At 39.4% G+C, this 72,089-nt stretch overlaps 3 protein-coding genes and 1 long non-coding RNA gene across 4 annotated transcripts; all 4 read right to left on the reverse strand.

The window, feature by feature from the left end:
• Positions 1-23,416: 23,416 nt before the first annotated feature.
• LOC124864876 (GTPase IMAP family member 7-like) lies at positions 23,417-29,222 on the reverse strand. Its single transcript, XM_047359836.1, has 2 exons — positions 29,183-29,222; positions 23,417-24,283 (listed from the first exon to the last, which is right to left on the reverse strand). The coding sequence occupies exons 1-2, from the start codon at positions 29,220-29,222 to the stop codon at positions 23,526-23,528; spliced, it is 798 nt and encodes a 265-aa protein (XP_047215792.1). The 3' UTR covers positions 23,417-23,525.
• Positions 29,223-30,138: 916 nt separating this feature from the next.
• LOC124864634 lies at positions 30,139-36,938 on the reverse strand. The gene is made up of 4 exons (XM_047359487.1): positions 36,455-36,938; positions 36,208-36,276; positions 33,316-33,608; positions 30,139-32,223 (listed from the first exon to the last, which is right to left on the reverse strand). Exons 1-4 carry the CDS (start codon positions 36,861-36,863, stop codon positions 31,348-31,350), a joined length of 1,647 nt encoding a protein of 548 aa, XP_047215443.1. The 5' UTR covers positions 36,864-36,938; the 3' UTR covers positions 30,139-31,347.
• A 7,068-nt stretch (positions 36,939-44,006) lies between these two features.
• On the reverse strand, positions 44,007-44,522 carry LOC124864073. Its single transcript, XR_007037254.1, has 3 exons — positions 44,398-44,522; positions 44,226-44,300; positions 44,007-44,061 (listed from the first exon to the last, which is right to left on the reverse strand). It is a non-coding gene; the product is annotated as an uncharacterized LOC124864073 (long non-coding RNA).
• Positions 44,523-54,106: 9,584 nt separating this feature from the next.
• On the reverse strand, positions 54,107-62,818 carry LOC124864877 (extracellular serine/threonine protein kinase FAM20C-like). Its single transcript, XM_047359837.1, has 11 exons — positions 62,569-62,818; positions 62,289-62,532; positions 61,451-61,629; positions 58,899-58,977; positions 58,710-58,802; positions 57,412-57,527; positions 57,094-57,274; positions 55,616-55,725; positions 55,435-55,516; positions 55,291-55,350; positions 54,107-54,365 (listed from the first exon to the last, which is right to left on the reverse strand). Exons 1-11 carry the CDS (start codon positions 62,816-62,818, stop codon positions 54,107-54,109), a joined length of 1,653 nt encoding a protein of 550 aa, XP_047215793.1.
• Between the last annotated feature and the right edge of the window lie 9,271 nt (positions 62,819-72,089).

Genomic DNA, 72,089 nt, shown 5'->3' on the forward strand with positions numbered 1-72,089 from the left:
TTTCAGGTCTTTTATTGTCTTAATACGGATGATTGTGGCATACAGCTCATGAAAACCCAAAATTCCTATCTCACAAAATTAGCATATCATTAAAAGGGTCTCTAAACGAGCTATGAACCTAATAATCTGAATCAACGAGTTAACTCTAAACACCTGCAAAAGATTCCTGAGGCCTTTAAAACTCCCAGCCTGGTTCATCACTCAAAACCCCAATCAAGGGTAAGACTGCCGACCTGACTGCTGTCCAGAAGGCCACTATTGACACCCTCAAGCAAGAGGGTAAGACACAGAAAGAAATTTCTGAATGAATAGGCTGTTCCCAGAGTGCTGTATCAAGGCACCTCAGTGGGAAGTATGTGGGAAGGAAAAAGTGTGGCAGAAAACGCTGCACAACGAGAAGAGGTGACCGGACCCTGAGGAAGATTGTGGAGAAGGGCCGATTCCAGACCTTGGGGGACCTGCGGAAGCAGTGGACTGAGTCTGGAGTAGAAACATCCAGAGCCACTGTGCACATGCGTGTGCAGGAAATGGGCTACAGGTGCCGCATTCCCCAGACCTGGGCTACAGAGACGCAGCACTGGACTGTTGCTCAGTGGTCCAAAGTACTTTTTTCGGATGAAAGCAAATTCTGCATGTCATTCGGAAATCAAGGTGCCAGAATCTGTAGGAAGACTGGGGAGAAGGAAATGCCAAAATGCCAGAAGTCCAGTGTCAAGTACCCACAGTCAGTGATGGTCTGGGGTGCCGTGTCAGCTGCTGGTGTTGGTCCACAGTGTTTTATCAAGGGCAGGGTCAATGCAGCTAGCTATCAGGAGATTTTGGAGCACTTCATGCTTCCATCTGCTGAAAAGCTTTATGGAGATGAAGATTTCATTTTTCAGCACGACCTGGCACCTGCTCACAGTGCCAAAACCACTGGTAAATGGTTTACTGACCATGGTATCACTGTGCTCAATTGGCCTGCCAACTCTCCTGACCTGAACCCCATAGAGAATCTGTGGGATATTGTGAAGAGAACGTTGAGAGACTCAAGACCCAACACTCTGGATGAGCTAAAGGCCGCTATCGAAGCATCCTGGGCCTCCATAAGACCTCAGCAGTGCCACAGGCTGATTGCCTCCATGTCACGCCGCATTGAAGCAGTCATTTCTGCCAAAGGATTCCCGACCAAGTATTGAGTGCATAACTGTACATGATTATTTGAAGGTTGACGTTTTTTGTATTAAAAACACTTTTCTTTTATTGGTCGGATGAAATATGCTAATTTTGTGAGATAGAAATTTTGGGTTTTCATGAGCTGTATGCCAAAATCATCCGTATTAAGACAATAAAAGACCTGAAATATTTCAGTTAGTGTGCAATGAATCTAAAATATATGAATGTTAAATTTTCATCATGACATTATGGAAAATAATGAACTTTATCACAATATGCTAATTTTTTGAGAAGGACCTGTAGTAATAAATAAATGAAAAAAGTTAAATCAATGTGGAAACTTTTTTGATTTAGTCATTCCTTTCTTTTTTATATCCACCTATTTTTTCTTACTAGGCCAAAGCATCTGCATCTCACTGCAGTCGTTCAGATCCCAGTTCGTTGTTTTAGTATGAAATGTTTTTCCTATCTTTTCCTGAGGGGACAAACCCCTTTCTCAAAATAATATAGATGCTGTTGTGGACACACCTTCAGTCTCACGTTTCTCCACCAAAAGAAGAAACCTTTCTGTTGTAGCTTTTATACACTTGATCATCTGCAATAGTCCTGAAAGACACTCAGCTTAATTACTGTAGCTTAAACATTTTATTGTATTTAAGCACAGACAAATAATATTAGAACACACATGCTTTCAAACGTTTTTAATAAGCTTTGATGACGTTTGATAATAACAGATTAGAGGCAAGAAAACCAAATATTCAGGAGAAGACACATGTAGTCAACTGGTTAAAAGCTTTTTATAAAACCAGGAAACAACCAATCAATACAAGAATAAGGTTACTATGTATAAATAACTTATAAGAACCTAACTAACATCTGGTCCCCGGACATTTCAAGTTCTTCTGCAAATATTTTGTGTAAAAGACATCTTATTTTATGGAATTGCCCAAAGTTCAAAAATATTGTTCTAAACTGAATAATATTGGAGTGCAAGTGACTAGTACTAGTCAGCCGAGTTTATGTGCTCTAGGCATCTATACAGATGGTCAACTTAAAACCATCAAACTCAGTTAAGATGGGCTACCATCCTCCTGGTTCTGTTCTGGAGGAGAAGAATATATTTTCAATGACTAAGCAAGGGTTTAAAACGCTGACTTGCGGTTATAGTCAATTAATCAAAATATGTGTTCTGATTAGGTTCTTTTGTCAAGGGAGAACTGTTTGGTGCTTAGGAGATGATCTCTGATAAACGTAACCGGAGAGTAGCAGCACAGTACAGTATAGTGCAAATGCAGAAAAACACATAAGTACGAGTGAGTGTCGTACCGAGGCAGCCATCCGCAGCACCATCTCGGATCTATCATCCGTCTTCTTAGATCTAATGTACCAGTGTAATAGTATTGTTCTTTCATGCGTTGCTTTTCTATTATTTTAAAGAAAATTTGAAATTTCAATAAAAGTTTTTTAAAAATGGGTGGATTTTGTACATGTGCAAAACAACCAGCCACTTTAAAGCACCACCCCCTGAATTATCTGGTATCTTGGGAACCACTTGTCTATGATATCTACTTTATATGTCTCCAACAGAGAAAAAAGAAATAAAAGAAGAACAAGACGAGCAGCTTGAACCCAGCCTTGACTATTGTAAGCAGATATTCAAAATGAGATGTGGAGGTTTATCAAGAACTTTACACAAAACACGATTTGCATCCGGTAACTGTGTTAAAAAAGTATATTATGTTTCAGACCCACCTGCACCTTTGCTGTCAGGAACTGCTGCTCCTGTTTCCGGTATGTTAATTTATAAAATGTCTTTCTTGAGGTACTTCCTGTTCCCACAAGGGTCACGTGGGAAAAGCATTCATACTGAGATGTGCTGGACGACCCCAGTAAAGTTTGTGCATAAAGCATTAGGTCGAAGAGATGCCTGCTGGAGGAAGGACATTGAGTATGATGGAAAACGCCTCTGTGTTCTCATAGAGGTAAGCATATGTTCTTTTTTTACAAAAAATCTGATAATCTGTAAATGTATTAAAATCTATAATAAAGAAAATAAAATAAATAAATAAAAAGAAAATGTTACTATTTTTTTTACCTTTACACAGTTTTTCTAGCAAGGGAATCTAATTGAGTAAAATCTGCCTGAAATGTGAATAATTTTGGGCCTTACTGCAAATGTTTGAAATCTGAAAAAAACACATTTTAAAATCAGACAAAGAAAGTGAGAATAAATGTAAAATGCTTTTTTCAAATGATAATTTTATTTAATAATGTAAAAACTACTCTGGCCATAAGGGGAAAAGCTCCCAATCCTAATAACTGTCATCAAGTATTTTTTATGACCAGTACTTGTTTCAGTTCAGTCTCTTTTGGAGGGTTTTCTAGAATAAGGGCACAATTTAAGGTCATGCCACAGGACCTCTGTTAGATTCAAGCTCATATATTGACTAGACAGGGATCTATGATTTCTGCTAGTTTTAATTCAAATGTGTAAAACCAACTAAATATGTAAAGGCAATTTAGAGTGACGGATCAACCTAACATGCATGTCTTTGGACGGGTGGAGGAAGCTGAAGAAGCCAGAGAGAACTCACAGGGAAAACCTGCAAACTCCTTGAAAAAGATTTGTACCCAGGATGATCTTGCTGCAGGGCAATAGTGCAAACAACTGTATCTCTGTGTAAAACCCAAGGGCCATAGTAGAAATTATATTTGCATTGTGTGCTTTTAGTTAGTTCTAAGAAAGGAATTGATCTATGTAAGAAGAAATAATCAGTGTTTAACTGTTTGTCATTTACTGATGGTATTGTTTTATTAAATTGATTCTGACCTCTGTTTATGGGGATTTTTTGGTGAAAATTCTGAAATCAAACAGACATTGCTTAAATTTCTCTTTCTGGCAAAAGTCTTGAAAATCCATGAAAAATTGTGCAGCTGTGAACTGTGCAGTAAAGAAACTGAAGACCTGGTAAGTCTGCTGACAAGTCAGTTTCACACATAGACATTGCTTTATTCCACATTATCTCTGCACTGCGTAAAAGATTTCATGATTTTATCCCAAATGACAATTTTAGTCCAACTGTTTATTTGTTTTAACCAAGGGGGCCTTCCAGCTTCAAAGACTTGGAGCTCATGCTTTTAATCTTACATCAGATAGTGAATTGCATACTGAATGCAGACTGTTGCGTAAAATTCACTAGCAGTAAATATTGTGTTAGTACTGCAGGAAAGGAAGACCGTTGCAAGCCTTTAAAGTTAGTTATGTAAAGCTTTGGACAAGTCAGTTAGATCCTAAAGATGTATGACAGCAGCTGTGTGGGGGGCCGAATTTGATTTTTTTTGTCATAGTGCCCAACATTCCTGGCGCCCTTGCTCTTTACACAATGTGATAGTCTGATGGATCTGAGTTTAGTGCACAGATGTTCTCCATCAAAGTTTACTCTGTTTAAGCAGACTAAAAGTTTAAGCGATTTACACGTTCCTGAAAAGAGGAAAGGCAAGAACAAACACTATGATGGTCGCAGAACTGGGTGCCTGCTTGTCGAATGATGATAATATGCTTTAATTTTCCCTGTTTCTCTGGTACAGACATTTTTAGTTTTTTACATTTTAAATATGAAAAGTCAAAAAGAAAAGACAGTCTAAGTAAAACAAGTTGCTGTGATTTAAATCTATTCCCATCTCTCCAATTACTGTCAATGGTAAATAAGGTTTTGTCAAAACCAACTTTTTTACTTGTTGATTTAGGTCCTGATTTTGAGGAGAAAATGAGTGGAGATTTTGCTTTTAAGTGTTAGATGTAGGCAATATCTATTTTGAAAATTAAGAGTAAGAATTAACAGGTGATCTGACTGAGCTGTTTTTAAAAAAATCATTGAGATGTCATTATTGTTTGGTAAATTGCACATCATGTGCAGAGAAGTGTTCTCTCCACACTGTGAAACGGGAGGCTGATTTGTGTTTCTGGGTACAGTACATTTGGTAGGAAACTCTGCATTTATCAATACCTTTACCCCATTCACAAAAACTAAAAATTCTCGTTCTTTGCACAACACATTCCTCTTTAGTTGCAAGTCAAGGTGCACAGTAAAAACAGAGCCACTTAAAATCGAAATACATTATACACCTTATACACCTTGACATGCTGCTAAAAATTATTTGCAAATAATGCAACTTCGCAGAATAAAAGGTAATTTCTCGTTTCTCTAAACCAGATATTTATGTTCTTTCATATTTAAAATATAAAATAACATTAAAGTGTGTAAAGAGAACATTTCTGTGCACATAACGTTGAATCCTGAACTATCCTGATTTAAGTTATAGCATTTCACTTTAACTCCAAAAGTTAATGGTAGTTATGTCCTTCCTGTAATGTAAAAACACCACAAATTTTATTCTGTAAATTATTACCTGACTGTAGCCAAGTAAATCAGAATCAGCTTTATTGCCACGTTCGTACAAAAATGGAATTTGACTTCGGTACACTTTGCTCTCAAAAAAAATAATATTTTTTGTAATTATACACAATTGACTTTACAATACAATATAATGTAAGATCAGTCCAAGTATGCATGGTGTTGTTCTGGCACTGTGCCTGTCAAGTTTTCATCAGAGAAACAGCCTGGGGGAAGAAAGTGTCTTGGCGGCTGGTTTTAGCAGACGGCACTCTGTAGCGCCGACCTCAAGGTAAAAAGTCTGAACAGTTTGTGTGCAGTGTGTGTGGAGTCTGCAGAGATTTTACCTGCCTTTCATTGGCCTTCTAAATCAATATGTTGAGCTAAATTTACACGGAAACTCGAACTGGTATTATTTTTAAACACTTCCATGCTAGCATTAGAGGGAAGGGTAATGTAAAAACCATCATCCTCTGCCTTGCGTTCCATGATGCTGTATGAATCATTAGGTTTTAGTACACACCTATTTTATACGTTTCGTAGTTCATCAAACTTGATCCAACTGTTGAATTTCTCAGGCCAATTTTTCCAGCGTACAAAAACCTGTTTGACACCCTTGACGGTGCGTTGATTTAATATTTTCTCCACTTGATACATCTTGTCCTTAAATATTTTTACTTTTTGAAGTTCCTCAGCGTAAAAAGAACCCTCAATAGGTTCTCCATCCAAATCTTTGAGTTTGTATACAGGAGGAGATCGGGGTATCCGCTCATACACTGTAAACACTTCATCCGTAAAACTCTGTTTGTATTTTTTGTCAAACACTCCACGTACCTTGGATATTCTGACAAGATCCCCCTGTTTAAACATTGTCACTGAGTTCCTGCAATATCTGTTGGAGGTAACATCGTACAGATTCTGAAACACTTGAAAGGCATTTTCTGAGGTCACTTCCATTGGGCTCATTTTAATGCTGGTGTGGTAGCTGTGGTTGTAGCTTCTAGTTAAATTTTGCAGGACGTCAATGTACCGCCGGGTGTTGTTAGCAGTAAAATATCTCCACATCCTTGTTTTTAACATACGGTTAAACCTCTCAACCACAGAGGCTTTTGCTTCACTTGCTGTGGCAAAATGTTCAATACCGTGTTTCTCCATTAGAAGCTTAAATTTCTTGTTAAAAAATTCTTTCCCTGCATCAGTCTGAAGTTTTTTTGGGACCTGACTTTCTTTAAAAACTGATTCAAAAGCCTTTAGCACCTCTGCAGCAGTTTTCCTCTTCAAAACACGTACATACGCCCTCTTTGAAAAGATGTCAATGACTGTTAATAAATAATTGTAACCGTCATTTTCCTTGGCCAGAGCTTGCATGTCACAGAGATCGGCTTGGAACTGTCTCAATGGTCTGGTGACAAAAACTCTGTTTCTCGGGAACTTTATTCTTGCAGGTTTATGTAGAGTATAGGTATCTTCTCCCGATAAAAAATCTTTAACTTTTTCAACCGCTACCTTCTTCCCCATTTCATCTTGTATAACCCTCCTCAACCTTTCTAAACCCCCTAAACTTCCAGGATTTGATGGGTTGTAATATATATTTTTCATGATCCTTCTTTCAGACATCCCAGTTTTATGCTCACTCTGATGACTACTTGTTAAATAATGAATAAAACAAACACCTGAGGGTATATTTATACTTCTTTTTTTATTTTATACCCGTATTTAATAGAGAAACAGAAGAAAAAAAACACATTCAGATAATAAAGATCAATTCAAACATTGCAATCTTTAAATAAAAACCAAAACTGTTATATATGTATACCAGTAGAAAGCTGAGAGAGAATACAGAAAAGACAAAACAAGTCATCAATCATCTGAGATCGGATCGTAGCACTCTGAGACAGAGTTAAGCTGCTTGAGACAATCATTACCGCTCATCTTATCGTACATATCAGTGATTGCACTATGGAAGCCTTGTACCGATTTCAGTTCATATAAAACCGTCTCAGCAATCGTTTTCACTCTGAAGTCATCTGCTTGTATGCGTCGAAGTGTCAGAAGTTTCCGAATAGCAGGAAGGAGCTTGGGGTTTACGAGTCGTCGCACGATGCGTTGAAAGTTGACTTGGTAATACTCCTCCTCCAATATCTCCAGGCACTGATGCTGTCGTTGGCTCGGGTGGTTCGTAATGCACCCATAACAGGTTTCGGTGACATAGTTCAAACAGGTTATGTTGAATAAATGTAGTATTGCTGTTTTCAACGGATTGATGAGAGCGCTTGAGATCCAGCCGTCAATTTCATCACTCTGATTACTCTCCTCCTCCTCTGGTGAAGGCTGAGGGGCAGGTATCGGGTCTGGAGTTGGTGGGGAGGGTGAGTAGCTGATGGTTGCCTTGTCCTCCACGATCACCCTCTTGTCTTCAGGTTGGATATCTGTGTGTACAGACTCAGCCACGCATGGTGGTGAATAGAGGCCGGGTGAAGGCGGATGATACGATCTGAGGTTGTATCCTGTCGGTGTCCCTGAACTGAATAGGGACTCAAAGAGCTGCGACGATGAGGCGGCTGGTGAGTAGAGGTCTGGAGAAGGTGGATGATATGGCCCGGTGTTGAAGCTTTTATCATCATGATCAGGAGAGAAGACGGTCTCTTCTCGCTGGCTGTAGAGGTCCCAGTATGGTGTTTTCCCGTACGCTCCATACATTCTCAAGGTCTGCCGCCCGCCGTTATGAAGAAGAAGAGTCTGTGAGCTCGCAGTTAGACCCTGATATATAGCGCAGGAAGGTGGGAGGGTCCTCAAGAAGGGGAGTGGGTCCTCAAAAGAGGGTGGGCTTTAGATCCACAACAGGGAACGTCAGGATTCTTTTCATTGACATAACATCAATCCAGCAGCGTGAGTTTTCGAAAAGGTTGGAAAGACGCTGTCCAATTTCATTCATCTTCTCAACCCAAGCATCATACGGTAGAGTCAGCACAGTCTTGAATGCACCACAGTTCTGATTGAATGCCTCCAACACAAACAGATCTGAGGGGGTCGTCTGGTTATTCTTGCGTTTGCTTGCCTGAAAAGACCAGCGGCCATTTGCTGTGGTTTTTGACCCCCACACTGCACTAAAGAGAGGTTCTCTCGCAGCTATTTCAACATCGGAAGGACACATTCTCATCCTTTTTGCTGGTCGAGGAGAGCTTTCATCTTCATCCTCCCTTTCGTACACTGAGACTGATTCAGGGTTATCATTAAGGTGTGGGATTGCCAGCCGTAACACAGCCCAGTCGTTGTGGGTGAGAGTACACAGAGCCAATGATCCATTAAATACCTCGTCTTGATCCAATTGATACAGGCAGAGCTCTCCTATTTCGTACATGAAAATATACCCCCAGCTACCGCTCAGTCCATATGGTTCCAAAGACCACTCTTCCTGCAGAGTGTCGAACGGAGGCCTTTGTACCTTGCATAGGTAATATGTTGATTTCTTCGGGGCATCCATTTCACGGCGCGTATGCCTGTAGACGGTTACTGGGGTTTCACACAGAAGAGATGTACGTCTTAGCTGACCTAAGGCCTGTTTTTCATCCATTGTTGTTGGTGAAGTTGAATCATCATCTGCAGAGTATGTTACGATAGGAATTCCGATAGGTATCTCAGACGAGGAAATAGATGATGTAGATGGTTGTTCATCATCTTGGCACATCTTGCTTTTCTCCCCGGTTTGATGAAAAACTCTCTTAACTCTAACCATTGTTCAACAAGCGTTCTTTTCCAGCGAATGCTGCAGGTAAATTGTTGCATTTTCCGCTAGTATTTAAAACAAACAATGAAGAACGCCCCTCTGTTTTTTAATTTGTTGATTCTAGATTCGCCCCCTAATGACAAAATCCTATTAGCGCGCTTAGTTACGCCCCTTGGCCATACCCCCCCGAGACACCTCAGCAACAGCGCAGACGCGTTAATTCATTAAACAGTGGATGTGTATTGTCAGACAATGCTCCAGACTTATAGCCAGGAATTGCTATTTTCCTCTTGATTACTTTTGACTACAGTTGGTGTGAAGACTGTCTGAGACAATACACAAGTTGTCTGCTTTAATTCAATAAACAGTGACATGTCTAAGGATTTTATAACCTTTATTTTTTATTTTTTCAGTTTCTTGTTACGTTTTACATAGACATACTGGTTACAACCTCTGGCTCCCACGTGGAATGAGGAGAAAACAGTTTTCTCTAAATCATCAATAACTATTGCTCTAAGATGAAAAAAAAGAAAAGCTTAAGGTAAGTAAAATTATCATCCATTTTACCAAATGGAGTCTCTCATGATTCCAAACAAAGTCTTTTAGCTGTAGAATCCATTTCTAATTTGGAAACAGGATATTGAGCACTCATAACAATTTTTTTTCAGTTCATTGGTTTCTCTGTTTTAGATCTCTACAACAGAAGCCAATTCATCCTTCTTTTCTAAATAGCATCTAAATAACCCCCTGTGTTAAAACAAAATGATCAGCTTCTCTCTTCTTATCAGAATTTCGTGTGATGTGCCTGCATTAAATTGAGTGACCTTTTAAAGTGGAGAAACTACATGTTTTGTTTTTAGATGTAAAAAACATCTAAAAACATACAATTAGAAAGAGTCGCTTCCTTGTAATGACAACTTCCGGTTAATGACAACATCCGATTAATGATGATATCCGGCTAATGACAACATCCGATTAATGATGATATCCGGCTAATGACAACATCCGATTAATGATGATATCCGGTTACGTCACAGGAAGGCCCAGCCACCGGAAGTCCCGCCCTAGGATGTCCCAGCCACCGGAAGTCCCGCCCACCTGTCAAAATGTTCACACCTCGTTTGATTGAAGGATGTCCTTAATGTCTCTAATATGTCTGAACTTTAATCTGTTTACATTTTTGTTTCTATTTTCTAATAGCAGTCTGATAATGTAATTATTTGCAGCTTACTGCAATACATACTTCTCCTGTAAGCAGCGGAAATGTTGTATAATAGTCAGCCAGTCATTTTCTACCGTTTATTCTATAGTGGGTTGCGGGGGTGCTGGAGCCTATCTCCAGCATGGGCGAGAGGCGGGTTCACCCTGGACAGGTTGCCAGTCCATTGCAGAATGGCAACACACAAACAACCATGCACACACTCATTCATACACCTAATGGCAATTTAGAGGGAACAATTAACCTAACAGGCATGTCTTTGGACTGTGGGAGGAAGCCAGAGTACCCGGTGAGAACCCACACATGCACGGGGAGAACATGCAAACTCCATGCAGAAAGACCCCTGACTGGGAATCAAATTCAGGACTTTCTTGCTGCAAGGCAACAGTGCTACCAACTGCGCCACCGTGCAGCCCGATGTATAATAGTATTTAGTGTAAATCATGATATCATGGATGACAGCAGGATTATTGTATAGTGAGTGTAAATAGGATCAGAAATGGGGATAAGTTTAAAAGACAGCAACCTGCTTTGACAGTCTGTCTCTTCTATTTGACTCATAATCCCTAGTTCACACAGACCTCGTTCCGTGTCTGCTCTGTCATTGTGCTGAGCTGCAATTCACACTGCAGTTAGGATCTGTTCATGCATCCAACAACAGCTCCGTTGTCCGTCAAAAACAGAGTGATGGACAAGTCAGTGACTTGTTGGTGGGAGAACAGGGTCAGTATTGCACAAGAATAGGCAGTGACGTATTTGCAGTAATATTTATATTATAATTTGGGTAGGCAAGGCATAGTTTAAACACATTTTGCTTTTTTTTTAATTATGCAAAAACTAAAAACATCAATTAAATATTTTTTTACATGGTATTTCCCAGAGCTAGCTCATAAACACAGCACTTTGCATTCTAATTGTTTGTTTATAAAGATGTAGGTCAACTAAATATATACAAATGCATATGCAGGTGAGTATGCATATGCATACCCACCTGCTTGAGTGTCAGGAAGGAAAGTGGTTGAGTTGGCTGCTGTATTTTTTGCTGACTCACGGCTGTGGACAAAACTGGTCAAACATGATGGCACAATTATTTTTTGTTAAGTTATATTTTGGACATGTTATTCTAAGTTGTTTATTTTTCTCTATTAAAGATATGAAAAGCATTTTTCAATCTCAGTGGATCTTTTATAACCAACACGTCAGTTAAGTGAAGGCCTGACCTCAGCCTCTCAGCAGCCTTTTCTTTGTCTCCTGAGGTCGCTGCAACACTAACTATGCACTGCAAATGTCGTAGGTATCTAAAAATATATATAAAAAATGACAATTGGAAAACATTTTAAAGATTACATATTTTAAATTAATGTAACATATATTATATTAATGCTTTAATTTATTCCAGTGTAGTTCAACTCTATATGTGACAACATCCCACAGCTGGCCGTGACCTTAAATTGTGAAAACAGAAAAGCAGGGAACAACACAGAAGGAATTGGCAAAAACTCAGATCAGAAAAGTAACAGGCCCGCTACATAATCAGGAAAGAGAGCTTTATGACAAACTGAATATAAAAACAAATTCACAGTGATGAACAAGCAACTTAAACAAACTAAGGAATATGAGAAACAGCTGGAAAAGAAATCATTCCCTCAAGAAGAAATTAGGACAACTGAAGGACAAACAACATAATTTCATAACATAGATGATCAGAGTCATCACAAAAAACACCCAGAAGTCCCACAGTCCTCCCACAGTCTGAAAACATGATTCAATTGGTCTCTCTAAATTGCCCTGTGCATGATTGGTTGTCCTGTGTGTGTCTGTGTTGCCCTGCGATGGACTGGCGACCTGTCCAGGGTGTACCTCGCCTTCTGCCCATAGACTGCTGGAGATAGGCACCAGCTTCCATGCGACCCACTATGGAAAAAGCAGTATAGAAAATGATTGACTGACTGACCTTTAGCACTTAGGTGCAACATTTTATAACAGTTCACAAGGATATACATGCATACGTTCATAGGTCATAGTTTCAGCTTATCAGGAGGTCTAACTTTGTGAGTTGATCTCACACCTGATCTCAGAGCAGGTGTAAGCTGAATTTTCCTTCTCTGTTTGTTCTCCAACTGTCTCATTTGTCTTCAAAATGCTTTGACAATTACTCCTCAGAATTTGACCATCTCCTGTCCTGACATTGTAAGATTTTGGACTTAACCTCAGATGTTAAAATCTTGAACCCTCACTGTATCGTCTTTGCAATGAAACTAGACATCTTGATGATCAAAATATGTTTTTCCTCTCTTTTGCAGATGTTTTTGTTTCACAGCAGTGGTGCGAAGACTTCTTCCCATCAGACGTTATGCAGGAGAATTGCCATGTTTAAGAGGTGAAGCTCGATAACTCACTAAAGCCAGATATGGATCTCAGTTACTGTCTTTTGCTTTTTTGAGCAACTGCTTGACAATTTTACCTCCCTTTTCTGCTTTACAATTTGATTGAGCTTAGAGGGGCCTTGACATCACATGACAAAACTCAGACTCTTTAGCAATCAGTCTTTACAAGAAATCCATTTTTTGCGAAGATTGATTTTATATGCCCTATCACACAGGTTGTGGATATGCTGGACTAAAAGATTCTGCCAATTCTGGATAGTTGGAAAAATAATCACCAGCTGGTATTTTTTCTTATACAAGTGCAAAAGCACTATCCCAACCTCCAGGCATGGTCCTTGTGGTAGGTCTGTGATTGCCATTGGTTCTTCTGCCTGGTTGGCTGGATATTTCCAGCATGCTTCACAATCTGAAACTATTCTGTCGATATTCAATTCAATTCAAAAATACTTTATTAATCCCAAAGGGAAATTAAATGTTGTTATAGCTCATATTATTCAGGTTTCTTCAAAGAGCTGTTGTAGATACTGATTGCTGTGGGCAGGAATGATCTCCTGTAGCGCTCCGTCTTACAGCAGATCTGAAGAAGCCTCTGACTGAAGACACTCTGTTGTTGTAGGACAGTCTCATGAAGAGGATGCTCAGGGTTCTCCATAATGTTCTTCATTTTATGAAGAATCCGTCTTTCCACAATGATCTCCAGAGGTTCCAGAGGAGTCCCCAGAACAGAGCCAGCCTTCTTTATCAGCTTGTTGAGCTTTTTTAAGTCCTTGGCTCTGATGCTGCTTCCCCAGCAGATGATGGCAGAAGAGATCACACTTTCCACAACAGACTTATAGAAGATATGCAGCATCTTGCTGCAAACACCAAAGGACCTAAGCTTCCTCAAGAAGTACAGTCTGCTCTGTCCCTTCTTGGAGATGACTTCACAGTTGCATCTCCACTCCAGTCTGTTGTCCAGGTGAACACCGAGGTATTTATACTCCTCCACCACCTCCACTTCTTCTCCCATGATGGAAATAGTTTTTGACTTATTCCTGTTTCTCGTAAAAGTAACAATCATCTCCTTTGTTTTATTCACATTCAAGATGAGATGATTGTTTCCACACCATGCCACAAAGCGGTCCACCACCTTCCTGTACTCAGCTTCTTGTCCATCTCTGATCCACCCCACAACTGCAGAATCATCCGAGTATTTCTGCAGATGACAGGAGTCTATCTTGTACTGAAAGTCTGAGATGTACAGAGTGAAAAGGAATGGTGAGAGTACAGTCCCCTGTGCTGCTGACTACCTGGTTAGACTCACAACCCTTCAGTCTCACAAACTGTGGTCTGTTTGTCAGGTAGTCTTTGATCCAGGAGATTGTTGAGCCCTCCACCTGAGTCTTCTGGAGTTTCTGACAAAGCAAATCAGGTTGGATTGTGTTAAATGGACTGGAGAAATCAAAGAACACGATCCTCACAGTGCTGCTGGCTTTGTCCAGATGACAGTGGGTTTGTTGAAGCAGGTGTATGATGGCATCTTCAACTCCAACTCCACAGCGATAAGCAAACTGAAGGGGGTCCTGATAGTTTATTGTTTGCTTACTCAGGTGGGCCAACAGGAGTCTCTCTAGGACCTTCATGATGTGGGATGTCAGGGCAACAGGTCTATAGTCAATTAAGATTGATGGGTGAGTTTTCTTTGATACTGGAACAAGACAGGAGGTCTTCCACAACACCGGAACCTTCTTCTGGGCACAGTGTATCCCAGTCTGTAGCCTCAAAGCAACCTTGCAGAGCTTCTTCAGTTTCCTGTGACCATTTTCTCACAATCCTCTTTATTACAGGTGGCCTCTGAACAAGGGGCTTATATTTCGAGCAGAGAAAAACAAGATTGTGATCTGATTTGCCTAGAGGAGGTCTTGCTGTAGAGATGTATGAGTCCTTGACATTTGCATAAAACAAATCCAACGTTTTGTTTTCTCTGGTAGAACAGCTGACAAACTGTTGAAACGTTGGAAGTGTAGCAGAGAGTGAAGCGTGGTTAAAATCACCAGAAATTGCCACAAAAGCATTGGGGTTTTGTGTCTGTATCTTAGCAACAACTCATCTGATGGCATCATATGCAGTGTCGGGAACAGCGGAAGATGGAACGTAAACTGTTGCTAAAATAACACTGGTGAACTCTCTGGGTAAATAATATGAACAAAAACTTACTGCCAACAGTTCAATATCTGGACTGCAGAGACGACACTTCACAGTAACATGTCCTGGATGACACCATCAGTTGTTCCCAAGTACTGCCAGTCCACCTCCTTTACATTTGCCGCTCCTCTTTAAATCTCTGTCTGCCCGTATGGTTAAAAAGCCCGGCAGAGAGACGCTGGAGTCGGGGATATGATCCTGCAGCCATGTTTCAGTAAAACACATAATACTGCATTCCCGGTACTCTGGCTGGGTCCTTTGTAGGGCTTGGAGTTCATCCAACTTGTTTCCCAACGATCTCACATTGCCCATCATAATCGACGGAAGAGATAGTTTGAACTTCCTCCTTCTCTCTCTTCTCTTAGCTCCTGCTCTGCATCCACGGGGTCTCCTTTTCAACTCATCAGGGATTTGGGGTTGTAGTTGAAGTATTATTTGAGCTTTTGAGATATAAATCAGCTGCTCCTGGTTGTAAGAAACAACCCTGTTGCCATGGCAATGCATCATAACAAATGTCCAAAAGTAGAAAAGTATTAGGAAAAATCCTCCAAGCTGCACAGCATCCGACACCGGAGAAGACAGTCGTCCACAAAAAAATCAACTGTATCCACCACAAGAGGAAGAGTTCCCAAAAAAGAATAAATCAGAATCAAAAGTAACAGAGCTACTCCAATCTGCTGCCTCTCGAGCGGCGCAATTCTAGAATCAATATCTCCATTCCTCGCCAATACAAAGCTGTTCTGGTGTTCCTTTTGCATTTTCCCATACCCAGATGCCCTTTATGAAATCTTTGATGGATCTCTGGTCTGAGTGACTGTGGCATAACAAGTTGGTTCTTTCTTTGTAGAAGACTATCAACAAAATTCAGCTCAGCTCAGAGGTTGTAATACTGTTCACAGTCACCTTATGACCAACCCTCATTTAAGTTTTGAAGGCTTTCTGTGGAAATAGAACTATGTTTTCTCTGCTTCAGACGTAATCTCTTTGTACTTCTTTTCAGACACTTGCATTGACTGAGTTATCATGTTCGTCTGCCTTTTTTGAACTGTTGGTCTGTACTTCATTAGGCACTGTTGCTCTGAACAGTGCCTCATCAAGAACAATGTGCTTGCCATGTGTGTAAATCAGGCTAAAATCATACCGCTGTACCTTCATCATCAGCCTTTTATGGAAGCCCATTTCCGCAACTCTGATGAAAAAACAAACAAACTTGTATCTCATAATGACAACTTAGCTATCTCATAATCTCATAAAGTCCAGATCACTCAGCCATGGAGCAGGGCCAGTTCTAATGTTGCCCAAATGCCAAAAGCCACTAATACTAATATGGCCCTTTATAGAACTTTCACAAATCCAATAAATCTTTCGTAAATCCCAAATTGTGTTTATAAGATTCTGCTATTAGTCTAGAACAATCTAGTCCAGGTTTGAAATGTCTAGTAGTTTTTGAGTTGGAGCACATCATTTTATGTCATAATTATTAGAGACTATCTCATAATAATTAACACGCTATTAATTTAGCATGTTAATGAAATAACCCCTTCACTTTAGCTTCTGTTTACAGAGGGGCTTACCTCAGCACAACTGAAGAGAAATTAAATACATTTGAACTAATTTCAATTCAATTCAATTCAAAAATACTTTATTAATCCCAAAGGAAAATTAAATGTTGTTGTAGCTCATATTATGAAGGTTTCTTCAAAGAGCCGTTGTAGATGCTGATGGCTGTGGGCAGGAAGAATCTCACAGTGCTGCTGGCTTTGTCCAGATGACAGTGGGTTTGTTGAAGCAGGTGTATGATGGCATCTTCAACTCCAACTCCACAGCGATAAGCAAACTGAAGGGGGTCCTGATGGTTTACTGTTTGCTTACTCAGGTGGGCCAACAGGAGTCTCTCTAGGACCTTCATGATGTGGGATGTCAGGGCAATAGGTCTATGGTCCTTGAGGACTGATGGGTGAGTTTTCTTTGGTACCGGAACAAGACAGGAGGTCTTCCACAACACCGGAACCTTCTTCTGGGCCAGACTAAGGTTGAAGAGGTGCTGTAGAATCCCACAGAGCTGCTCTGCGCAGGCCTTCAGGACTCTAGGGCTGACATGATCTGGACCTGCAGCCTTATTCCTATTCAGTCTCTCCAGTTGTCTCTTCACCTGACTTCTTGAGACACACAGGTGGAAGGGGGAAGCAAAGGAAGTATCAGCATCTTCTGATATGGTTGAAGGCAAACATGTAGAAGCAGAAGGGTGTAGGGCTGAGGTGGAAGATAAAAAATGTGAGGTGTTATTGGACAGCTGTGGGTCCTGTGGGTCAAAGGAAGGTGGAATGTCTGTTTGGCTGTGAGCAGGAGAGGAGGATGCAAAGCTTGTTTCTGAACTGAACCTATTGAAGAATGTGTTCAGTTCATTGGCTCTGTCCAGACCTCCATCAGTCTGATCATCCTTCTGCTTGAAGCCTGTGACCTTCTTCATCCCTGTCCACACATCTCTGATATTGTTTTGCTGGAGCTTGCTCTCCAGCTTCTTCTTGTACACCTCCTTGCTGTCTCTTATCTTGACTTTAAGTTGCTTCTGTATAATCCTCAATAATTCTCTGTCTCCCTCTCTGAAGGCTCTTTTGTTCTTATTAAGCAGGTCCTTCAGGTCACTGGTGATCCAAGGTTTGTTATTGGGGAAGCATCTCACAGTTCTGGTGGGGATGATGTTATCCACACAGACGTTTATATAGTCGGTTACACACTCAGTCATGGCATTGATGTATCTTTCCATGTGGCTGGCACAGTGCGTCCCAGTCTGTAGCCTCAAAGCAACCTTGCAGAGCTTCTTCAGTTTCCTGTGACCATTTTCTCACAGTCCTCTTTATTACAGGTTGCCTCTGAACAAGGGGCTTATATTTCGAGCAGAGAAAAACAAGAACGTGATCTGATTTGCCTAGAGGAGGTCTTGCTGTAGAGATGTATGAGTCCTTGACATTTGCATAAAACAAATCCAATGTTTTGTTTTCTCTGGTAGAGCAGCTGACAAACTGTTGAAACGTTGGAAGTGTAGCAGAGCGTGAAGCATGGTTAAAATCACCAGAAATTGCCACAAAAGCATTGGGGCTTTGTGTCTGTAGCTTAGCAACAACTGAGCTGATGGCATCACATGCAGTGTCAGCAAGAGCGGAATGACACATTTATGACACATCAAACTGACATTTACACATTGTATATGTGTGATTGTTTGTCTATGTGTATTTCACCCCCAGTATGGTCCTGTTTTTTCTCCTGAAGTTCTCAGGAATGACCCATGAGGTGGACCACAAAAGCCAAGGGGTCAGTTTCGAAGATGAAAGAAAGAACTGTTAAGAAGAACCTTGCTTACTATTACTTATAGAGCTTTACACATGAGCTTTTACGCACACACCAGAATGATAAAATATGAATGTAAATGTTTTCAGTTTTCTTAGGAAAGGATAATGATCCTCAGTGACCTACAGTTTGACATAACAGGAGCAATTAGATTGGTGCAGCCACATTTAGATTCAGGGTTGGACACCTGCTATTGCACACTCTATCAGATAGACACCAGAATGGTTACATATAGTCTACTGATAAACACTGAGGGAGTGTACATCCCTAGCACGGAATGCCAGACATAAAAAACATGTGTGACCTTCTTTCGAGGCTGTTTCGCCACTTGAATCACCAAGCGGGTTAAGGATGAGAGCCTCAGTGCTGATGTCTGTAACCATTCCTCTGCCTTATTTAGAATAAAGGTGTTCAGAGTATAGAACAGTGTGAGAGTCATTCCTTTTAAGAGAAAGTGATTGCAAGCAGAGGTGACGCTTCTGGGGATAAAGAATTCGAGGGAGATCCGAGGTGTCTGACCGACAGCAGGGTGCGGTAGCACGGACAGAACCAACAAAATTCTCATTAAAATCCCTTTTAAAGAGGCCCTTGAAGAAAAGAGACAAAGGTCCTCTAAAAAGGTGAACATTGGGCTATCAGGTAACACAAATAAGGTTCTGGGGAAAAAAAGAATAAAAAGGAGAGACACCCAATGTCTAGTCTGCAGTCAATGGCTTTCAATGTCACGGCCAGAACCTCAAATTGTATTTAAATGCTAAGCAGGCTCTTGAAATGATTTAAATACATTTTATTGATTTACTTTCAACCATCAGTGTGATGCTAGAGGGAACAAGAAGTGGTAGCTTCCTAGTTCTACACATTTTTCTCCTATGGTGTGCCCAGCCTATTATTTAATAAGTAAAAAAACATTGAAACACTTTTAGCCACAGAGCAAGGGCTTTTGATGTGTTAAAAATGCTAAATATTGCAGTGTAATACAGTCTACAGCATAAACATATAGTGTGTTAGCAAAAGACCCACAAGTTATCTTTGAACACAAACAACAAGCGTAACCATGGCAACCTATCGGGCAATGTCTACAGCAGTAATTAAAAACATTTAAGTTATTAAAGAAAAAAAAGGCGGTTTTAAAATACAATTTTAAATTTAATTGATGGACAATACCCACACCCTGAGAGAGAGCCAAACCACAAAACTAGTGGTGTCTAGTTGGTTAAAAAATGTGTCACTCACCCATCCAAAAGAAAACATGGCTGTTGTGACTGGTAAGGTAGGATTTTATTTAACTTTCTGTTATGATTCTGGCACGTCTGCTCTACACTGTCTCCCTGGCTGCAATCAGCAGATTAGATGCACCTGGTGGCTGCTGCAGTGTAGTGCAATCTATGGCATGCCAAGCACCTGTGTCTTCCCTGATATATACTGACTCTGACAAGCAGATGGTGCCAGACTTTTGAAAGCCATCGTGAGAATAGACCAAGTGGTCACAAAATTTGCCCTGGGTTGAATACGCCATGAACTCTATGTAATCAAGTGCCACTGGTTTGTCCCCTTTTCATGTTGTGTTTGGTTTCCAGCCGCCCATGTTTTCAGTTCAGGAGAGAGAAGCTAATGTTCCGTCCGCCCAAGCGGCTGCCCTAAGGTGCCAAAGAATATGAAGAAAGGTCAGGAGGTCAATGATCAGAATGTCACTGGTTCAGTCAAGAACGGCCAACCGGAGACGGATCCCTGCCCCTAAGTACCAGGTGGGGCAGAAAGTTTGGCTCTCCGCCAAAGACCTCCAATTAAGGGTAGAATCCTGGAAATTGGCATCCCGATTTGTTGGACCTTTCCCAATCTCCAAGATCATCAACCCTGTCGCTGTACGACTGAGATTACCCAACTCCATGAGGATTCGCCCCACGTTCCACGTTTCTCAGGTCAAGTCCTTCGTGGAGCCCCGTCTTGGAAGAATGGATGATTGGGTAATAACCAGAATGAGTGGGACTTAAAAACAACTGTGAGAATATGTGGCCGTTTGTTTCAGTCTTACTCATACTGTCAGTGGTGAATAACGTGGCGTCACAATAATGATTCAATGAAACGTTAAAAAAGTGACATAGATGGTTTGTTTTGAATATTAAGTCTTTTCTTTTAGGTAAGTTTAAGACTGTCTGAAATTTTTATTATGAAATACGCAGAGGTTTCGCCTTAAAGTAGTTTAAGATTTGTAGGTCAGCTGTTTTCAATAAACATTAGAAGTTAGAATTAACTAAATCTCTGAGATATTTAAACATGTTTTTAGTCTCTGCATATAATTTGTGGATCCATTATCTCCTGGGACTTTCGGGGCTCATAAAAACAGCAATAACCCATAAAGTTCTTGCAAAAGGCAGCTTGTTCCAGGAGTCCTGTTAGATTCCTTCCGTTGTGACTATGAATCTGAAAATATTATTTAATATTTAATATTAATATTTTATCAAATAATATTTCGGTCTGTTAAGGGTTGTCCTGTGAATACCAGCCCAGTAAGGCGATGGAATCAGGACAAAATAGAAAGGTGTGAGACAAGCTCTGACATTATTGAACAGCATACACTCTGCACACACATGGAATGAATTCACAGAATTTCTTAAAATACAAGAATTTATTAACAAAAATAAGTCAACTCAAAGTCAAACATATTTCTATCAACAAACTCTTTACCATGCTAAAACAACCCAACTAAACTACCTAGCAGAATTAAAATATAACGAAGACTAATGGGCTATATACAATATAAACAAGTTGATAGCTGAGTTTCACATAAACAAAACCAAACTTCATAAAATGGAAAACGTTCAGATCATAAATCTTTCTCTATTACTATGCCCAAACCCTAACCTCGTATGAACCATGCTGAGGAGTTGTCCGGGCAACGACGAAGTTTGTGGTTAACTTCCAGCAGTGGCTGAGCGGCCCGTTCTGTCCGCTGACCACACTACACGTTACCATGGTGATGCGGCTCCTGTTGTCGTCCTTTCAGACTGGGAAAAACCGCTCCACTCGGCTTCGTAGAGACAGTGTCTAACTGGGGAACTCTCTGGAACACAGTTTGCTTCTGCAGGCCTCAGAGAGAGAAATTCAAGCCAGGCTTGTACCTTAATTATTATTCCCTTTCATGAATGAATACTGAATACACAGACAGTAATTCATCCGTACTTAACTCAGTGCATATGATCGTTGATCGTATGACACTCTCGGATCCAGTTGAACAGTTATGTCTTTTTGCCAGCAAAGAGACATTAGCGCGCTGTCTCCCCGGTCAGCCTCGCACGGAGTCCGGGTGGTAGAGAAAGGACCATTGGAAAGGTGGGGGTTTTATACGGGCAGTGGCATCATGGGAAGTCAGCTGTTACCCGCCTTTCCCCTTCTGAAGTTGTGCTGGAAGTCGGTTAAATGCAATTTATTTAGAAAGTTCCAGAAAAGTTTGTACCGGAGTTTTAATGTTGAAATCCATGGCTGTGGGTCCCAACACTTCTGATTTAATCTTTTTTAAACTTTTCTTCCTGTTTTTTTCTGGTTGAATTTGTTTTTGTCAAGGTTTTCTGTGCTTTGCAGCTGGGATGGACTTTTCTTTTACTTATTAGTTTTGGACAGTTGTTATGATGCGTAACCATAACAACTAGGTTTTATTTATTTTTTGTACCACCTAGAGCAGTTCATTGGCATGTCAAGAGCTCAAATAATACCTAATGTGCAACCTCAAATCCTGGATAAGTTAATCAAAATCCGGAAAATCCAACCTTTAATTTGAGCATTTGTTCACTGGTGAAAAAAATCCTATAACAAAAATTACTGGTGGAACAGTTAATGCTACCTCTAACATTCCCTTAAAAAAAATGCCCTCTGTTTTATGTCATATTCACACTCCGCAGAGACAGTAAATCCCAGATTACTAATTAGAGGGTCCTAAAGAAGGACCCATATTCAGTCAGATTGTTTTAATATCATCTTTTCATCAACATCTACTGGCACTTAGTTTGGCAGGAAACAAAGAATGAATATTTGGAAAAGCCCTTTGCACACCCTGCTGGCGACCTGCTGTATGGTAGATGGGGAAGGATCTGTAATGGTATGGGCCAGTTTCTCTTTAAAGGTTTCAGGTTATTAGCATGCAAGCATCATGGCCTCCTTGAAACACCAGAAAACTCTAAATAAAAATCTTGTACATTCTACCAGTAAACTCAAAATGTATCCCTATTGGTTTGTTCAGCAGGATTAACATACAGCCAACCAACACAGAACTGGTTCACAAGATACAAACTCAACCTTCTTCCATGCCCGTCTCATTCCCCAGACCTAAACCTACAGAAAACTTGTTGAATAGAACATGTTTTGAGTTGAATAGAAAGTGGATTGACAGGATACAGAGGAATGATCACATATCCGTACCACAGTTTGCTCTAACTTTGTGAAATGTTAAATGACCACACTAAGTAGTGTCCTATTTGCAAATAGGTCAGTGGAAAGTACTGAGAAAAGGAGAACCAGAAACTGTACTGGGGAGTTTGTAAAAACTAATTCTTTCCAAGGGATTTTTTTCAGTCACTGAAAAATGTATTTAAATGAAACGTTTTTTTTAACATTTAGTGTGAAATTATACCCATTTTACCAGATGTGCCACTTGATTTTGGAAGTACTGAACTCCTAATACATTTTCTGACAATTGCCTGAAAACCAGATTCTTTAAGCATTAATAACTGCAGGCCACCTAATCTGAACAAAGAGGGTCTTACCTACAACGAACTTACAAGGGCAGGATGTTTTGAGGCCATAATCTGTTGCCTTCATGGTAAATTGTGAGTATGAATAAGCAGGAAGGACAACACTCAGTAAAATACACTGCTGCAGTTTATTTAACTGTTGAAAGATCTCACATTAACAAGAAGGTTAATTTCTTCCTAAACATGATCAACGTACTGTTGCGTCAGAGGTTACTGAATTAATCTTCCTGATGACGACTAAACAATACTAACACAAACATACAAGTAATTTTTAATTACTACTAACACTATGACATTCTTCTCCATTTGTCAGAGATGTGGATAATTCACAAAAAGACATTATAGATGTAACTGTGATAGAAAAAACTAGTTTTTCTTTGCCGGCCATGGTATTTTGTTGGGAAAATTCAAGGGGATCTTGAAGAACATCCCGATCCAAATGACTGCTCCTGCAAACTGGTATCCTACTGGAATCTTCAGAACACACCCCAACAGCAGAGCCATCAGTGCCAATAACAGGAGGACCCTTAAAACCATGCTGATGCGAATCTCTTTCTCTGCATCCTTTCTTGCATTCTCATCCTCTTTTCTCCAAAGCTCCCTAATCTTCATCTTGAGCTCCTCTTCTTTGTAATTGTTCTTGAGGCCTTCCAACTTGCAGTTGATAGCTCTGCTTCTCTCTGCCAGGATGTTCTCCTGTCTTTCTCTGATTGTCTGTTCCTGTTTGGGATAAAGCTTTGTGTAGTAGGGACCACCTCCGTTAAGGGCCACCAGCATCTGGATCTTCTCCAGGAAGTGCGTCACCTGCAGCTGGTCCTCCGGGTTTTTGTTGTTGAAGACGTGGAAGCCCCCACTGCACTTGCGAATGAAGTTGCGAAGGTTGTCATCGCTCTCGGAAATGACTTGATTTATGGTTTTTCCCTCCAGACGATCCCCGTGGGTGAACAGCACGATGGTGAAGTCCCACACCCTGGGACCAAACTTGGATTCAATCAGCCTGTGGGTGTCTTCGTCCTCCTGTGTCAACCGTCCTAGAGGGACCACAAACACAAAGACATGAGGGCCCGGCTCCTGGGGTTTGACACGCATGAGAATCTCTCGAACTATTTCTCGGAGTAGAGCCGCTGCTCCTCCACATCGAGAGGAGCCAGTTGAGGTGGCTCGGGCATCTACAGGTCCTTCTCAAAATATTAGCATATTGTAATACAGTTCATTATTTTCCATAATGTCATGATGAAAATTTAACATTTATATATTTTAGATTCATTGCACACTAACTGAAATATTTCAGGTCTTTTATTGTCTTAATACGGATGATTTTGGCATACAGCTCATGAAAACCCAAAATTCCTATCTCACAAAATTAGCATATCATTAAAAGGGTCTCTAAACGAGCTATGAACCTAATCATCTGAATCAACGAGTTAACTCTAAACACCTGCAAAAGATTCCTGAGGCCTTTAAAACTACCAGCCTGGTTCATCACTCAAAACCCCAATCATGGGTAAGACTGCAGACCTGACTGCTGTCCAGAAGGCCACTATTGACACCCTCAAGCAAGAGGGTAAGACACAGAAAGAAATTTCTGAACGAATAGGTTGTTCCCAGAGTGCTGTATCAAGGCACCTCAGTGGGAAGTCTGTGGGAAGGAAAAAGTGTGGCAGAAAACGCTGCACAACGAGAAGAGGTGACCGGACCCTGAGGAAGATTGTGGAGAAGGGCTGATTCCAGACCTTGGGGGACCTGCGGAAGCAGTGGACTGAGTCTGGAGTAGAAACATCCAGAGCCACCGTGCACAGGCGTGTGCCGGAAATGGGCTACAGGTGCCGCATTCCCCAGGTCAAGCCACTTTTGAACCAGAAACAGCGGCAGAAGCGCCTGACCTGGGCTACAGAGAAGCAGCACTGGACTGTTGCTCAGTGGTCCAAAGTACTTTTTTCGGATGAAAGCAAATTCTGCATGTCATTCGGAAATCAAGGTGCCAGAGTCTGGAGGAAGACTGGGGAGAAGGAAATGCCAGAAGTCCAGTGTCAAGTACCCACAGTCAGTGATAGTCTGGGGTGCCGTGTCAGCTGCTGGTGTTGGTCCACTGTGTTTTATCAAGGGCAGGGTCAATGCAGCTAGCTATCAGGAGATTTTGGAGCACTTCATGCTTCCATCTGCTGAAAAGCTTTATGGAGATGAAGATTTCATTTTTCAGCACGACCTGGCACCTGCTCACAGTGCCAAAACCACTGGTAAATGGTTTACTGACCATGGTATCACTGTGCTCAATTGGCCTGCCAACTCTCCTGACCTGAACCCCATAGGGAATCTGTGGGATATTGTGAAGAGAACGTTGAGAGACTCAAGACCCAACACTCTGGATGAGCTAAAGGCCGCTATCGAAGCATCCTGGGCCTCCATAAGACCTCAGCAGTGCCACAGGCTGATTACCTCCATGCCACGCCGCATTGAAGCAGTCATTTCTGCAAAAGGATTCCCGACCAAGTATTGAGTGCATAACTGTACATGATTATTTGAAGGTTGACGTTTTTTGTATTAAAAACACTTTTCTTTTGTTGGTCAGATGAAATATGCTAATTTTGTGAGATAGGAATTTTGGGTTTTCATGAGCTGTATGCCAAAATCATTTGTATTAAGACAATAAAAGACCTGAAATATTTCAGTTAGTGTGCAATGAATCTAAAATATATTAATGTTAAATTATCATCATGACATTATGGAAAATAATGAACTTTATCACAATATGCTAATATTTTGAGAAGGACCTGTATACCGGATGCCTCCTGGACGCCTTCCTCGGGAGGTGTTCCAGGCACCTCCCACCGGGAGGAGGCACAGGGGACGGCCCAGGACACGCTGGAGGGACTATGTCTCTCGGCTGGCCTGGGAACGCCTTGGGCTCCCCCTGGAGGAACTGGAGGAGGTGTCTGAAGAGAGGGACGTCTGGGCGTCTCTGCTGAGTCTGCTACCCCCGCGACCCGGATAAGCGGAAGACGACGAGTACGAGTACGAGGAAGCATATATATAGTAAAGAGAATTGGCCCAAGTACTGAACCCTGTGGTACTCCACAATTTACCCTGGAGTTTAAAGATGATTTATCATTTACATGAACAAACTGGAATTTGTCAGACATATAAGATTTAAACCAGCCTAGCGCTGTTCCCCTGATCCCTACAGCATATTCCAGCCTTTCTAAGAGAATATTATGGTCGACTGTATCAAATGCAGCACTGAGATCTAACAGAACCAGAACAGACACAAGTCCATTATCTGAAGACATAAGAATATCATTAGTGACTTTCAGCAGAGCTGTTTCAGTGCTATGATGAGCTCTGAAGCCTGACTGAAACTCTTCAAACAGGTCATTGCTGTGTAAATGCTCACACATTTGATTAGCAACTATTTACTCAAGAATTTTAGATAATATATATATATTATATTATCTTGGATATAGGTCTGTAATTTTTCAAGTCATCTCGATCAAACGAAGGTTTCTTAAGTAAAGGTTTAATTACAGCTAACTTAAAAGCCTGTGGTACATGTGCATTTACTAAAGATAGATTAATCATATCTAAAATGGGGCTGGTAATCAGAGGGAACACTATCTTAAATAATTTGGTTGGGATTGGGTCTAACATACAAGTTGAAGGTTTAGATGAAGCTAATATTTCTGATAACTCAGGAAGCTTCACAGGATCAAAACAGTCCAAACACAAATCAGGTTCTGCAGTTATTTCCAATGTTGTCTCACTTGCTGAGGATGAAGTAATCATCTTCGGGAGTATGTCAAAGATCTTTTTAATAGAATCAATTTTATTTAAGAAGAATCCCATAAAGTCATAGCTGCTAAGGGAATGGATGGCTCAACAGAGCTATGACTCTGTGTAAGTTTAGCAACTGTACTAAAGAGAAACCTAGGATTATTCTTGTTCTCTTCTATTAATGATGAGAAATAAGCTGTTCTAGCTTGGCGAAGTGTCTTTTTATACATAACAGTAGGCAATTTTTCCAGTTTAAGTAGGAATCCTCTAGGTGTGTAGAGTGCCATTTTCTCTCCAATTTTCTAACATTGTGCTTTATAGTACGCAGCTCTGAATTAAACCAAGGAGCTAGCCTCCTATTAGTGATTACCTTCTTTTTCAAGGGGGCTGCATTGTCTAATGCATCACGCAATGATGAAGAAACACTATGAACAAAAGAATCAATTTGTGAAGGGGCAGAAACAGAATTATTGCCCTCCACTGTGATTTTCTGTGATAATGAGGAAATTAAAAGTGGAACAGATTCTTTAAAGGTTGTTACAGCATCGCCTGATAATGATCTACTATAATGAAATTTTCTTTTAGGTGTGGAGTACTCGGTTAAATTAAACTCAAAGGTTATTAAGAAATGGTCACACAGGATAGGGTTATGAGAGAATATTGTTATGTCTTTACACTCAGTGCCATATGTCAGCACAAGGTCCAGAGAATGAAGACAAAGGTGGGTAGGTTTGTTAATGTTTTGAGCAAAGCCAATTGAGTCTAAGATAGCATTAAAGGCTACATTTAAGCTATCACTTTCAGTGTCAACATGAATGTTAAAATCCCCCACTATAATAACTTTATCTGTATTTAACACTAAATCAGATAAAAGGTCTGAAAACTGATCTAAAAATTGAGAGTAAGGGCCTGGTGGACGGTACAAAACAAACAGAAGTGGTTTTAGTGCTTTGCAATTTGGATGAGGAAAACTAAGCATTAAATATTCAAAAGAGTTGTAGCTATTGATTGGTCTGGGACTAATCAATAAATCGGACTGAAAGATGGTTGCTACTCCTTCTCCTCGCCCAGTAATTCGAGAAATGTGAAAATTTAAATAATTAGTTGGAGTTGACTCATTTATAGTAACATAATCCTCTTGCTGCAGCCAGGTTTCTGTGAGGCAAAATAAATCAATCTGATTGTCACAAATCAGGTCACTAACTAGCAATGTCTTTGAAGAGAGAGATCTTATGTTCAGTAAGCCACGTTTAATTGTTTTATTTTTCTTTTCAGTCTGAGTTGTTTATTTTCATTAGATTTTCCTGATTTCCTCCTTTTAGATTATTTTTTAACCTATTCAATTTTGGCCATGGGCGAGACACTGTCTTAATAGGGTAATGGGTGGGTAGCAGTACAGAAGCTGCAGAGAGGAGTATTAAACTACGACCCTGCTTCCTGGTCTGAACCCTGGGTTGTCAGAGTTTTGGAGAACTAATAAATTCGGCCAGATTCCTAGAAAGAAGAGCTGCTCCATCCAAAGTGGGATGGATGCCGTCTCTCCGGATCAGACCAGGTTTTCCCCTTTACCAATGGCTTTTGGTGGCTAACCCTCCTTGTGGAGGGTGTCAATTATTGTCTTCTGGACATCTGTCAGGTTGTCAGTCTTCTCCATGATTGTGTAGGCCATAGTTTGGCCATTACATAACATTTATACATAAAACTGTTTTGTTTTCAAAATTAGTTATGTAATTTTTTTTTATTTTGAGTGGCAAGAAAAGAAGTTTACATCATTATCTACCACCAGTATGAATAATTTTGGACTTAACTCAAGATTATGGGTGAGTTGGGTCTGAGGTTATTCAGATCCCACTTTAAAGTTTCATTGTAGTCTGTTTTAAATGGGTCAAAGGTTAAAGGTTAGAAGTTTTTTCCACTGTACTTCCCCTTTATTACTAATATATTTTAAACCAAGATGTTGTAAATCTTTTTGGTTCTTTGGGCTGATTAGCTCTAAATTAAAGCAAAATGTACCTTGCAGATAAATAATTTCCTTCCATGTAAATATTTCCTCTGAGGACCGCTAGCGGTAGTTTTATCAGTTTGGATCTGAAACATTAGCCCTATCTCCATGCTCCCAAGATAGTTTCAGTTTGTTTTTTACAACAAAATCTGATTAAAGAAAACCAACTTCTGATTAGTTGAAGTGTGTTGTGGCCAAAGCGGCTCCATGTAAACTAAACGCAGAAGTATGAAACTTCATATTTCATATTTACCTGCAGTTTGTTTCGCATCAGGGTTGCTGTCAGCGTTCATGGCAGAAACAGTTCTGGATAGGAAAATAGTTGCAGACTTCTACGCCAAGTTTATAGAGGAGGAAGGAAAGTGAAACTTTAGCAAATAGATGAGGAGAGGCGTTGTTGGACATTACCCAACTGACGGCCGCTTAAAACTTACCCTGTGAAACGTGGGCTGAATAATCCAGTTCTGTAAATAGCAGCGATCTGGCGCCATCTAGTGGGGGTTTTATAGTACCTACATCTCTGCAACAGTTCTAACTCTCCCAACTATTAACCTCTATTTCGGTGCCATGGCCGCAAGTTTAATTACAACGACGTCAAATGTAGCATGATTAAGTGCTTGTGTAATTTACTTTATAAAAAAAAAGAGCAATTTTTGCTTTAACTTCAGATTACAGGGACAGATTTGTATTACCTGTTCACTTCTACAGGGTTCCTACACATTTTTCCTTTAGGTTTTCAAGACTCAACTTTCCAGATATCTCAGTCTTTTATATTTACTTTAAAATCAGCAGGCAGGGTCTGCGTATGGTAACAGTAGAAACCAAAAGGAAGGACAAAAAAAAGGGCGGACATAAGGAATGGAGCAAGGGCACAAAGAAGGAAGGACACAAGAGAGGAAACAAAAAAGGACAGAAGGAAAGAAGGCTGGAACAAGTGGAAGGAAGGATACAAGGACAAATAGGATGGAAGAAGGAAGGACACAGAGACAGGAGTGGAAAAAGAAAGCATAGACAGAAGCAAGGAGTAAGAGACACAAAGAGAGACGTACTGGCACAAGGAAAATTTGAAGGAAAAAGGAGGGAACGAAGAGAGGACATCATGATGGAAGACCTGAGGGAAAGAAGGATGGACTTGATCATTAACTATGGCTTTAAACATGGATATGAGCTGTTCTTTTTGGGTGGAATGATCACACAGCAAACATCAAAGATCTGTCAGAAGTTGGAATTTATTGCATTTTTTCTCTAATCCACATTGAGTAAAAACTATACATACAATCTTAAATATATACTGCATCTCTCATACATGTCCCTCAGCAAGATGCAGAGAAACTATCCACTTTCTGCAACTATCAATAATCTTCTGTTGGTTAAATTAAATGCCAGTCCATTAGCTTAACATTTGTTATTGATGTGTTGGGATCATTGTCCTGCTGGAACACCCAACTGTGTCCAAGTTTTAACCATTTTCCACAACTGGAATCTAAACAGACCCTCGGCATGATGCTGCTACCACCATGCCTGACGATAGAGGATTCTTAGGTTTGAACGCTTCACCATGACTCCTCTTGACACTTTTGTCAAACAGCTTAACCATTGTCACCTCTGATCATCAAACAATTCTGTAGAAGTCATTTGGCTTTTCCCTTAGGGCAGGTGGATATTTCAATGGGGCTTGAAGGTGTCCATTTAACAGCAGGGACCTTTTCTGGGTCGGTCTCTCCCATCCCATGAAGATGTAAAACCTGATACAATGTGGACAGCCACAGTGGTCAACCAGCAGTTTCTAGTTCATGGCAAGCTTGTGCTTTGGGAACTCCAGGACTGTTTTTGAATAGCCTAACCAAATGCATTTTCCCTGTTTATTGACAGTTGGGATTAAATGGTTGTGACACACAAATCAAAACTGGTCCTGGAATAGATAAATCAGGTTTGTGAGATGGTTACTCACTTAGCCCTAACACTCATTGTAAATGAGTACGCTTAAAGGTCCATCCTAGGAAACAAAACAGTTTAAACAAACTCTACCAACTCTGCTAAGAAGAGTGGTGAAATACCCAACCAGAATTATACCAGAAGATTGCTGATGACTTCAAAAAGTGTATGATGAAGGTTTAACTTACTAAATGGACATACTGTATTTATCCAAATATTATAATGGGGTTCAAATGCATCCTTAAAGGCTCAGAATGAATTCGTTGATGGTGAGTGTATGTAAACCTTTCACTGCAAGTGTAAGTGCAACAAACTGACATTTTAAGCACATGACAACACAGACTTATATAAAGTGAACAAAGATATTTTTTTTTTGCAAAGTGAAACCTGTTTAGGACAATTGGCTCGCTCAAAATATGGAAGGAGAACTCTTTATTAAGCATGATTTCAAACTAGGATCAAAATGTTCTGCCGTAATGCACATCATTTCCGATCGGCCAGTCTCTGCAGGAGCGCAATGACCGTGTCCTGCTTGGAGGAGAGCAGCTCTAAGGCTGTGGCTATCCTTCCGAGGGACTCTGACATCCGCACCTCCCTCCTCTCACGCCTCTTCTCTCTGGCCTCCACCCTGCGCCGAGCCACTCGATCCAGGTAGCCCTGCTCTTCCTGCCGTTTCAGGATCTCCTGGACCAACCCGATGCTGCTTTGCTCCTTGTTTCCTTTCTGGTTCTGCCCCTCCGATCCTGCCATCCCAGAGGCAGATAGTGAAGCAGCACTGGAAGCGGTGTGACAGGAAGTTGTTAGGGGGAATGAGGAGAGGCCAATGATGTTCTGAGTGTGGCTAAGTGGTACTGAGTGAGTACTGAGGCAGAACGGTGTGACGCCAGATGTGAAGGATGGAGCTTTTTGGGGTTTGTATACCGATGTGCCCAAGTCTGAGCCAAACGAGGATGATGCGGAGGCTGTTTCAGTAAAATATGGAGAAGAGATAAAAGATGGAGACGGTACAATGGTCGCCGGCTGAATGCTAGTAGTAACAATGTCACCATTAAGGACAATAACAGGCTTGACCTCTGGAGCATTTACAAGGGTAACAGTTGCTGCGCTCTGTGAGGAACTGGCAGCAGTGCTACTCATGATTTGGCTGGTGGCAGCTACTAGACCAGCGGTATCCAAACAACTGGTTGCAGCAAAGTCACCATTAGGGTGGATGATGGTGGTTGATAGTGGAAGCTGCGCTGGTTTTGCAGCGATTTTTGTTGGAGGAATGGCCAGTGAAGAAGCTGTACTGCTACCTTTGTTCCTTTTGTTACTAATGATCTGTGAGCCAATAGTATCACAGAGTGTGGCATCCATGAGCTACAGAGAGAAAAAGCAGACCACAAACAATAGTTACTTATGCCACCAAGATAAGAAGCTAGGCAGTTAAATATCTAAGTATTATCTTACCATGTAAAATTCACTAGTTTAACTCAACTTAGATCAATGTAAAAATGGAAGATATTGCCTTGAGTTTTGCTTTTGAAAATATTTAAAGGTATTTTACAGACATTAGGAGAGATACATAAACACTGAGGCTGCACATTTTTCAAAATGTCATACTTTTCCACACAATTCTCAGAGTTCTCTGTCCTTTTATATTTTAATATTGATGCAAAGGTTCACTGGGACTTTATGACATATATTTCTACAGTGACCTGGCATTAAAGAGGGAGCATGCAAAAAGTACCGGCTGATTGGAGGGAACAGCTGACAATGGCTGGATACAGATAGACGGACAATGAACCAACAGGTAAGTGGATGGATGGATGGATCATTTAGAACAATGGCATGGGTCTGGTAATACAAATAATTTTACAAACTTATTTAGACCTAAACAAATACTTAAAAGTGTCAAACATTTCTTTACTGCACACAAGCCCTGGAACCAGTCCTTGCAGAAATCCGGTTAAAGTCTAGCATTGAATTCCATGAGGACAATTTTCCTTGTGGATCCCTCACAAGTGTAAAGGTAATTTAAGTACAACATTTAGCACTGACTTTTATTTTTATTTTTTTAGAGGCTCAGCTTTGTGGTCACCTACATTTGTCCTAAAGGAAAACCTCTTCAACCAGATAATAGCAGTACATTCATGTGCAATAGCCACACATTTTTACAACACTGCCTCTAGTTGCAAAGTGAGAAAAGAAAGAAATCATCAAAAGAGGTCCACAGAACAGTGGATGCACAAGCACTTTTTTTAATCTAAATTCATTAAAAATGTCAATAAACAGTTCCTATATTTGGTGCTTTTGGAAGGTTTGGGTCAGTCCAGTTTTACAACAGTAGATTTTTTTTTCCTAAAAGGATGACTTTTACTTTTGATAAACTGATGATTTACTGTATATGTTTCATATATAACAATACATGATAGAGACATTTGTCTGCATGTTTCTTGTTTCTTGACTTACATCAAAGAATTCCCAGGACGTTTTGGCATGTCCTGTCTCCCGGCTGCGGTCCTTGACCCTCTTATATGTGACAATAAGGTTGTTCCACTTGCGGCGGATTTTTTCGACAGGAAGGACGTGGCCTTTTGAGGACATCTCTTCCTGGACGCTCTGGAAGAGCTGGGAGCGTTCCCGAGTCTCGTAGAGACCCCAGCGACGGCCAACGGCCTCTATCAGACACAGGACAGCTTTGGAGGAGAAATCCGAGCCAGAGGACAGCGTCTTGTCTGAGGGAGCAGGTGGCAGCACTGCAGCTGGGGCAGGACAAAGGTGACTTTGATTAGGGTTTTTTTTTTTTTGTGGGGTCACTTATTTAATCTTAGTGCTTTTCTCATCATAGTTGTTTCTTCACATACATGGAGTTTTATAGGGCTAAATAAATCAAATTTGTTACTTCCATGACATCCCTAAAAATGTGTGTTTAAAATAATTACAGAAAGCTTTAAGAAATCTGAATTTCAATCTTGGAAATTACCACTTGAACAATTTTCTTGTGAAATTTCTGTTACCCAGTGATGTTCTGACAACCTGTCCAGGGTGTACCCCACCTCTCGCCCATAGACCGCTGGAGATAGGCACCAGCTCCCCTGCAACCCTGCATGGACAAGCAGGTATAGACAATAGATGGATTTATGTGATATTCTAACACAAAGTTGTAAATAATTATGAAGTAGAAGGAAAACAATACATGCTTTTCAAAACCATTTACAATTAAAAATACTGGATGGAGAGTGTCTTAGGGGGACATGTAAATCTTGCCAGCAATTTTCAATTGCATTTAGGTATGGACTTTGACTAGACCATTTTTACACATGAATATGCTTTGACATTATTTGTAGCTCTGGCTGTATGGGTAGTGCTGCTGTCCTTTAGGAACACAAACTCAGTCTCAAGTCTTTTGCAGCCTATCTTCCAGGACTGACGGGTTTAAGCTATGTTCATCTTCCCATCAGTGTGACAAGCCTCCCTGTCCCTGCTGAAGAAACACATACCCACAGCATGATCCTGCCACCACCATGGTTCACTTAGGGAATAGTGTTTTCACTGTTAGTTTGCAGCCACATATAGTGTCTCACGCTTATGTCAGGATCCTTATTTTAGACACATCCCACCTTGGCCATCTTCTATTTTAACCTGCACCATCAGGGACATTTTACAGAACAATAAAATCCCACACAAACTGACTGAGAAGCAGATTTTTCCTCCAAGCTGTGGCGTCCATCACCCTTTTACCAAACGTCTTGCAACCTCTCACTGCCAACTAATACCAATTATAACGTGTGCTAATAACAACTCACTGGACTAAATTCCTGCTTCTACCATGTGGGATACAGATCTCAGCAGCCTCTTCAAATAAGAGTTAATTTAGTGGTATCAAGAAAAGAAAAGTAAAAATTATAAACTGCTCAAAAAAATAAAAGGAACACTCAAATAACACATCCTAGATCTGAATGAATGAAATATTATCATTGAATACTTTGTTCTGTATAAAGTTAAATGTGCTGACAACAAAATCCCACAAAAAATATATCAATGGGAATCAAATTTATTAACCAATGGAGGCCTGGATTTGGAGTCACACACAAAATTAAAGTGGAAAAACACACGACAGGCTGATCCAACTTTGATGTAATGTCCTTAAAACAAGTCTAAATGAGGCTCAGTATTGTGTGTGACCTCCACGTGTCTGTATGACCTCCCTACAACGCCTGGGCATGCTCCTGATGAGACGGTGGATGGTCTCCTGAGGGATCTCCTCCTAGACCTGGACTAAAGCATCCACCAACTCCTGGACAGTCTGTGGTGCAACGTGACGTTGGTGGATGGAGCGAGACATGATGTCCCAGATGTTCTCCATCGGATTCAGGTCTGGGGAACGGGCTGTGAGTCCAACCCCCATTTGTGGACGTCGGGCCCTCATACCATCCTCATGGAGTCTGTTTCTAACCGTTGGTGCAGACACATGCACATTTGTGGCCTGCTGGAGGTCATTTTGCAGGGCTCTGGCAGTGCTCCTCCTGTTCCTCCTTGCACAAAGGTGGAGGTAGCGGTCCTGCTGCTGGATTGTTGCCCTCCTACGGCCTCCTCCACGTCTCCTGGTGTACTGGCCTGTCTCCTGGTAGCGCCTCCAGGCTCTGGACACAACGCTGACAGACACAGCAAACCTTCTTGCCACAGCTCACATTGATGTGCCATCCTGGATGAGCTGCACTACCTGAGCCACTTGTGTGGGTTGTAGAGTCCGTCTCATGCTACCACGAGTGTGAAAGCACCACCAACATTCAAAAGAGACCAAAATATCAGCCAGAAAGCATCGGTACTGAGAAGTGGTCTGTGGTCCCCACCTGCAGAACCACTCCTTTATTGAGTGTGTCTTGCTAATCGCCAAAGATTTCCCCCTGTTGTCTATTTCATTTACACAACAGCAGTGAAATTGATTATCAATCAGTGTTGCTTCCTAAGTGGACAGTTTGATTTCACACAAGTTTGATTTACTTGGAGTTATATTGTGTTGTTTAAGTGTTCCCTTTATTTATTGAGCTGTGTATAATTTTTTTCCATTCACAATTATGCAACACTTTGTATTGATCAATCACAGAAACTGGCAAGAAGATACTTTCAAATTTCTGGTTGTCACATGACAAAATGTGAAAAACTGGCATGGATGCTTTTGCTAGGTACTGTAGATTACATTAATTTCATAGTTTAATCAAAAAGATGTACATTTGCATATTCTGTGCATGTACAATGTAGTAATGTGCAGTATATAATTAGATTACAAACATGAATTTCTCTGCAATAGTTCAAACAGTCAGCACTTCCAAACATTAGCCCAATGGTCTGTTTACTCACCTGGGGCAATCTTCAGGTAAGTTTTTCCATCAGCAGAAGATGTGAAGAACCGATCTGTGCTCACAGGATCTGAGCCCAAAGCAGATCAAATAAATTGCATTACACGTCTTGAAGCAGTGCATTTATGTGTTTTTAATATGGGAATTAAATAGGAAATGAAATCTAGAATACATTTTAAATGATATGTAAGCTTTAGTGAAAACAGACAGATCTATATGGCCATTAATGGACTCATCTGTGTGCTTACACAACAGAACGGAGGGAGCTGAGGTGTTGCCCTGCAGCTCCGTGTCAGTCAGTTCCTCCGCAGTTTGTTGCACTCCTCCTCCTCCCGCTCTGCATGCGGCTTCTCCGCAGGGCGCAGGCGACTCCTGACTGCCCAAACCTAGAGCAGATGAGCTTTCATCCCCGGCTTCGGTTTTCACATGCATCGCTGCGACGTCGGCGCCGCCTCCGTGCAAGTTCGCCTCCATGGCTGCTGCAACAAAATAATTAAATAAAAATCTGCGCGCGTTTTGTCTGCGCAGGCGTTTGACAGGGGAGAAAGTTTGGAGATCGCGGTTGTTGATCAGTGATGCACGGTTAAACCTGAAGTCACGCGGCCACGGCGTTGGGTTAATGCACGTCCCGCTTAGCTGCGTGAGCGGGACGTGCATGTTTTGTTTTCCGAGGGGCAGAGAAATGGCTGCGCCATCCACCTCAGCTCAGCTGGCGAATGCGCAGGGCGGCTGCGCAGCTTGCAGCACAGATTTGCTGCTGGGAAGCGTGAGAGTGACGTCAGCTGACAGCACAGCACGTGGTTGGTGAACGCTGCAGCTTCAAACTAGGGTTATATGCATCCATCCACGCTAACAGGATACAGAAACATATCCACATACTTCTGAATTAGAAAGTCGTCAAAACGTTTATTTGCAATCATCAGTAAGCCAGTTCAACAAGTTAAACTAACTTTTTATAGATTCATATTGATATATTTCAAGTATTTATATATGCTTATGTTTATAGTTAGTAAAACATAAAATTCAAATCCCCCCAAAATTGCAATAGTACACCATACAAATACAAAGGATCTTTTCTTCATAAATGTTATGGTCTCGTGGTTCCACACACATTCATTATTGACAGCTCCAACACATAATGAGTGAAGAAGCTGGCTGTTCCCAGTGTTGTATCCAAGTATACTAATGGAAAGTTGAGTGGAAGGAAAAAATGTGCCAGGAAATGGTAAGATAAAAGAACTGCAGGTTTCTATAAAAGCAGCCTGGGTTTCTTTAAACTGGAACTAAACATGATATAAAAGCATAACCTGCCCCCAAACAAATTTTGCCGCACGGCCAAGTGTGGGGGTGAGTGGAGGGGTTTAAGCGGGGCTGTGTGCAAAAAAAAAAAAAAAAAAAGTTGATTTGGGATTTAGCTACTCTTTAATGTGATGTTGAAACATGGAGAGGGATGCCCTGACGGACGTCACTGGAGGTTGAGGAAGGCTTTGTGGAGCCCAGCGGGCCTGAGTCTGATCAGTTTGAGCCACTGGCTCAAGCTGCTGAATCAGCGATCCAACCTATTCTATAAATTTACAAAACAACAACAGTAAAGCTAATCTGATATAACTAAAAAATCTAAGTACCTAAATTCAAACGATATGTTAACTAATAGGTAATAAATTGATAACCTAAAAAACGAATCAATGCTCGCAATTGGTTTTATACCTGAACATGGAGCTGTGACGTAGACATGTACCAAGGTGTACTGTTTGTAACCAACAGTAAATTTAACTGCAGTAGCCAGCCTTCAACCCAAAGACAGCAGCACTAAGACAGTTTTAGGCCAAATATGGCATAATTAAGTTTACACAAAAAAAATCTAAATTTGCACAGCAACATAAAGATAGCACTCTTAAGGCCAACTTTATACAGTTTATCTGCAAAAAAAGTTGATTCGTGGTTTAGCTACACTTGAGAAACTGAATTTGGGGTTTCTTAGCTGTAAGGCATCTGAACTAAGAACTAAATGTATCAATGTTTGTAATTAAACTGTGTTAAATTATTAAGATACCTTATAAACTTTGTGACTGAGTAATTACTCAAAGTATGTCTGTTCTACTTGAAATCACAAGTCAAAACATTCAACAGTAAAACATGTGGGACTTTCATAGATTTGAGCATTATTAATCTTTTTGTAGTATGAAACACAGCTTCAGCTAGTTTATTATAGAAACATTCATGACATAAGAAATAACCTTACAGAAACATGTAGACTTTAAGGCAGTTTTAAAAGACATAGGCTACATTGTAAAAAAAAAAACTTCAGACTTAATAAAACACAAAAATCAACATCAAAAAGAAATGTCATCAATACAAAATGCACAGGTCCTGCGTCAGAAAGTTGAGGCTTGATTGTGTTAATCACCTGGTTTATTCTGTTTGCAGTTTTATCCACAAAAACATACAGAAGAGCGTGTTTTCTGCAAACTTTGAGCTACGTTGTGGTGAACTAGACAAGAGCATAGCTCTTCTTCATGTCCTACAAAGACACTCTATTGGAAGTGAGTCAGAGATGTAAATGGAAGATAATTTTGGGTAAACTTTAAAGCTCCCTATATGCCCCTTTTCCACCGGCTTGATTTAACCCGACTAGGCTCCACTCAGCTCACGTTGCCAGCATTTCTATTACTGTTTTTTCAGTACTGGTACCTACTTTTTTAGTGCCGGCTTCAGACGTAGTACTATCGAGGCTGAGTCAGGACCATATGTGTCGTGAACAGACTGCTGTTAACTGATTGGCCAGCTGTAAGAGTCGACCAGCGTAAAAAAAAAAAAAACAGCCGCCATTTTCAAACGTGCATTCAACCGAGTGAGAGACCGAGTCCTCCCAGTCATCTGGAAAAGTCACCAATTGGAACGAGGTGCAATCATTTCTGGCGATCATAGGAGACTGTAATATTCAGCGGCAGCTGGATGGGGTTAAAAAAAATGAAAAGGTGTTTATTGGTGGACTTCCGCTGCGGTTATGCAGCACAACACAGGACATAGGAGGAGCGGCAACTCCAGGAGGTGTTACTTTCGGCGGGGCGAAAGCGGATCTATGGAAACGCAAAAAAAAAAAAAAATGTAGAGCCGTGCAGAGCCGTTCCGGGCGGACCAAATCGAGCTAGTGGAAAATGAGCAATAGAGCTAAGGTGACTGCTTTCTGTGTGTATTTACACTGGAAGCAGTTTAGGCTTTACACACACTCAAAATTGATAATATTTTGCGGTAAATGCGACTTTAATGCATTCTTTGTTACATTGAAGACTGAGGGTTCATGTCCAAATCATTGAAAAGTTATGCTAGTTTTGTCAGCTGAGGTGCTTAAACAAAGATGAACATTAATCTCACGTCTGATTTAAAGAACTGTTGTGGACCGTTGAAACAGACAAGGCTTGGGGTTACTTCAACAGTTCATCCCCCAACAAATCACTGTTACCATTTCATTAACATGTATTCTCCATTCAACATCTCTTAACTTTGATAAATGATGAACAGAAATATTTATAAATAAATATAAAAACAATCTGACATCTCGCTGAATTTTAACACTCTGAAAACTAAAAAAAAAAAAGATTGTCTTGGATTTATGGTTATTTCTATTTGAAATCATCGCTGTTTACTTTATTGTTTTGTTTCCCCATGGTGCAAGACATAACAGTTTCATGCTAACCAATGTGCCGTTTCATTCCCATTGTGTACCTCCTTGCTTATGGTAGATAAAAGTTTTTGATAGTTTATAGAGATACATATTTGTGAAATACTGAGGAGGTGGGGTGGCTGGGGGTGGTGCCTGTCTCAGTAGTCATTGGGAAGGAGGCAGGGTACACCCTGGACAGGTCGCCAGTCCATCACAGAGACACACAGGACAAACAACAATGCGCACACACACAAACACACTCATACCTAAGGGCAATTTAGAGAGACCAATTAACCCAGTCATTCTCAAATGGTGGGTGCGCCACCTATGGGGAGATGGTGGGTTGAAAGGGGAGGCAAGAACTCCATTTGAACAACAACGAACGGTGAAAGTAGTTTAAAATTCTTGCCGGTACTTAGGGGCGGAGCTAGAGGGGAGGCTGGGGAGGCACTGGGGGTGTGTATATATATATTTATCAATTGTTAAAGAGCTGCCATGTATGAAACAATGATAAACCATTTTCTGATGCAAAACTTTTCATCTTCAGTTTCTGTCTTTTCTTTTGAACAAAGAAGTTATTGTTCTCTGCATTGTGGTCAAGTTTTGATTTCATTTAAATTAAAAATTTGACAGTTCGGTAGTTTTTGCGGTTTTTATTAAAAGTCTGTAGATGGTAAGTGATTTATTGTTCGTCCTGTCCTAATGCAAACGGCATTTTTTTATGTCTGTGCTCCACCTGTGTAAAATCTCCCAGTCCATTAAATCGAACGCAGCGATCTCCTTGGCAACCACTCTGTTTTGGGGGTAAGCGCGCATGCGCTCTCGTGTATCCGATGTGAACTCTCTGGTCATAAGCGGTGTTTTCGAGCTGCACTGTGTTGTTGTAATTCAGCAAAATAACATGAAACACAACTAGTTACTCTCCCTTTGACTTTAACTGGGGTATTTAGCAGCGAGCAGACAGACATTAAACGTAGCGGTGCTCGTTTTAAAGGCTGGACGTTCACAAAAACCTCAAGCTCCGAGGAGAGAGAAGCAAAGCAAGAGCATTGAGGCTCCAGCATAGCACAACAGTTCAGAAACAATTTGGAATGAGGGGAAAATAGCTATATTTATAAACTGATTAAGTCGTATTTTAGACTGTTTATTGGTAGCAGATCTGATCTTATTTGTGTGCTCGTGAATTTTTGCAGCCATAACTGGTTCTGGATGACGGCTTCATAGCAGACAGCTGTTCTTCCCTCTTCCCGGTACTACGTACCGGCGCAGAATCTTTTAGTGGTACGCAGTACCGGACCGTACCGGCTCACTTTCACCCCTTGGTGAGACAAACAAAACAAGCAGCAGAGACGTGGACAGATCCAAAGAACCGCACTTGTTTTTTTTATACCTTATCGTTCTTGTATTGAAATGACGTGCAGAGGATAAGAAGCTCATTATAGTTAACAATACTGAGATAATATTAAGTTAGCACAAATTGACTGATTCATCTTTGTTTCTTAGCTCATTAACAACGTTATTATTACTGTTCTAAAATATGAATGCACATTTTGTGTTGTTTTAATGACTTTTGAAGAAGAATAGTAAATTTGTATTTTCTTCAATAAAAATAAAATCTTTCACCTATTTTGTTGAATTTTTTCTGGATGGGGGGCCACAAAATGTCTTACTCTTCAAAAGGAAGGCATAAAAGAAACAGGTTGAGGATCACTGAATTAGCTTAACAGTCATGTTTTTGGACTGTGGACTAAAGCCGGAATACCCGGAGAAAACCCATGCATGCACAGTGAAAACATGCCAAGTCCATGCAGAAAGACCCTTGCCCAGGATTCTGCTGCAAAGCAACAACTACTAACAACTGCGTCACCACGCGGCCCAAAAGCTAAAATGTGACATGATTTTGTACGTTTTTCAGAAAATAATTATAGAAACTAGGAATAGGAATCAGAACCACAATTTAAACCGACTGTGGTTCTGATTTCTGTTTGGACATGTTGAAAAGTGATTATAATTGAGTTTCAGAGTGTGAACGCTGTGAATTCATCACAAGTATATAGCTTTCCTCTTTTTTACTGCTTAAAGCAATAGAACACAGAAATTTGCACCAGCAAAATCCCTATAAAATTTGTGTCAGGGTCACCTCTCCTGTTCTTTTTAAATGACAATACAAGTTATAAAGTGTAAACGCTGTGACAGAATCATCAGTTGTATTTTTGATGCTAAAAATTATGGAAGAACAAGATGAAAATTCTGAGGAAATAAGTTCTGGGGGGAAATTATTCTGGATCTAATAGTTGAAATGTGGCATATGACATCTTATTGTTTTTTTCAATTTATATGGGGTTACCCAAGGAACTACTTTCGGGGCACTTTCCAGCAAACCCGCCAGTGTGTGTTTTTCTTGTAAGCCTGTGGGCCAACCAGTTGCACAGACTGTCTGTGAAAGGAATATTATACGCCCCCTAGCCTCGAAGATGGCTCACCCCTGCATAAGTTAGCTTATACAAGCCGTTACTACCTCAATTTGCACAACAAGGCTTTAGAGCAGCTAGTTGACTTTAAACCCCTTTCAGTCTTTTTATAAACAGAGGCTGTCATAGCATGCTTGAAGAAACCTATTTTGCAGTCCTTTTAATGACCACTAAAACATGGCATTAGTATGCCAATACAGACCGAAGCTGCAAATGTACAATGTGGCAAAGCAACAAGTTAGCCAGCCCCTGCCTAAGTACGTAATCAAAGAAAACTTTTTATATTTTACTGTAGGATTCTCAGTTTATCATGTTAAATATTAGGCCTAATTCAGTTGATACTAAAGCAGATATTTAATTGCTTTCAGTGTTGTACCTTCTGAAGTATTTTTACATTTTCTTTCACTAATTAAACAGGATATTATAAAATATGTAAGTCTTAGTTAGATAAAGAACAATCAAATTGTTTTCATCATAACATTTAAAGGTTTGCTAATTTGTATCTGGTGTCCATGGGTGATGGGTTTTGGAGCTTGGTCTAGTCCTGGATGTTGAAGGCTTTCTTAAATTCTCTGTCAAATAACTGTTTCAGGTTTTCGCCCATGCCACGGTATTCTGGATTGTTCTGAAAAAGAGAACAGAGGTTCAACAATAAGGAAAATATTATTTTAAAAGGAGCAATAGATACATGACTGAAGAAGAACCTGGCAAAAAATCGGGAGAAAAAAATGATTTTTTTAATGGAAATTAGTTAAACGTCATAGGAGTTTGAGCATCTGTGGATTTTAAATCCAATTTACCTTGGAATGAGATCTACCTTTTCTACAGTGGCACCAAATTTTTTCAAACTGAACATATGTTTCTCGCAAATTAATTCAGATTCACTATTAAATCAGTTATTACCAAAAGGTTGTGCGCTATGTGCACAGGAGTTACATTTTTTATTATAAACATGTACTGAAAATGAAATAACAGTAAAACAGAGAACTCTACAAAACCTGAGCTTTTGTTTGTACATCAGTATGTTGAGTTTTATTCAGATGATAAAAAAGGTCTGCTTCTCCTCTGACTCCATTTTGAACAAATGTATTGCAAAAAATACCTGAGGTCTGACCTTTCAGCCACATTAACTACTGTTCTCCAAATTCCCTTGAAGTGCCCTTGACAAACCGCTTAAATTAGTCATAACAACCACTATTTCCACAAAGATTGGATTTTGAAAACAGGAATGCTTTTATGACTATTATGAAGAAGTGTGTTTCTTATATGAATATTTGTCAATACAGAAAGGTTCCTTTTAGATGCTAGGGTTTTGAGCTGAAGGTACACCGCTCTTCTACAGCATGTAGGAATGTGAGACATTTGTTTGTAAAACATGTCTCTGTGGAGGTGCCAGGAGAACATGGACAGAATGCTGTTAGAGTGAGGAAGTGATGAAAGAGGAACATGTTTGCAACAAAAGAGAAAGGATTAGGAAGACCGAAGCATGGTCAGCAACATGTCATTAAGCAGAGGTCCTCTGACCTTTTGATATTTAGCTGTTTTGCACTATTTAACACCTCCAACATTTTCTTACCTTGTTGTATGTAGCAGAGTTGGTGAAAATGAGCTGAACATCAGACACAAAGTCGCCAACAGTCTGGTATTCTTTCCATTGGAGTCTATCAGCAATGTTGTCCAGCCACATTGGAGTCTTAATAATACTGGAGTAGTTTTCCAACTGTGGGTGTCAAGCACAAATTGTGTTCTGGTCGTTTTAAGATGACAGAATTCATATAAGATGTGTTGATGTTATTTTCACAGGAGGAGGTATAACTTTTGTACTTTCTTTGAATCAAATAAGTTTAATTTTGCTTAAACACAAAGACAGGAAAAATGACTTACATACTGCCCGGGGTTGGTGGCAAATATCTGCTCCTCATCAGCACTGCACAGATAGAGGAGGAGATACGGGCATTCCTGTCCATGGAAGACAAGAAGGGTGGGTTGCAGCAGCGTATCAGAGTGACAAGCACTTATATGAACAGACTTATGGATCAGAAAAGAAGATGCTCACCAGCATGTGTTGAGATATTTGGCGGGACAAGACGGCTTCAGTTTTCTGCTTGTCAGGGTAGCGGCACCCCTCAATGGCTTTAAAAACACAGAACGTGCACATCCACCGGCTGTCGTCCCTGCATATATGCAAAAAACTAACTGAGGGGAAATAAACTTTTCTCCATTTCTGTCTCTATTGTGTTAACAGGATTACAAAATTAATACACTGCAGCATAAATGTTGGTATGTTACACAGGCTTGAGTTGTAATACAATAAACTTGCAAATACTACAGCAAATACTCCAGAGTATCAAAAAAATAAGAGTCTTTGTAAAGGTGGTTGCTGCCTCTAAATGACACTAATTACTACAACTAATTACTTGGGTGCCAGGTATATGGTTGTAGTATATGGTAGCAATGATTTTGCTCTTCTAGTTTTGTGAAGGCAAAGTTTATAGTAACGCACACTTTAGCTAACTCACTATAGCTAACAGTATGGGTGTTTATTTAAGTTGCTTTGACATATGTTGCCATATCGAAATTATGTTTTATGTGAGGAAGTAAAGCATATTTTGTGAAACATGAAGTCGCAGTTGAAGTCATGTAATTCAGCATGCAGAGGTGAGTGAATCTTCATCAGTGCAGACAGAGACTCTGCATGGTGCAGCATGAGATTAAGTGATATTTTTATTGTATCATCACTGCAAAATATTAGCAGCATTAATGTACATTTCTATTGCATACTCTAAGTGTGGTATACATGTTTTCCACTGGCTCGCTGAAGGCGGTGCAGCTCCGCTCCACTCGGTTTTGCTCTACTTGGTATGGTTCCTGTTGCATTTCCACTGACTCCAGCTGTCAGTGTAGTGCGCTGTGCTGCTATTAACATTCTTTCTATTTTAGGTTTGACCTACAAGTCTTGCAAGATTCCTTCAGATTTTCCATACAGAAATTCCATACTTCCAAACTCAAGTTCCTTTCAGATTTTTCTTGACAATTATTATGGACAGTGCAGTACCGAAATGCACCTAGTTCAGCTACATTATTAATATTTCCATCGAATTTATGAAATAACACATTCCTAAAAGCTTTCAATTCAGCAGTGCATTAAAGGCTAATTCACATTTCATTGTTATCATTTGGTTCAGTTAAAGTCTATAACATACAGATAATAAGAGACTGGAATTTCCAAGATGAGATAGAGATAATCTTAGTTCACACTTGATTGAAGATACATTTCATAAAATTGCAAAAAAAACAGGATCTCAGCTGAAATCAGTTTTGAAACTCCAAACCCAAAGTGATTAATAACTGGGACAAACTTAAGTTGTGATGTGGCAAATCAAAGATTGGGGTCATCCTCTGCATATAAATCTCTATAAAGAGCAATTAATTAGAAATTTTACGTTTTATCTATGGGAATAAAAGAAAGCCTGGAAAGTCTATGCAAACTCTTTTCCTTACTTACCCACACGTGGAACATAATACATTCAAACATACTTCCAACACTGCATAGGGCCCCCAGAAATACTCCCATTAATCCCAACAGACCGAAAAAGAGAAGTTTTTTCAAATGTCAAATGAGACTGTCAAACAGGTTTAGAAAATAGGTATCAGTTCTTACCTTAGAATTGTGTCGTCTATATGAGGCAAATGGCATTTCTGATGGAATGATCTAGGGCAGTTATCACACACAACCAACTCCTTTGTTCCTTCACTTTTACAGATGCAACACTCATCATCATTTTTCTGACTCTCCTGCAATGTCAACCAGTCCAAATAAATTCAAATGTAGTGCAATATTATCATTTTACAGCTTTTTGATGCAAACCAGGGAAAATTGCAGGATGAATGCATGGTAAACTAACTGAACAGAAAATTACCAGGTCTTCAGGTTTTGGTTTGCACTGTTTGCATTTGCATAGTAATGAATGGATTGCCAAGACGTTTGCCTGAAAGAGAAAAATAGACAACCTCTGAGTCTTTGTTTCACAATTTAGGGCTTCTGATTCAGAAACCACTGACTTTTCTCTTGTTATTTAGCCAAGTTACATTCAAACTTGGTTTTAGAGCTGAAAAACAGTTTTATGACACAGCATCACTCAAACTTTGGCAAACCTAACCTGAATCTGCCTACTTCTCATGACGTACCGCGGCTTGCATAAGTATTTACAGTCTACAAACTTTTTCACATTTTGTCACTATGCAACCACAGGCATCAATATTTTGGGGATCTACAGGGGGATTTACAGACCAATACAATTTAATGCAAATTATGCATAAATAAAAACCTCTTTCAATTTTAATCCATGATTTCATGATGCCAATCGTTATTTTTACACTAGTAATAGTTGCTAGTATTACTTCAGTGATGACTGGAATATTAATTATAGTAAATTAATATTGAATGCATTTCTTCATAGAAGATCTGAATTGGCTTCGGTTAGAGCATCTAAATTTTAAATGGTTTATATTTTCAGAGTTTTTCTTTGGCTTAAGTAATAATACAAATGGTTACAGGCAGCAACTTTTCATGCACATGTGTAGCTACATTTCTAATCTTCCTAAAGACTATGATTCTTTGGTGATCTATTTTTGCCTATAGTGAAAAGTATCCCAACTTTGTTTGATAAATAACCCTCAGCTGTGCTATTCTGGGTACTGCTGGTTAAAAAAAGCACATTGATATTAAAAAAATAAATAGAATTTACCAGAGTCTACATTTGGTAATATGTACTGATGGCCGGCCGCAATGAATCAGTAATTTATGACATCATGTAGGGTTTTGATATCATCCTGTTTACCTTAATAAGAACACTGAGGGGTTTTCCTTTGTACAAGATGTCCTTCCTCCAGGAGGCGTCTCCCTGGTTTAATGCCACATTCACAAACTCTACTGGGGTCAGCCAGCTCATCTCAGTGCGAATACTTTTCCCACATTTCCCTAGTTGTGGAATGAATAGAACAGAGACATTTCATATTTCCATACATGGTCTCTGACAGCAAAAGCTGTTGTTTAGTTTAACACTTATTGTTCTTTGTTTTGCTGTGAGAAGTGGCTACCTGATCCAAATCGATAATTATGTAAAGTTCCAGTTAAAGCTCCACACGTCACTTTAAACATCGTCTTATCACAAACAGGGCTGACTTCTGCCCAATCACCTCATTCTTCTTCTTCTTTGTGAGATGAAAGTGATGCACATGATTCTTAATCCATCAACATGACCACTGCTGTAATATCAGCTTCTTATTTTATTAATGCAGTGTAAGAACCAGCACCTGTGGCTTCTCCGGATGAGTTCTGTGCCTCCAGGGTAGCCTCTTCATCCGTACTGTCCTCTTCATCTGACAGTAAAAAAAAAGAGGTTTTCAGTTAAAAACAAAAATGAGCAATTAAGGATCTCACACCAGGATCTGAAGAACATACCTGTGTTTAAATGTCTGGTAGAAAACTGGGATTTTTTGGCCTGCAGAAAAGGCAAGTATAGATATGGATGAGAAAAGAATAGGTGAATCAGAAATATTTAGGATTTCTTTATTTGTTATTTTTGTTTTGCTTTTACAAGTTTGCTTCTTTTCTTGTAGACCGCTGCGTTCAGGTGCCCTGTCTTTAAAAGAATTTCCAAAGAAAACCCAGCATATCAGTTAAGTGAAATAACCAGCCACAAATACAAGCTCAAGTAATTACAGCACAGTTCCCAAACCTTAATAAGTTTTCCCAAAGTGCTGTTTCCGCATCGGATGCTTTGCTTCCAGTTTCTGCTGCTTTCTTTCCCTGCGAACCTCTCAAATTCAGAGGGAGTGAACCACTCTTTACCCACCAGAATGCATTTCTCACCTGAAACATGGAGACAACAATCTACTTGATTCGTTCACATTAATGATTCTTGAAAATAGAACAAAAAGGTTATGAACAGAATCTACCCAAAGAATGAAGAAAAGTAATGTCTCTGTATTAAGGCAGACACTTCAGACGTTGAGTTATAGTCATGCAGTCTAACCTTTAGTCAACTTGTCTCGTTTGAGCATCCCCTCCACCTCTCCACAGGTCACAGGCAACTGGGTCTTACAGAGAGGCCATGTCCAAATCTCACTCATCTCGTTTTTCTTAGGAGAAGCTGAAGAAAAAGATAATTGACTGTGAATTTATATCTTTATCTTTAAACTGTAACATTCTACATATTCAATCAGTGTAGCTGCTGCATCAAAAAATGCTTTGCAACCGTATGCAACAATGAACTGCAAAAGAGACAGCTCCTACACCGAGTAGGAAAGCACCCTGGTGGACACACAACGGTTATAATGGTGTGTTTGATTTGTACTCAAAAGTCAGAATTACTGCAAACAGTTCCAACTTGGAAGAATCTAACAGAACGCTCAGTGAAGTTCCAGCTTGGAAAGTCAGAGGTCCCTGAACCTCCCTGAGTTCACATTAAACATGGCTGCCACACAAATAAGACATACTGAATGACTCAGAAATAAACAGTTTATTTGCACTTCTGATACTTTGTGCCTTAAACTAGTGACACATACAGCACTATACTACCTTCAAGGTTACTATGCAGTCTGGAAAGGCATGGGATTTGTTTTAGGTATTTTCAAGGTCTGAATAAGTGTGGAAAAACAAAATAAGAGTATAGAAAATATTTATAATTCCAGATTTTGCTCCCTATTCTGTTGTCTAAAACATGTAATTAATTCTGTCCAACCTGCCTTAATTGTGTCCTTCCTTCGTTCTTTTCTGACTGACTGAATTCCTTAATTCCTTCCTTCCTGTAGCTGGTCCCTATTTCCTTCCAGAATTCTTACCAGATTTCATTCCTTCCCCCTGAATGAATTACTGAAATTAATAAGCTTATTTTTCTATTAAATTATGCCATGAACCAGTGAACAACTTGGTGCCCTCTACTGAAACTTTACTTGAAACACTACGACAACTGTAGATTTGAAGTAATTAAATGACAGATCCTGATGCAGATGCACACATACTATTAAAAGCTAAGCACAACAGAGGTGACTTACAGAAAAGTATTTTCTTGGGCTTTTTCTTCGGACTTAGAGTCTGTTTCTTTGACGGACCAGGTGGCACATCGTCACTGTCGCTGCAAATGCTCCCGCTTCTGACTTTCCTCTTCTTTTTGGTGGACCTAGCTTGCTTCTCCTCGCTGTCTAAAGGCTTGGAACTCCCCCTTTCGTCGCTTTCTTCGCTTTCCACCCTCTTGGGTAGTTGTGAGTCAAAGTGGAAAGATCCTGTGGTTAAATTAAAATGGAGAATACACTACCTACCAATGGAAATCAACAATGGCTTACAGGAAATGATAAGATTTAAGGTTAACTATTTAATACAGGAGCAAAATTAACAAATAGTTTAATGTTAACCCATTTCTTTAACCAAAGATTGGCAGTTAGCTATTACTGTAATGTAGTTTTTACTTATTTTTTAGAAAACTCAGACAAAACTAGTTTTTGAAAAAAATTTCAAGCCACATTGAGAGCAAGATCCAACATGTGTTTCCAATTTAAAATATTTTTGACACATGACACATTGATGAATACACTGCAAGGAATCGGAGTCTGTTTTTAAAATTAGAAATTTTAAGCAAAGGTATGTGTGACAATGTGGGTGAGAACACCATTTGCCCAGAGAGTTTAGTTCATTATTTTCGCTTAACATTCTTGTTTGTTTTGATTTAGCCGTACCTCATCCTGTAGTCTGCAAACATTTACCATCACGGGGTTTGTTTGTTTTGCATCTTTACAGATACTATATTATATACTTTATATAGTACTATATACTTATTTTTTCACAAGTGGTCAGGTTTGCTTGTATAACATGTTCACTTGATAAATAAAATCATAATTTAATATGTAGATTTTCAATTTACTCAGATTGTCTGATATAATATTTGTTTTGATCTGAAACATTTAAAAGTGACAAAAAAGGAAAAACAAGAAATCTGTTAGGGGGCAATTTTGTTTTCCCAGCACAATAAGTAAATGAGTTGTTCTATGTGATGAACTGTATCTATCCAAACTATCTTCAGGTGATATTTGTATATTACTTTTTAACATTACTTTCTATTATTTTACTTACTTTTAGTTTGTCAGGGTCCAGTGAAACCATAAAGCGGTAAGAATCAGTGATGGCTTCAGATATGTCTTACCATCCACGAGGCTTGTGTGCAGCAGCTTCAGAATGGGATACTGGTTCACAATAACCTCCTTGAAGACACATCTCCAGAACAACGGGATGTGGTCTGACTTCTCTCTCTCAAGCCAGTCTAAAACTTCATAAACAGCTTTCCTCATATTATTTTTACTCTTCATCCGGATTATCTTCTAAACACACAAAAAACATAGAGAGAAATTAGCACTAGATGATAACAAAAATGTCAGAAAATAAGATCATTATTTGTTAGTTCAGTGTCTACAGCGTTTTTGTTTAATATAAATCTCAACATTTGTTCCCATTGGATTTATTTAGTTGTTAGTTTGTTTATGTTTTTCATCAGGTTGGAGCAATAAGTTATACTGTTAGGACAGTTGTGGATCTTTCTTTGATGAAATTCGATTTATTTACTAAAAAACTAAAAGATGAATAAACTAAATTGAAAAAGTTGATAAAGTTAATTTGATTATTGCATCTATGTCAAAATATATTTAGTTTTAGACTTTTAGTAATGTATTTAACATTTAAATATTTACATGTATTTTTTGTCTGTCTGTGGCAATACATTTAGTTTTTATTTTAATATAAACATATTTCTTAGAACAACTTAATTTGTATCAAATTTTTTTTAATAATATTTTTCATAAATTTAAATGTGTTTTGAGTTTTTTTATTTTTTTTTTACATATTTGAAAATATGAATAATTACTTAAGTACCGTGATTTTTCTTTTAGTTGTACGATAAAATCAAGCATTAAATTTAGTGTTAAATAAACAAATGTTTTACATCCAAAATGGCAAACAGAGGCAAGGCAAGTTTTCTGCGATCAGGTTGCAAGAAAACTTGCCTTACAAGAGACCCATGTTTAAATCGTCCAGTTTGCCAGTGTGTTCTCTTTCTCTGGCGCTGCTGTGACCCAGTGGATTTGAATAAAACGGCCCACGGAACTGAGTCCGTGTTTATTTCAAACAGGCGCCAAAATACGACCCGTCGCTGTGGGTGTGTGCGCAGGCAATAACAACCCCGGAATACATCCGCTTGAAAACTTTACCTGGTATCTGTCTTCCGGAATCAGGTTGTGATCCCTGAGCTGACACAGGAAGGTCTGCGGGTTTTCCATGCAGGACATTTCAGTTTTACGACAGTGGAAAAAGCTAAGCAGCTCAGCAGGCTCCAGGAAATCCAGCGGGTCCATCACTGGTCAGCGCAGGTCCTGCAAACCGAGCTTCTCTGGGGCTTTTTGCAAAGGTCTCCCAACCTTGTACGGCAGCAACACAACTGGTGTTAAGGAATGTCAAACATTGAATGTCCAGAGCAGGGATGGCCGGAAGTACTTCTAAAGTCTTCCTGGAGGAGCAGCCCACAAAAGCTGTCTCTGTTCCTCCTCCAGTGACGTTTCGAAAATGAAAGTAGTTCAGGTTGATTATGAAATCCTGCATTGCTGCAAACACATCACAGAAGAACCTACTGCACTGTTGATGTACTTCCATACAGACTGAGCATAAAAGGAAAGATGACTGATTTTGGAAGTCACACTATAATGAAAAGGAGCCTAAATTTGCTTCAAGAGCACATCACTGTTTATAAAAGGAGTGCATTGTTTTACAGTGAAAGTGTGAAATCAGATTTTAAAGAAAATAGCCATTGTGCTTATTTTATTTTTACTGTAACAAACGTACACTCACAATAAAAACACAGGGTATCAAGTGATGAATAAATGTTACCTACTGGATTTCACAAAATAGGTTTTTAAAAACCACAATAAATGGTAAAACTCCTTCTTCTGCTTGGTATGTGTATGGGTTGATGACATCACAAGAGGGACAAATATTGACCTGACCTCTAATTTTGAGGAGCATGCCTTGAGTTTCACTTTTTAGATCAGAATAGATTGTTGTTTTATACAGTTCGTCACAGTTCCATAAACAGCATGCAGTTTTACAAACAAAATAAATAGATTAACGCTTACAAACTCTTTTTTGAGGAATTAACATTTAATCCAGTCCTGATTTGACAAGTGTAAGTGTTATAGATTTTGAAATGTGGCTGGGTTTTTTTTTTTTTTTTTTTTGCCTAATGGGTTGTTTTTTAGGCCTAAAAACAATAAAAGAACCCATTATCATGCTGCTTATTCAGAAACAACTTAACCCTTCCATTCTTCATATTAGGTTGAACAAACAGAAAGTTAGATCTGACATTTAGTAAAAATCTGCAAACTTTCTGGGAAAAACAGGAGCGAAACACATGACAAACTTAAACCTGACTAGTTCCCATAATGCCTCTAGTGATGTGACCAGAGCCATGCTTGTATGAAAGCTTGTTTTCTGTAATGATAGATTTAATCCTGATTACATAATGATTTACAATAAAATACCAAAACAAATACAAAAAACTGTCTATTTCATGTTAATCTATAGGAGATAAACTACATCTCAGTTGAATTTGATTTATTATGCAGAAACGTCTGGCCAGCCGCCACAAAGACAGTTTCTTCCCCCAGGCTGTTTCTCTGATGAACATTCAATAGAGTATAAAACAACAGCATAGAGATGCTGCAAATGCACCTTTTTTATTACATATGTGTATATTGTACATTGTAAATTGTAAATTTGTATATTCTGTAATACAAAAACAGAACAAAAGAGCAAAGTGTACCGGAGTCAAATTCCTTGTTTGTATGTACGAACTTAGCAATAAAGCTGATTCTGATTCTGATTAATACTTTCAGCACCTAAGTTACCACTAAGCATCGTTTAAATACCACAGCCTACCTGAATGCTGTTGTTGTTGACCATGTCAATCCTTTTATGACGTCCCCATCTTCCGATGGCTACTTCCAGCAGGATAAGAAATCACGTCACAATGCTCAAATAATCTAAAACCAGTTTCTTGAACATGGCCTCCACAGTCACCCGATCTCAACAGAGCACCTTTGGGACACGGTGGAACTAGAGTTTCAAAGGATGGATGTTCAACCAATAAATCTATAGCAACTGTGTGATGCTGTCATGTCAATATTGGCCGACATTTTGAGAAATGTTTCAGACACCTTGTTGATTCTTTGCCCACAAAGAATAAACACAGATGTGAGCGATAAAGGAAGGCTAAACCGGTACTGTCAAGATTTAGCTAATAAAGTGGCTGCTGATTGTGTATTTTACAGCCAAAATACCTTTAAAGACTTTCAGGCACAACAGAAGCCAAATTATTAAGAAACAGGATTGTCAATTGATGACAACAGTAAACAAATTGGCTCAAATGAAGAATAATCGCGTTTCTTGTTCATTTGTTTTTAAAGTGATTAAATCAATGTTTTAGTTCAAGTCGCTGTTTAATTATTATCTCTTCGTTATTCATGAAAATGCTTAAAGTAGTAGAGCTAATTGGGCCCATAAGGACACTGTTGTGATAGAATCAAAGGAATGAAAGGAACCTTAGAGCATCTTCTCTCTTACTTCAGTCCTGAATATTTTGAACATGCACAAGATCTGCTAGTTAAAAAAAAAAAAAAAAAGAAGAGACAAAATATACTAAAAGTACAAAATAAATAATTTACTGTCATGGATTGTCCTCAAGCTGTTGATAGTCATATTGATCCAAATCATTATAAACAACATCCTCATACCTGTCCTGGCATGTCTGAACAACCCCCAAGATGGTTTCTAGGCGTCGGTCCAAAGCAGACAGGTGTGGTTCTGAGAGAAGGGGGGCCATGGCTGTCAGAGGATCCTGGGCCAACGATTCCCGCATGACATCACTCAAACGAAAGTCAGGGTGGGACAAGAGCCGCAGGCGGAGGAGAGTGGAGCGACGGATTCTATGGAAAAGAAGCAGAAGGTGAAGCAAAACCAGTGAAAATCTTGAAAAAATATTAAATCCCTTAAGAATTTCTCTTGTTTTTGCTGTTTTTATCACACTTTAATGTTTCAGATCATCAACAAATTTTAATGTGAAAGTTAATCAGAGTAAATACAAAAAGCTGTTTTCCAAAGAGTTTTTTATTTATAAAGGGAAAAAAAACATATCCAAACCAACCTGGCTCTCCATGAAAAATGAATTGTGCCATAAATCTTATAACTGGTTGGGTCAGTCTTGGTAGCAACATCTGTCATCAAGTGTTTGTGATAACTGATAATGAGTTCTTGACCACACTCTGGAGGAGCCTTGGCCCACTCAGAATTGTTTTAATTCAGCCACATCAGATGTCTTTTAAGCAGGAAAGGCCCGTTGAGGGACACGCCACAGCATCTCAATTAAATATAAAACTGGACTATGTCTAGACCACTGTAAAACCTTAATATTTCTTTTTTTAAGCCTCTTTCCTGAAGAGGCAATGCAGCACCAGACCAATATACTACCACCACTATGTTTGACTGTGGGTTTGATATTCTTTAATACTGTGTTTTATGCCAAATGTAAGAGGGCGCGCACTTTCCAAGAAGTTCCACTTTTTTTTCATGCGTTTACTTTTAGTCTACTTCATGTTGTCAGACAGGTTCTATTTAAGCGGTATCTCAAATCTGGAGGTTAGGCAGTAAAGTGTGGCTGGTGAAAATGGAACTAAGCTTTCAAAAAATAGGTGATCACAGTTGATTCATGATGTAACACTTTGGGAGTTTTTCTGCTTAATTTAACTGTTGCAAAAAAAGCAAAAACAGAAGAAATCTGTAATCCATAATCTCCAAATGCTTTTCACACCACTGTGTAATTACAAATTAATTTCCTTTTTTTATTGGATTTACCTGCAACACTGTGCCAAAGGTGCTAGAATAGAAGGCTCGTCCTGAGAGTGCCGCCCAAATCTGGAAAATAATTAGAAACTAAAAATAAAAATAACTGTTAAAAAACCAGAGTGGAACGGAGATCATTTTAAAGATGATACTCACGCTCGTCCATTGTCCAGGTGAAGGAGAAAAGTCTCATTGCCAAAATCCTCAAATGTCTCATAGTGATGTCGGTCCATGTTGCCTTCCAAAGAGAAACATCAGGAATATTTTTTTTTCCCTTCAGAGTTACATTAATAGGTTGGATGCATTTCACAGATTTAGTATTAAAAAATAAACAAACTCATGAGAAAGTCCAGCACAGCCATGTCTATGAGATCCACCAGTCTGGTACCACAGTTGTAAGGAGGCGTCATCTTCACTGTGTCACAGTAAGCGGGGTCCTTTTCCCACCTGGGGGCAACAGGTGGGATTATGTGATTATGTTATTATCTGTACAATTAAAACGTGCAAATATAAAAACAGCAGGTGTATTTTTCAGTGTTCTTTGACAAAATCCTATGCTCTTAAAATGTCCCAACAGCCTTGACATACAATACTATGAACCTAACGCTGTGGTGTTGGTGTTCTTTAATGTCTCGATCAGTTTAATAATAGAATATTGTCATCATAAACGTTTTTATGTAACTGGTCCAACACACCATCAAATGATTGGCTTGTTGCCAGGCCCCTGTAAAGCTGAATGACATCTTGATCTCATTCACAGCCATTCGATTCAGGTGTGTTGGGATAAGGGATGTATCTAACTCCTGCAGGATAACACCACATGAGGACTGGACTTGGACATCCCTGCATTAGGAATACTCGTTTTAAAAAATGCACTCCAAACAGTCACTGAATGAGTTACCTGGTGGTTACCTCTTTCACCACTGGGTGTCAGTGTAGACTCATGATTCTTTAAACAATCATGGTCCATGCAAGACAGGATAGCGCCAGTTATGTTTCTCTGCTGTTCTATTTTTTGGATGTACAAATTACGTATATTCGTGCATTAACAAAAAAACAACAGCTTTAAAACAGCTTTGTAATATTTGAGAATTTGTAGTATAAATGTCAAGGCAACCCAAATAAGATATGCCTGTGGCAGGATATTTTACTGATACACAAATACAGTACCTTTCAAAAATATTCATATACCGTGAACCTTTGCACATTTTGTCATATTTCAACCAGAAGCCTTAATGTATTTTGTTAGGAGTTTAAGTGGTAGACCAACACCAAGGGAAAGATTGGGATGTAGTAGCACAATAAAATATGTTTTTATAAGAATAAGATTATGTTGTGGACTTATAGGCAACCTCAGCATACTCTGATACCATAAATAAAATCCACTGCAACCAGTTGTCTTTCTAAAAATAAATAAACAAGAATGCACCTGTGTGATATTTAATCTCAGTATAAATCAAGCTGTGAAGATGTCAGATGTTTGTTAGAAAACTCGTTCTGCAAAGTATAGAGTCTGGGGGGCTAAAAATAAATGCTCTCCTTACATTTAAAATTGTTGTTGGTAAATTTTTCGAAAACCATAGAAACCCTTCCACAGTTAGGCACTGCTTTGTGTTGTTCTATTAGATAAGAATAAAATTGAAGAATTGAAGGGTCACAAATATCTTTGCAAGGCACTCTATCTACTAACTGTAGAGTTAACAAAAAGGATTTCTGCAAACCTTGATCAAGCATAAAAAGTCTTATTCAGAAAAACATGACTAATCTAATTTGAACGCCATGTATTTCTGAACCTGACCTAAGAAGGCTACCCACTGTGCCAGCTTTGTGCGACTGTAGGACCGTCTCCACGGGGATCTCCAAGACCTACGTGGAGCGAGGCTGAGGTCAGGTAGCATGGTAGCCAGGGAAACCTCCAGAACATCAGGCCTACCACAAACCGGGTGCTCTGTTGAGCAGTAGTACTCGCACTGGCCGTAGAAACACACATTCCCAGCTGAAATGAACCACAGACATTGAGATTTCAGCAAAATCAGACAATAATATTTACTGTGACTCCGTGAAAGAGCAGCACACAGGGGAAATCTGTGGCTCAGTATATCCAGATTTTTATATGCGCATGCCCTTACATACCTGGGGAAGTGAAGAAGGTCCTGGATAGCCTCTCGTCAGTGGTCGTTTCTCTGATGTCTGTGGTGACGTTGATGAGTCGACCGACCACCGGGGGGATCCTGTTGAAGCCCATCACTCTGAGACATTGGAAGGTAAAATTAAAAGCTAACAAAGAAAAATACATAGAAACCAAAGAACTTAAAAAATAAATAGTTTATGTTTTTTGTGTTTTTATTTACTGGAACATTAGAATCACGATGACATAGTTGTAAACACAGTTATACATAATATAACTGCTATAGTCTGTGGCAGGGATCTATCACCCGTGAGGAAACTTTGGCAGGTTTGTTGACGAGCTGCATAACCTACTTTCATGATGTCTTGATCTTGTCTCAGGTCTGCAGATTTCCTGATGCTTGTCTTTATGTGTAACATTAAATAGTTTTCAACTCTTACAATCCAAAAAACCTGGCATCATAAACATTATTCTTACTCAGCTGAGGTTCATTGATTGTCTTTTAGTAATGTTAACTAAAACCACCTAATTTTAGGCTCTTGCTGTTGCTGATAACATCCTCTCAGTCCATTTTCCAAAAGAAAGAATAACCAATTGGATGAAACCCTGACTGACAGTGAGCTATCTAAACTCTTGACGTGCAATGGTCCAAGTTCACTCATAGCTCCATTCCCATCAGCCTCCTTCATGCAATTTGCTTTAACATGCTCCAACATATGTAAAATGCTCCACTAGTCTGAGGTTCATTTTAGACTGTAAGGAAACCCCTTTGCTTCCACTGAATTTTGGCCTGTCACTTTCACTGGTTGTATTGTTCACAGAGCAAGCTTCAGCTGGGATTCCTTAAACAGAAAAACGAAGCAGAATTTCACTGTGCTTTATTACAACTAGAATGTATGAAATGTATGGAGCTCAATTCGAATCTTTTTCAATAAGATTGGGTTGAAAAACGGGCTTCTGTGATACGTCATAACTATATCCCCAGGGAAACAGGAAGTTGTCTATTACTTTCTGCAAGTTCTTAAAAATATGATCTACTTAAAAAGAAAATGCTTCAGTTACATTTTATTACATTTTTTGGGTGGTGGTAATTGGGTGAGGGTTATACAATATATAAACAATTGTTTCTTTGCATGGATTTTGTAAAATATATTGAAAAGTGCACTTTTCCATCCCAGGGATATATAGTGGATTCATTTGAAACTTTTTTACACTGCTTGGTTTTGAACTGTTTGCTACAGAGTTGTCTTTCTGCCCAGAGGGTCACCTACTTCCCGCTGACAGTATACATAATCATCTTTACCTGTCGAGATGGAAGGCAGCAATCTCTGCGTTGTGTCTCTCAAAGTCTGAGAAGTAAAACAGATTCACATCTGTCTCAGCATCCCTGGATTGTCTGGGTAACAAAAATGGGCACAAAAATATGGTTTTATAAAACATGAACCATCTTCGACTGAGTTTTACAGTTTTCAGAAAGAACATTCTATTCTACCTCATGGGTTTTAGCAGAGCTTGGCCATAGTTTGGGAACGATACAAGCAGCTTCAGCTGGGTGCCCCCTTTCTTCTGAACTAACAGATAAACATCAAGCAGATACAGAAGTCCATAATTAATAAGATCCAGAGGGTCTTCTCTTTCATCTTTTTTTCATGCCACAATAAAGTACATGTTGCACGCATTAATATGACATAAAGATATGATATTGAGGAGAGAACATGGATGATTTCTTAAGGGTGCATTGTATCTGTTTCTCTACATGGTGGAATATTGAATAACTGAACTGTTCTATTTTCTCACTGCAGAAAGACCTGGATAAAATACGTTTTGAAACTGATACTATGAGTTAATACCTAGTGTTTTAATCACGTGCTGCACATTATTGATGTCAAACCTTAATAATGACTGCACGGAAGCCCTTTGCTCTCTGCAGGGAATTAAAAAATGATTTTAATAATTTTAACGTGTTTGTTTTGCCTCCATGGAACTTAGCCTTTTAGGGGATTTTGCTTCTTTCTTTGTTGTTATATTTAGTTGTTTTGATCCCAACAAACCTGATCACTTTCAGTCTAACGTCATTCAATGTGATAATCATACTAAATACGATTCACATGTGTCGGCATTTTCAATTTTGAGAATAAAATGAGTTTTATGACTCTGGTTTTAGCAAGTTGTGCAAAAACATCATTTGAAAATATTTAAATGTGTACTGGCGAGATTAAAGGGTTAACCATGGAAAATAGGATTGTCACAGTACAGAAGACAGTATCTTTCAAAGATTTGTGCTTAACCTGCACTGTAAAATCAATAATAACAATAAATTTCAATACATTATTCATTCAGCAAAATGCTGAAGACTGGAGGGGAGCAGACAGTAAATGAGGATTTATGGACATAATTCCATCAAATACGACTCTCAAATGTCATAATATTGAGAAAAGTGAATTTACTTCAATATTTGTGTTCAAAAACTGAAACTCATTATTTGGTTTAATTTAATATAGAATGATATGTTTTAAGCAGCTATTTGTTTTGTCAATGTTTACAATTATGGCTAATGAAAACCTAAAATTCAGTTTCTCTGGAAATGTTGATATCTCATAAGACCAAAGAAGGATTTTTATTACAGAAATCGTATGTTATGGTCCACACAGCCATGTGTGTGGGCCATAACATAGCCATGAAATAACACAGCCATGAAATAACATAGCCATGAAATAACACAGCCATGAAATCTGAGCTTCAAGAGCCACCACACAGAGAGATATCATGGACAGGGGCTACATTAGTCACATTCCTTGTGTTAAGTCACTCGTAAACCAGATTCAACATCAGAAGCTTCTTATCAGGGCTAACCAAAAAATACCTCACTGTTCCTAAGCGGCCCAAAGCCCTCTTTTCTGATAAAGAAGAATTTTGGCATTTTATTTGGAAATCAATGTCAAATAGCTTAGAGGAGGAGTGGAGAGGGATATAATCCGATAAGTCAAGTGTTGGAACCAAGTTACCTACTGCGTGTGGCCTGTTGTGTTTTATCAAATCCAAAGACAGCACAGCTGCCAACCAGGAAATCGTACAACTCTGTGGAGATGCTGATTTGATTTTCCAGCAGGACGTGGCACCTGCTGACCTATACCCCACAGAGAATGTATGGAGTATTGTCAAGAGGAAGATTAGCGACACCTGAATCAACAATGCAGATGGACCCTCAGCACTGCTGCATTAAAATTGTTGAACCGTTTGCATTAAAATTGTTGTTCTGAACTTGGGCTGTCTTAGCATGTCAGCAGATCCACGAACTGATCGCCTTCATGCCACGCCACACTGATGCAGTAATTCATGCAAAAGGAGACCCAAACAAGTAAGTGCAAATGCTGTACCGTATATGGACACATTGTTCATTAGGTTGACATTTCTGCATTTAAAGTTATTTTTTACTTGCCTGATGACATATCCACATTTTCTAAGAAAATAAATTTTGATTAATTTAAATTAATTTAGATTAGATTTAAATTGATTTAATTGGTTTAGTTTTTGTTAGCTATAAACTATAATAATCTTTATTAGCAGAAATAAACAACTTGAATGCATCACTCTGTGTGTAATGAATTTATATTACACACCACAGCCTTCACCGACCTCCAAGAACTTAATTACTGCCAAACTCACCTCCTTATTGTTTGCTCTTTAACTCTGTGCTCATCTGTGACCCTCCAGGGTTTGTTCTGTTATATCTCTCTGTGCAGGTATGCTGTGTCATTTGATTTTCATCTACCATCTTACGTGTTTTCTCATGTAAATGTGTAGATTAGATACTTAAAAGAATTTTGTGTTCACTTCAGTGAATATTCTGTCCTACTTCCAGTAGCCTAACAAGCTTGGTTGTATGAATAGATTATAAGGAGAGCCAAATAACAACAACACATTTTCTCCTCATGCATGCTTCCCGGTAACTGTTTTGTTTTCTCACTCAGCCTCCTGGTCCTGTCCTTCCCTCTATTTGTCCTCTCACCTGTTGTCTACAGCCTGCCTCTTACATTTACTCACCGGCTCCCAGGATACGCTGCGTTGCCAAATAATGAGTCAGCTGGGCCAGGTTGAGGTCTTTCCTGTCATATAGCTCCCAGCGAGAGATGCCCAGGTGTAACCGCAGCCAGGGAGGGTGGGTCTCCTTCTCTCTTGTCCAAGTGACTTTATCATAGCCTTCCTCCTCACTGGTACTTTGCCTACATGATGAGATTTATTCCAATAAATAAGGAAAGATTTTTATAAGGCAGTGAAGAACCCACAGGTACATTTAGAGGATGGATTTTATTAGCATGACTTTTTAAGGGGTGAATGATGGTGTAAATGGCTCTAACTCGCAGTGAGAAGGCTGATGTTAGGAAAACTGACTGCGTTTGATTAAAATAATCCCACCCAGTTTTCTTTATTTACAGGCTTCAGTGTTTTTTTAGTTAAGAAAAACATACAAAAATACAACACTGAAAGGAATATCTTGAAACATAGATGATTAGATTATTACATTATGTTCCCACGAGGACATTTGTCTTCAGCTGTACAATGTTTGAATATAAAAGTAGAACTTCAATGAGTTTAATGTTGATGTAACATGTTGGAAGTAGGTCTTATTCCCTCAGAAACACTTACTTTCACATACAAATTTTTCTGTCCATAGTGCACGTTTTCCATATAGGACAACTCATGTTATCTCTAAATTAATCTAAAACATCCAATGTTAATATTGTTAATGTTAATAAAAGGCCAGTTTTTAGTCTGGATGAAGTCAAAAGCTGACATAGATTAACCTGGTTTGGATTTGTCAGAATGGAGTGAATTTGTGTACACTCGCCCTTTTTGTATTTTATTAATCTGTTTTACGTACCAGTCACTGCTGCTAGTGATGGGGTCCCCCTTTGCCTTTTCTTCACTTTCTGTCTCCTCTGCCTCTGCATCTGTTTTCAACTTCAGAAGCCAATCATATTGCTGCAGTTCTGAACGTGGCAGGTTGTACAATGAATGTTTAAAGAGCTCCTTCAGCTTGGAGCGACCCCTCTCATTTGCGATCATTTTTCCAGCTCCAATTAGTTTCTTTTCCTTTTCAGCGTCCTCATTTAATGAAATATTCCCTTTATGGTCAAATGTGCCAACATTGGGCTTCTGACGTTCACCGTTTTGGTGGTTAGTCTGTTGTTTATTTGACGAAGACGAAGCAGAAGATGAGGAGGAGGCATGTGAGACTGGATCTATCCTTGGAACGGAGGAAGACGTGGAAGAGGAGGAAGTAGAAAGTATGCAGGCAGACTGGAGGACCAAGAGGCAACAGAAGGCCATAAGAATATGGAGAGTTAGGGATATGCAGGCCAGCCCCATGTAGATTGAGCGAGTGGATTGTCCCAGGTTCCGACGCACCATGCTGACAGCAAGCAAACAAAAAAGACCAAGAAGTCCTCATGAGTGGTCAGTCAACATGTTAATCGAACATAAGAATTAAATTAATGATTATCATTCAAATTAAACAATGATATTGAGAAAGTGCTTTTAGTCTCTGCCAAAGTTTTAATTGCTGGATATAGTGTTTCCCTTTAAACAAACTTTTTCTGTTTTTACCTATTGCTTTGGCACATCAAACAAATTTTAATAACAGACAAAGATAACCTGAGTAGATGCAAAATGCACATTGATGTGTTTATTTAGTAAGAGTTAAAAAGCTATCCAAACCCCTCTGGTTCTACGTATAAAAGTAATTTTCCCACATTGGAAAAATTATGAAATTACTGTGATTAGCCACTTTTCTGGGGTTATATGTCACAAGGCTCACCCAGGACTGACTAAAATGAACTTGTCTGACATGCAGTAGGCTAAAAGATCTCAAAAAGTAACATGTCCTGCTGCGATCTAAAGGAATTCAACAACGTTCATTTTTCCAGAAGAAGAAAGACTGGGCAAAAATGGCACCCATTGGAGAGTTTAAAGGACAAAATCAGTGGTGACCACAAAGGAAATGAAGACCAGACTCACATTTCCCACAAACTATTTGAGTTGGCACTGCAATGTTTAAAAGGTAAATGGTATGAGAGCATGGGTCTCAATCACCACTGGTGATTTTTATTTACAAGGTAAATAAAAATGTGATGCAAAGCTAATTGGGTCCAGTGGCCAAAAAGATGAATTGTTTAAGTAAATTGTTCTTTGCCTCATCAGAGGTTTCTCAAAAGAAGAGTGCAGAGTTGAAGCTTTTTAACTCACAGAATTGAACAGAGAACCAGGAACAAGCCCTGGTAGCTAATTAAGCGTTGTTGTATTTACTTAAGGAATCAATACCAACTTAACTCTGTTTTGTTTCCACATTCAAAAAGCAGTGGAATTTGCTGTAATGTGTTCAGTCACCAGGCGGTCCACTGTTAGTAAAACAAGTTTCTCTGCATTTCGTATTTTCAAACACTGTAACAATTTATATGAAGGTGACCATGCTGGATTTTGAGGTCGTGGTTGGTGAGAAACCTTCGATTCTGGAAGTTGGAACTCTTACATTAAGGCCTCAGTCTGTTAATTTTCTTAAAAACTGAAGTCATTATTTAACTATACCCTGCCAATGAGTAAAAGACACACAAAAGCCAACATCATGATATGCTACCCTTTTAAACTGTTAGTTTTTGGTACTTGGTAGATTTGCTGTGGGGGTGTTTGTTGAACATGTTTGGGAGCCACTTGTAAGGGTCATGTTAGCTATCAAACAGCGCATATAAGATTTAGTGCAGGGTCTGGTTGAGCTGTTCTTAATGAGGCAATGAAGAGCTCAGAGTCTGATTTACAGTTGCAGTAATTACCCAACACAATAGAGTGAATTGTAATAATGTTTGTGTTCTTCTAGTTGATTCCCCATTTCTCACATGACCTGCAGCAAAGTTGCTTTTGAGGGCAGATAAAGAGACCGTAGACAGGTGCAGAGACCTTTTGCACATCCGTGGTTTCATCCATATTCATATAAGTTACAAAGAAATGGTAATTTACATCTACCAAAGGTAGAAAGGTTTACTGAAAAAATCAATACATTATTGAGCAATTTTCTGCTTCCAGATTCCCTGTGAGAAGCTGCAGACATGAATAAAAAGGAATTACTTACATTTCTTTCCCCTCGAGTCCTTTTTTTTTTTTCTACCTCGCTCCCTGTTCCTCTCCTCTTCTTTTCCCTATGAGACAGAACTATACTTTGATCCATGCCTTCCCAGGAAAGCTGTGTTCGAATGTTTGTCATTGTGTGGTCAGTGCCGTGCAAACAGCAAAGAGGATAATGACATGTTGCAGTGACCTGTGTCAGCTCGACCCACAGTTAGGTAGAAGGCAACCACAGTAGCCCGGCCATAACGATGATGTTACACTGATCTGATCAATGTAGGTTGCCTATAGAGTGGTGCTCGACAAGAGAGGGTTGACAATGTATCTTCTTCACATGGTATCAACCTGTAATAACTTTTAACCATCTGATTTTCTAAAATCTTGACACTTTCAGATTAAATACCTGTAGTAGTTCATACTTAGAGGTCTTATATAATAAATATTAATGTATTGTCAGGCTTTTATAGTAGATGTAAAATTGGTTAAAGGGCAAAACGCATCATATTGTGAGCTAGAAAACCTAAAAAAACTGAAATGTATAAGCATAAATAAATGAAAACCTACTTTACCTGTATTCCCTAAATACGTCACGAGTTTATGAAATGGAAGGCGTATCTGTACCAGGATGATGAAAAAATTGTGATCTTGGTTTCAGCGGAGAGAATAACCTTAGGCTGTTGGACAGAGACAAAGTGAAGTCCACAGCGATGACAGAAAACTCTAGAGAAGCGGTGTCCAGACATTTTGCCCTGAGGGGAAAAAATCATCAAGTTAAAAGTATAATGCCACTAATTTTCAGGGGCTGTTGTGGTTCTCCATAGATAAAAAATCAGTTTTTTGTTATTGTCTTTAAGTGTTATATAAGTGAGCTATTGCAGCATTATATTCCACCTAGAGACCTGAGGTCAACTCACCAGCTTCTGTTGGCTGTTTCTAAAGCCAGGCTAAAGTCCAGAGGTGATAGAGCCTTCTCTATAGCAGCAACCAGACTGTGGAAGAGTCTCCCTTTGTCTGTCAGGTCCTCTCAGTCCTTAAGTCAGTCTAAACCCGCACTGAAAACGTATTTCTTTTCTCTGGCCTGTAACACTAGCTGAAATAAAGTAAGAAATATGTATTTTATTGATCCAAGAATTGGGAAATTATCGCTATTTAATTGAAATGGAGTATATCTTACTTTTATTGTCATTTTTTGGATAATTTTATAATTAATTAAATGTTATTCCCTATTTCTATCCATGATGCAGTAACTATTGTGCAGCACTTTGGTCAGCTGAGATTGTATATCTGTGCTTTGTAAATGGATTCTGAATTTAATTTAATTGAACACCAGATAGATAGAACACCAAATGGTAAAAAGCTTAATTTTATCACATATATAGAAGCAGGGTCACAGTTTCAGCATTAACTGACAGAAACAAAAAACTAAGCAGGGACTCTCACTTTCTTCAAATTTAACATTATTAGTGCAATATCTTTGTTCTTTTGTCACCTAAAGGCTACAAAACTCAAGTAATAAGTCTGATCTTTTTACATTTAGTTTTTTATTATTGTTATTAATCTTTTTTTAACCCGGCAGATGTTCTTCTTAGCTCTTTGACACTGAAAATATGTTGACAAACCATTATATGGGAAACTCCTTAATGGCTGACCCAAAACAAGGGATCGACTCTTTCAGGTGGAAAACACAACACTGAAGTTAGTATCTGATGTGAAGATTCCAGCTAAATGAAATAGGATAGGATCAGGCTGCTGAGGTAGAGGATGCAAATTATATGACATCTTCACCTTGTAAGAAAAACATATCCCATCTGCTTCAGCAAAATGGCAACTTAAGGGAAATGCTAGCAAAGTTGGGGTGCACTTTACACTTTACACAATGTAACTGAGAAACACTGAACAGAAAACCAAAAGTAATCCAATGTCTAGACCGTCTTTCCCTTGCAGGGTCATGAGGGCTGGTGCTTATCTCCAGCGGTCATTGGGAGAGAGGTGTGGTACATTCTGGACAGGTTGGCAGTCCATCATACCCATGCATCCACACACTTCCTATTAAGAGCACTTTAGAAAGACTGATTAACAAAACATGCTGAGCTGTGGGAGGAAGCAGGAGTACCAAGAGAGAACCCACGCATGGGCTAAAAAACATGCAAACTCCATGCAGAAGGACACCTACCTAAAATTCAAACCTAAGACTTTCCTTAAGATGTGACCATTCTGTTATTTTCCTGTTACTCCCATCTCTTCTCTTCAACTTTTTATCTTACCATTTTATCTTAAATGCAAATGACTTCCTTATGCAAAAAGCTTCTCTTCAAACCTGAATCAAAATGAAGAAGTGGCTTGGATTCTCCTTCGAGACATTTTTTAGGTGCACACAAACAGAAACACACAGGCTATTGAATTAATATTCTGAAGCAGCTCAGATTACATCAAATATTCATACCCTGAACACAATCTCTTTCCATCATTTCTGGAAACTGACGTCTCCTTTGTAATAAACCTCAGTTGAGTTTCTAGCTGTTGCTTTAAAGCAATGTTTCCAACTTTTAGTGCTTGTTCTCTTCTAGGGATGAAAATATTGCTTAGTGATCTTGTTAATTACATTGTTTGTCTTTTGCATATCATGTTTTTGCTTTTTTTGTAAGTTGCAGCAGGTCCCAGTGGATTAAACTGATGTTTCTAAAGCTTGCTTGAACAGACAGTGGTAATATATGCAACTTGTGTGAGTGATTCATCACATGAAGGCATCTTTTTAACATTGTAAATGACACAGACAAAGAGAACCATTATCTTTTGAAGATGTAGTAAATGAACATCATTAAGAATGTAAATGTATCTTACTACTATATTGATCAGGTTTTTGCACTGCTAAATGAAAAAGATTATATTATTGAAGCATAGTGGTTTTACATATTTCAAAAAAGTGTGAGATTTTGTGTAAGTCAATAAATCTTTGAGTTAAAAAAATGTGACCTCCCAAAAAAACTTCTATTCCAAGCATGAAAGTATATATTTATTCCACAAAATCATAGTAAGCACTGCTAGTGCCCACTTTTACCTGCCAAAGGTTTTAGTGCTATGTGTAAGACTTTAAATAAACATAATCTACCTTATTTTACTGATCTGGGGTCCAGTTCGGATGCTCACCGCCCTAGATACCTTGACCAGTCTGCAGCCCTATACACAACAAACTGTAATGCACTATGTATGACCACTGCAGACCAGAAAAACCTCACAAGAGCTGTGATTTTGGTGATGATCTGTCATTCCTTATGCTCATGGATAGCCTTGACAATTTTTGCAGCTTCTTGCACGTCAACTTTGAGGACAAAACACTGACTTGCTGCCTATGCATTTTACAATAACCCCAAATCTGAGGGTTCCTACAAACCACCAGTTGCAAATTGTGCCAAATTAAAAGCTGTATGAAATGTAGTTTGAAGTATTTAAGCTAAATGTTTGCATATTAGCGCCATGGCTAAAAATGTGTGTTCTGTATCAGAGCTTTATAAGTTGATGTTTGTGGTAACTACCTGTGCTGTACATTACTGTTTCCATCAAATTACTTACACATTATGCTTGTTTATTTAGTTAAACAGTTGTAGCTTGTGTTCAAAAATCGATTTGTATCTCTGACCTGACAAGAAGCTGTGGATCCACATGCAGGTGGAGTTTGGTAGTCCAGTGTCCATTACTGTGTCCACCAGGTTGTGGGATGATGGTGTTGAATGCCACACGTAGCTTCCTCTCTGTTCAAGATGGGACAGTGAAGCATGGAAGGCTGTGGCTACTGCAACCTCCATGGATCTATTAGAGCTCTATGCAAACTGGCGGGGTCAAAACCTTTGGTGGAGGAGTGATGTAATGTGAACCCTGACCTGATGTTCAAAGCGTTTTAGTGACCAACGATGTCAGTGCAACTGGACGGTTGTAATTAAGGCTGAAAATGTGGGTTTTTTTGAGCAGGTGGACAATGATGGGGGACTTCAGACAGGGTAGGACAGTGGACTGGGACAGGGAAAGGTTAGAAATCCAGGTGAGGACTCCTGGCAGCTGGTGAGTGCAGCCCTCAGCAGCAGTTCTGGAACAATGTTGGGTCCTGCACCGTATTTCTACACAAAGCAGGTTGACTGATTTCAGGGCAATAATTGTAATACGTGAAGACATAATTTCCCTGGGTATTTGGAGCATCGCAGATGTTGTCAATGCACATAATATAAACATAAACCTATGTACCCAGATCATGTACTGTCCCTCAGCAGCAGTTCTGGAACAATGTTGGGTCCTGCAGCGTGCTCTTTACCTCATGCTCCTCCACGGTGAACGTGAAGCTGCCGTGGGCTGTGGTGGAGCAGCCTGTGGTGGCATCACCTCAAAGCAGGCAAAGAAGAGGTTCAGCTGCTCTGCCTGCGAAGCGTCACTGTCAGCAGCACAGGGGTCAGTCTTGTATTTGGTGAACTGCTGGATCCCTTGCTACACCTGTCTGCTGTTGTTGCTGTCCAGGTGGTCCTTGATCTTCCTCCTATTGTCAGGATGTGACATTTTGGACTTTGTTTGTGGTTTTGTTTTGCTAGATGTTTCATGTTTTGAGGTTTTGTATGCATGTTTATTGCTTTCTGTTTTCTGACAGTTCTGGTTTCCTTTTGCTTCCCAGTGTGTTCTCCTCTCGCCCTTAGTTCCCTTGGTGTTTCTTTCCTATTTATGTAATTAGAAATGTAATATTATTATTATTATTATTATTATTATTATTATAGTCCTCTGGTTCCTTAGCTGTGCTCTCGTTTTATGTTCATGTTTTGTATTGGTTCCTTTGCACTCTCCTATTTATTAGTTCCTTTTATGTTACTCTTCTTGTCATTAGTTTTCCTCTTTTAGTTATTAATTACTCAGTTTTAGCCCCTTTTATATTCATTGTCCCTCTTAGCTTTGTTTCCTCTAGTTTATCTTTATTCTCCACTCCCTCCTTTATAGGTTAGCTTTAGTTATTGTTTACTATTATTCTTGTCCTCGTTTCCTTTGCTTCATTCTCAGTTTGTTCTATCAGTGTTGGTTTAGGTTTGTTTACTTTTGTAGTCAGGGTTTCTTTTTGCTAAGTCCTTAGATCTTAGGTTGTTGTGTTATCTCCAGTTTCTCAGTTTCATATAGTTCATGTTTATTCTTGACTATGTTGTATTTTTTCTTGGTTTATAGTTTATTTTAGGTCTGCTCACTCTCTTGTCATTTAGTTATTTCCTCATGCTTTAGTTTTATTAGGCTCACCTGCTCCCTCTGCCTCCTTGTCACACCTGTTCTTAGTTCCTTGATTACCTGCCTTTGTTAACGCTCTGTATATCAGTTGGCTTTGTTTCATTGTCCTTTGCTGGTTTCTTCGTTCCCACTCGACTCACTACCTGCGTCTATGCCTTGAGATCTGCATGTTCCTGCAGTGTCTTTATGTAAGTTTTGGATCTCGACTCTGTTCAGTACCTGCAGTGTTTTTGTTATGTCTGTGAACTTTGAATAAAGCTCAAGATTATTTTGCAATGCTGCTGCCAAGCTCTTGTCTGCGCTTTGGTCCACCCCAAAACCTCATCGTGACACCTATAGTCCAACTTTGCCTTTTTGATGCCCCTCCTCAGGTTGGCTCGGGCTGTGCTGTAGAGGCCGCAATTTGGCCCACATGTTTACACAAAACAGTACCACTCAGTTCAGAATATTTAGGTAGATATGTATACATGATTATACTGTTATTTTTACCAGTGTTATCAATGCAGCCATGGCACACATAGTAACAGAAACGAGTAATGGATTATTGAATCTTAGCTATTAAATATTTGAACAATCATCATAAAAGTCAGAAGTGTTTTTATTTTTTCCAAAAACTAACCAGGAACTTTTTGTTTCTTCAAAGCTGCTTTGATCATCCAAAACTAGGATGCTACATTGCATTGGTTTATTCTATGAGAGCCCTGATCTGATTACAGGTTGTCAGTTTCTTTCTTCTCATCACATCTTCTCTCCCATTTTCATGGCCTTTTTCCTATTCTCCCCACGCATGAAACACACCCAAACACTCCCATTCAAACAGCAAAAACATCCTTCAAAAGCTTTGAAGCCTGGTTTCCCTCTCAGCAGTTGTGGCTTAATGTGGGTTGCTTGGAAACAACCCAGAATTTGACACTTAATTGGGCAGCACATGCTCTCCATCCAACAGGCAGGGCCGCAGCTGGCGACTCTGTTGTACAAACTCAGCATAATTCAATTCAGCTCAAAAATACTTTATTAATTCCAAAGGGAAATTAAATATGTATACATAATTAGACAAAGTGAATATAAGACTACATCTGGCACTCTGGAAGGAAATTAGTGTTAACATTTACTAGAATGTAGGGCATGGTGGTGCAGTTGGTCGTACTGTTGCCTTGAAGCAAGAAGGTCCGGGGTTTGACTCCTGGCGGGGGGTCTATCTGCATGGAGTTTGCAAGTTCTCCCTGTGCACGTGTGGGTTCCCCCCCGGGTACTCTGGCTTCCTACCACAAAAACATGACTGTTAGGTCAATTGGTTCTGCTAAATTGCCCTTATGCATTATTAGGTGTGTGCATAGTTGTTTGTCCTGTGTGTCTCTGTGTTGCCCTGCGATGGACTGGCGACCTGTCCAGGGTGTACCCTACCTCTCACCCATATTATTTGTTTTAAAGGGGACATATGGAAAATCCACTTTTTTAGCCTTTAAATACATTTTGTTGTGTACTCGTCTGTAGGAGTGCATAAAAGTTGAATTTAGTCTCTACAGGTGCTGCAATGATATCTTTATATTATGTTTGAATCATATTTTTCAGTCCATTCAGTTTTCTCTATCATTTATTGTGTTTTTTGAACTGTATTTACTGGCTGATCATTTTCGTATATCCACCATATTTATTTCTTGCTGCGACTTTGTAGTCCAAGCACAAGTATGCCTACACTAAAAGCGGATAAGTATGGTTCGATTATTGGGTGAATGAATCCACACAATTCATTACACCATCCCCCAGCATCAGAACCTCTTCAAAGTGTCTGGTTACATTTTATTTTTCATGGAAATGTTCTCACATCAATGGGGAAACTCCTTTTCATCCGCGTGAAGCACTGTGTGAAGTGCCTCACCAGCATTTAAAGAGACCGCACCAAAACGAGTTGCTCTCAGCACCTCAGAACAGGGGTAACATTACAGTTCCATTTTATATAGACCACAACTGAATGATTTAAGGGTGAAGGGAAGGATCTAAATGCATGATATGCCCACTTTAATATTCATATACACCATATTGCCAAAATATTTGTCTGTCTACTTTTACATGTACATGAACTGTTATGACATTCTATTCTTAATCTTTAATGTTGTGACTTGTTTAATGTACAGAAATGTATCATTTAATTTATCACATAATTTTTTGTTTTGGTTTATATGGTATTTTATAAGCAATTAACAAGTAACCTGTTGTAATTTCATATATATGAAAATATGAGGAGGTGAATATCAGTAAAACATTGTCTTCCTTCAGATGTTAGCAGCACCAACACCTGACGCCTAAGCAGGTCGGGTTG

The sequence above is a fragment of the Girardinichthys multiradiatus genome, chromosome Y (genome assembly GCF_021462225.1).
Source record: "Girardinichthys multiradiatus isolate DD_20200921_A chromosome Y, DD_fGirMul_XY1, whole genome shotgun sequence".
Taxonomy (NCBI): domain Eukaryota; kingdom Metazoa; phylum Chordata; class Actinopteri; order Cyprinodontiformes; family Goodeidae; genus Girardinichthys; species Girardinichthys multiradiatus.

What these genes read in the sequence shown, in the direction of transcription:
- LOC124864876 (XM_047359836.1), bottom strand. Translation starts at nt 29,222, where the DNA reads ATGAACGCTGACAGCAACCCTGATGCGAAACAAACTGCAG. An exon ending in TGATGCGAAACAAACTGCAG is followed by an intron (nt 24,284 to 29,182) that starts GTAAATATGAAA and finishes GTGGAGGAGCAG; the next exon opens with CGGCTCTACTCCGAGAAATA.
- LOC124864634 (XM_047359487.1), bottom strand. Translation starts at nt 36,863, where the DNA reads ATGCACGTCCCGCTCACGCAGCTAAGCGGGACGTGCATTAACCCAACG. An exon ending in AGCTCCCTCCGTTCTGTTGT is followed by an intron (nt 36,277 to 36,454) that starts GTAAGCACACAG and finishes CTTTGGGCTCAG; the next exon opens with ATCCTGTGAGCACAGATCGG. An exon ending in CGTCCTGGGAATTCTTTGAT is followed by an intron (nt 32,224 to 33,315) that starts GTAAGTCAAGAA and finishes TTCTCTCTGTAG; the next exon opens with CTCATGGATGCCACACTCTG.
- LOC124864877 (XM_047359837.1), bottom strand. Translation starts at nt 62,818, where the DNA reads ATGGTGCGTCGGAACCTGGGACAATCCACTCGCTCAATCTACATGGGG. An exon ending in GACCTTCTTCACTTCCCCAG is followed by an intron (nt 57,275 to 57,411) that starts GTATGTAAGGGC and finishes GGTTCATTTCAG; the next exon opens with CTGGGAATGTGTGTTTCTAC. An exon ending in CCTTTGGCACAGTGTTGCAG is followed by an intron (nt 54,366 to 55,290) that starts GTAAATCCAATA and finishes TCTTTTCCATAG; the next exon opens with AATCCGTCGCTCCACTCTCC.